This window comes from Acinonyx jubatus, chromosome X (assembly GCF_027475565.1).
Source record: "Acinonyx jubatus isolate Ajub_Pintada_27869175 chromosome X, VMU_Ajub_asm_v1.0, whole genome shotgun sequence".
In the NCBI taxonomy this organism is placed as follows: Eukaryota; Metazoa; Chordata; class Mammalia; order Carnivora; family Felidae; genus Acinonyx; species Acinonyx jubatus.
In genome coordinates this window covers 103,273,496-103,345,584 of record NC_069389.1, presented here as the reverse complement: position 1 = coordinate 103,345,584, position 72,089 = coordinate 103,273,496, and positions in this window count along the sequence as shown.

The following is a 72,089-nucleotide window of genomic DNA, read 5'->3' as shown; positions in this document are numbered from 1 at the left end:
AGAACTAGACCCACAAACATATGGCCAACTCACCTTTGACAAAGCAGGAAAGAATATCCAATGGAACAAAGACAGTCTCTTTAAGTAATGGTGCTGGGAGAACTGGACAGCAACATGCAGAAGAATGAACCTAGACCACTTTCTTACACCATTCACAAAAACAAACCCAAAATGGATAAAGGACCTGAATGTGAGACAGGAAACCATCAAAACCCTAGAGGAGAAAGCAGGAAAAAACCTCTCTGACCTCAGCCGCAGCAATTTCTTACTTGACACATCCCCAAAGGCAAGGGAATTAAAAGAAAAAATGAACTACTGCGACCTTATGAAGATAACAACCTTTTGCACAGCAAAGGAAACAACCAACAAAACTAAAAGGCAACCAAGGGAATGGGAAAAGATATTTGCAAATGACATATCGGACAAAGGGCTAGTATCCAGAATCTATAAAGAGCTCCCCAAACTCCACACCTGAAAAACAAATAATCCAGTGAAGAAATGGGCAGAAAGCATGAATAGACACTTCTGTAAGGATCACATCCAGATGGCCAACAGGCACACGAAATGATGCTCAATGTCGTTCCTCATCAGGGAAATAGAAATCAAAACCGCACTCAGATATCACCTCACGCCAGTCAGAGTGGCTAAAATGAACAAATCAGGAGACTATAGATGCTGGCGAGGATGTGAAGAAATGGGAACCCTCTTGCACTGTTGGTGAGAATGCAAACTGGTGCAGCCGCTCTGGAAAACAGTGCGGAGGTTCCTCAGAAAATTAAAAATAGACCTACCCTATGACCCAGCAGTAGCACTGCTAGGAATTTACCCAAGGGATACAGGAGTGCTGATGCATAGGGGAACTTGTAGCCCAATGTTTATAGCAGCACTCTCAACAATAGCCAAATTATGGAAAGAGCCTATATGTCCATCAACTGACAAATGGATAAAGAAATTGTGGTTTATATACACAATGGAATACTACGTAGCAATGAGAAAGAATGAAATCTTGCCTTTTGTAGCAACATGGATGGAACTGGAAAGTGTTAGGCTCAGTGAAATAAGTCATACAGAGAAAGACAGATACCATATGTTTTCACTCTTATGTGGATCCTGAGAAACTTAACAGAAGTCCATGGGGGAGAGGAAGAAAAACAAAAGAGGTTAGAGTGGGAGAGAGCCAAACCATGAGACTCTTAAAAACTGAGAACAAACTGAGGGTTGATGGGGGGTGGGAGAGAGGGGAGGGTGGGTGATGGGTATTGAGTAGGGCACCTTTTGGGATGAGCACTGGGTGTTGTATGGAAACCAATTTGACAATAAATTTCATATTAAAAAAAAAAAGTAAAAGAACCAAACTTGTAAAACAGACAGTAAAGTAGTGGTTGCCAGAAGCTGGGGAGTGGGGGAAATGGGGAGGTGTTGGTCAAAGGGTAAAATATTCCTGTTATAAGATGAATAAGTTCTGGGGATCTAATGTATAGCATGGTAACTATTAACAATATTGTATTGTATAATTGAAAGTTGCTAAGAGTGTTACATGTTCTCACTGCAGGAAAAAAAATGAATTATGGGAGGTGATGGAAGTGTTAGCTAACTTCATTGGGGTAATTATTTCACAATGTGTATGTGTATTATTTAAGCTTACATATGCTGTATATCAATGTTATCTCAATAAACTTGGGGGAAAATCTGATTGTTTGCATATAGACAGAACTATCAGTTGATTGACTTCTTTTCATTTTAGTTGATTGTAGTGTTGTCAAATAAGGCCAGTAGATGTTCTTGTGGGGCAGGAGAGTAACTGGCATGATAAGAAATTCAGGTCTTCTTCCTTGAAGTCCTGCTTTGAAAGTCCAAGCAGTTGACATATACCAGTGAATCCTGAACCTTTAATTCTGACCCTTATTTTTTTCTTATATAGCTAGTCAGGAGCCTGACTGTGGTAGTCTGGTTTGAATATTGTTTGGGATTATTAATGTAAATAGAAATACTCCAATATTTATCAGAGCCTCAGTTATAACTACATTATTATTATTATTATTATTATTATTATTATTATTTATTTATTTTTGCAGAAGCATCTACAGTCTCTATTGTAATACAACTCTTGGTCCCCTGACCTGTCTTACTTACCACATTTCTCTTGACTTATTATCTAGACCATTACTTTGTCACTCAGTTGCCTTTTGACCTCTCCTATATTCTCTTCTTATGTGGTCATTTAACATTGTTTTTGGTAGGTTTTGTTTCCTTTAACTGTAGTAAATGTTCCTTTAGGGCTGAGACTGTGTCATTACTTTTTAACCCTCATAGGCAATAATATCTGTTGAATTAATATTGCATCTGATTTAAAAAAAAACATTGCAATATTTTGCTTAGTATTTCAAGGAGTAATAATGCCATTAAAATAGATTTGACATGCACAAAATAATAATAGTCATTAATTGAGTCTTTATGATGCATCATTCTAGAAACTTTGCAATCCTTGCAATGATTCCATGAGGTAATGCCTTTAGCATCACTATTTTGTAGATGAAGAAACTAAGGTTCAGAGATGTTAAGTCATTTGTCCAATGCGTTCCAGCTAGTAAGTGGTGGACCTGGGAACTCAGGTCTATGTGACATGAAAGCTCATGATAAACTAGTCCTCATGCTACCTTTTCATGATTTCCTCCATGAACTGTTTTGAGACAGCCTCCCTACTCACCCAATCCTGTTACCTTCTCAACTTACTCTGCATTGGAAGAAATTGTTCGGCTTCTGCCATGGTTAACACACTTTTGCCAAGATCCACAATATATTCCATGGCTAAATAATGACTATTACACTGATGTAATAGGCCAAAGAGTGAAGACAGGCCCCCCCCCAAAAATATAGAATATGTAGGCCTGTTTATTTCCTTCTATAGAACTATAAGCTCTAGAAGGTTAACACAATAAAATATTGGGTACTGAGAGTGGCAATTTAGAAGTCATTACAAGTCTCTTATAAATAATGTGTCTCATAAGCAATAATAACAAAATTGAATTTTCCTAACTGGAAAACTGTCTCCACGAGTGTGCAGTATTGAATGGAATGGGGATGGGTACCCTGGCAGAAAGGTTCCTGTCAGGAAGGTGGCACAGTCTGTATCATTTGCTTCTTCTGGAAGCAATCAGTTTTGGAATTGTATTTAATAGCATATATATTTTTAACAAGCTTTATTGACATATAATTCACATACTATATATTTATCCATTTAATGAGTACAGTTCTATGTTTTTCAATATATTCAGAAGGTTGTGCAACCGTCACTATAATCTACTTTTAGAGAAAACTTTTATGTTCCCTAAAATAGACACTGTGCCCCTTAGGGGTCACTATTCTCCCATAAACTCTGTCCTTAAGCCCTAGGCAGTTACTAACCGAATTTCTATCTCTTTAGATTCACCTATTCTAGACATTTCATATAAAAATATCATACAATACGTGATCTTTTGTCATTAGCTTTTTTCTTACCATATCTTCAAGGTTCATCTGTGTTAGAGCTTGTATCATACTCCATTTCTTTTTATTGTTGAATGATATTCAATTGCATAAATATACTGAATTTTATATATCTATTCATCAGTTGATGGACATTAGGGTTGTTTCTGTTACTTTGGCTATTATGAAAAAGGCTACTATGAATATTCGTGTACAAATTTTGGTGTTGATGTATGTTTTCATTTCTCTTGGGTATATACCTAGGAGTGAAATTGGTGTGTCACTGGTAACTATGTGTTCTAACATTTTGAGGAACTGCCAAACTGTTTTCCAAGCAGCAACACCATTTTACATTATAATCAGCAATGACTGTGGGTTCCATTTCTCCACATTGTCACCAAAACTTGTCATCTGCCTTTTTAATTTTAGCTATACCAGTAGATGGGAAGTGGTATATCATTGTGGTTTTGATTTGCATTTCCCAGTGACTAATGATATTGTTATGGAATGAATGTGTCCCCTCCTCAAATTAATATGTTAAAGCCCTAGCCCCTAACATTATGGTATTTGGAAATGGAGACTTTGGGAGGTAGTTAGCGTTAAATGAGGTCATGAGGTTGTGGCCCTGATGATGGGATTAATGCCTCATAAGAAGAGGCACTAGAGAACTTACTCCCTTTCTGCGTGCATGCCTATGCACTGAAGAAAGGACATGTGAGGAAACAGCAAAAAAGGTAGACATCTGAAAACCAGGAAGAGAGCTCTCACCAGAATCTGACCATGCTGGCATCTTGATCTTGGACTTCCCAAACTCCAGAACTATGAGAAATAAAATTCTATTGTTTAAGCCACCCAGTCTATGGTATTTTCTTATGGCAGCATAAGCTGACTTAGACAAATGTTGAGCATCTTTTCATGTGCTTTTAGGCCATTTGTGCATTTTCTTTGGAGAAATACCTACTCAAATACGTTGTCCATTTTTAAATTGAGTTTTTTTTATTGTTGAGTTATAATAGTATACTTTGATGTATTTTGTACACAGGTCCATTATCAGTTACATAATTTTCAGATATTTTCTCCCATTCTGTGAGTTGTCTTTTAACTTTCTTGAAAATGTCCTTGGAAGCACAAAATTTTTAATTCTGATAAAATACATTTTATCTATTTTTTTGTTGCTGTTGTTGCTTATGCTTTTGGTGTCATATCTGAGATTTCCTTGCCAAATCCAGGGCCATGAAAGTTAATCCCTATACTTTCTCTGAGAGTTTTATGGGATTTATCTTTTATTCAGGTCATTGATCTATTTTGAATTAATTTTTGTATATAGTGTAAAATAGTGGTCCAGCTTCATTTTTTTTTGCATGTGGCTATCTAGCTGTCCCAGAACTATTGTTGAAGTGATTATCTCTTCTCCATTGTATTATTTTGGCACCCTTGGGTAAAATTAACCATAAAGGTAAGGTTTATTTCTGGGCTGTCAATTCTATTTCATTGATCAATGCCTATCCTTTCCAGTACTATACTTTTTTAAAAAACAGCTTTATTGATGTATAACTGATATACAAAGAACTGTACATTTTAATGTATAAAACAATGAGTTTAGAGATATGCATATACCTGTGATACCATAACCACAAAGTGCTAGACCTATCCAACTATTCCCAGAGTTTTCTTGTGTCCTGTTGTGTGAGTGTATGTATGTTTGTATTAAGAACACTTAACATGAGATCTGCCCTATTCACAAAATTTTAAGTGCACAATTCTTTCATATTAGTTATAAGAAGTATGTTGTATAATAGATCTCTGGAACTTATTAATCTATTATGGAAAGTTTATACCTATTGAACAACAACTCCCCATCACCTTCACTCCCAGCCCCTGTCAGTCACTATTATACTCTCTGGTTGTATGACTTGGACTATTTTAGATACTTTATATACAAGAAATCAAGCAGTATTTGTCCTTCTATGACTGACTTACTTAACTTAGCATACTCTCTTCAAGGTTCATTCATGTCATTGCATATGGCAAGATTTCTTCTTTTTTGTGGCTGAATAATATTCCATTGCATGTATATACCACATTTTCTTTATTAATTTATTTGTTGGTGGACACCTGAGTTATTTCTATATCTTACCTATTGTGAATAGCACTGCAATGAACATGGGAGTGCAGATTATCTCTTCAAGATAGTTATTTCAATTATTTTGGATATATCCAGAAGTGGGATTGCTGGATAATATGGTAGTTTTAATATTTGAGGAATCTCGATACTATTGTCTATTGCTGTTGCATTCCCAGTAGTAGTATACAAAGGTTCCAATTTTTCCATAACTTTACCAACACTTCTTATTTTTTGCTTTTTAAATAATAGCCATCCTAATAGTTATGAATTGATATTTCATCATAACATTGATTTATATTTCCCTGATACCTAATGATATTGAGCATCTTTTCATATACTTGTTGCCATTTGTATACCTTTAGAGAAATGTCTGTTCATGTCTTTTGCCCATTTTGAATCTGATTATTTGCTTTTTTAGTTATTGAGTTGTAGGTGTTCCTTACAGATTTTAGAAATTAACTCCTTATCAGATAGATGGTTCGCAAATATTTTCTCCCTTTCTGTAGATTGCCTTTTCATTCTGTTGATTGTTTCCTTTGCTGTATAGAAGCTGTTTAGTTTGATGTAGTCCCATTCATTTTATTTATTTATTTATTTATTTATTTATTTATTTATTTATTTATTTTATTTATTTTTAAGATTAAAAAAAGTTATTTATTTTGAGAGAGAGAGAGAGAGAGCAGGGGGAGAGGCAGAGGGGTGGGGGGGGGTAGAGAGGGAATCCTAAGAACTGTGAGATCATGACTTGAGCTGAAATCAGAAGTTGGTTGGTCAAGCAACTGAGCCACCACCCAGGTGCCCCTCCCACTCATTTATTTTTGCTTTTGTCGCCTGTGTTTTTAGTATCCTATCCAAGAAATCATTACAAAACCAGTTTTAGGAAACTTTTCTACTGTGTTTTCTTCAAGGATTTTTAGCCTCTGGTTTTACATTTAAGTCTTTAATCAATTTTGAGTCAAATTTTGTGTATGTTATAAGGTACGGATCCAACTTCATTTTTTTTCCATGTGAATATCCAGTTTTCCCAATATCATTCATTGAATAACTGTCATTTCCTCATTGAGTATTCTTGGCTTCCTTGTCAAATACTAGACTATCGTTTCCTCATTGTGTGTTTTTGGCATCCTTGTCAAAGATCACTTGAATGTCTATGTGTTGGTTTATTTCTAGGCTCTCTATTCTGTTCCATTGGTTTATAGGTCTATCTCTATGCCAGTACGATGCTCTTTTAATTACTGTAGCTTTGTAATATATTTTGAAATTAGGAAGTGTGATGCCTCAGGCTTTGTTCTTTCTCATAGTCACATTGGCTATTCTGGGTCTTTTGTGGTTCCACATGCATTTCAGGATTAAAAAAATTCTGCAAAAAATACCACTGGGATTTTGATGCAGATAGTGTTGAATAAGAATGGTAGTATGGACATATAAAAAATATTTAATTTTCCATTTAAGAAACATGAGATGTCTTTCCATTTATTTGTGTCATCTTTAATTTCATCAATATTTTGTAGTTTTCAGTGTATAAGTCACTTGGTCTAATTACTTTTATAAATGTTTTACTCTTTTTGATGGTATTATAAACTGAATTGTTTTCTCATTTTTCTTGCATGGCTTCTTGCTCATATATAGTAACTCAATTTTTATATATTGATTTTTGTATCCTGTAACCTTACTGAATTTATTTACTAGTTCTAAGAAATTTTGCATTCTTTAGTGTTTTGTACATATCATGTCATCTGCAAAAAGTGACTTTTGCAAGGTTTTATAGAAGTTTACTGATAAAGATGAAACTAGAACACAAGTCTACATCTGTAGTCACATAGCCACAGCTAACTGCATGGAAGTTTGGATAATGTAGTCTCATGTTTCAGAAAGAAGAGAAGAATGGATTCTGGTGGACACCTAATAATGTCTAACATACTCTGGTAGTTCAAGTTAGGAAGGCAAGATGGAAGACATATGCATGGAGTAGATAAAACAAGAAAAAAGAAGGCTCAACTAAATATTCCAGGGTCCTCACAGAATTATTGTGAATGCATGCTTCACATATGAATAATAGATATTAATAATAGCTATTATTCATTTAGGCACTTGGTTAGTGCTTTCTATGAATTATCTTATTTAATGCTTACAATTTTATGAGATAGTTACTATTATTATCTACCCCTTAAACACAAGGAAAATAAGGTCTGAAGAGATAGGCTACTTATCCAGACTCACACAGTTCATAGAAAATGATAGAGGATGGTTATGAAGACAGATCTGTCCAACTCTAATCACTGTGTGGTATTGTATTTTTCTGTATTTTAGTTATAATGCAGGAATGAAAATAAATATTTGGTGGGAGATTACTTTTGCTTGAGATGCTTAGGGAAAGTTTTATAGAGAAGGTAGTATTTAAGCTATGGCTGGAGAATGAGTGGGTTTGAAGTTGGAAGAATTCAGTTTTAGGGAATTCTAGGGAGTAGCCTCATGAGAGCAAAAATTAATAAGTAAAGGTATGTTTGGGAGATATTGAGTGGAGTAATTAAGTTTTACATAGGAACATTAGAAAATGAGCCTGGAAAAACTGAAGATTTGAATGTTAGGCTAAGGAGCATGGACTTGATTTTATAGGCCATGGGGACGAATGAAGTACTTTGAGAGGGTGTCAATGCCGTGTTGTTTTTACATATAGGCAAGAAAAATTGTGTAATTTGAAGGATGCTGGAAACCCCCCTCAATCCTATTTCCTTACCACTCATAAGTTCCTTACCCAACTACCATATTTCTGAAATTCCACTATTAGGGATTCATTCCTTGGGGCTATATTCTCTACTCTCTTTTGAAATGCAAACATCCTTGGAAAGAATAACATTTCATTAAGCTTTCAGTATGAAGGTCTTTATTAGTTCTTTTCATTCCTCAGAGTTGAGGTTCTCCCAAGAGTATAGAAAGCCTGAGTAAGAAGGAAGAAAGTTCTCTGGTGGAGGAGAAAAGAAAAGGAGACTCTTGCCACAAAGCCCCTGCCTGCGTATAGCTTTGAATTACTAACCAATTAGATATCTGCACCATCTCTTGAAGAAGAGTAGACTTAAGAGTTGCATTTTTCTCTCTGCACAAAGGTTTCCTTTGAGAGTAAGTCACTCTCCACTGTGAGAATCCAAATCCCCAGATTGGCCTAGTCTCATTCTTTTTCTGACTTAGTCCTTAAATTTATTTGTTGTTCAATAGCCATAGAAATAATGCTTACATGTTTGCATGAATGTATATACACATATCATCATTTCCAAGGTCATATTTCTATGCCCATATGTTTCTATTTTAGGGGTATGTTTGAACGTGTTGCAAAGGTATAATTAGTTAGCTTTTGTCTTTATGCTGAGTTAGCTGAGAATTTCTCTCCATTGTCTTTTGAGTGGAAACAGCTCCTCTGCTGAGTAAGGTAAATTTTAGCTTGGAGAGGTAGTGGCAGTAGGCAGGAAGAAAAGGAGTGACTGGGAGTTAGATTGTGGGAGTTGGGGTGGATAGTATTGAAGGAAGATCCTCAGATGTCTTAATCACAAGTGTGTAGATTACACTGGGAGAGAAGGGAAGGCAGAGTGAAAAGGGCAGTCAGGCAGGGAATTAGACTCTGACATGTGTCCTCAGGACTCTATTCTGGGAAATAAGGATTTTACAGAACACAGACAGTGCCAGCTCTAAAAACTCTGTGTGGTTCCACATGAAAGCCACTGTCTGTGACAGCAAATGCCAGGCACTAACTTTGGGTGACCTTTGAGTGTGTCTCTTGAGTGGTAAACTTTATTGAATGTCTGAGTTGATTTTTTGTTTCTCAAATAAAATGTTGTTCTATTGAGAGAGTGAGAGATAAAGAGAGAATGAATGAGATCTTGAAAACTTTTCCAGTGAGGGAGAGCTGAAGGGCCAGGTTTGCTTTGCTAAAACAATTTCTCAAATGGTAACTGCCACTGAAGGTATTAGCTGATAGGATTGATAGAAATGACAGGGGAGTGTTTTGTACTCAAAACCAGCTCTACAGGCATGGTGTGGGCAAATGTTTTTTCAGTCCATAACAACTTCAGGTGGATTGTCCCCTCTCTTTTCTTGTTACTGACTCATAGTCACAGATTACTATCACTGAAGGAATGTTGCAGCTGTTTGCAGGCTGATGGGGTGGATGTAGTGGGTGGTGGTATGAGGAGAGAGAGAGAAATGGATGAGAATGTACCTGTGAAGTAGTGGGAGAAGGTGAGTCTTGGGAATCATGTGGCTTTTTTTACCCAATCTCACTAGGTGACCTGATAACCTTTTCTTTTCTTTTTATAAGCCCCAGGGTAACTGTTCTCAATTAGAGTTCACATTGTCTTTCTCAAGCCCTAAGTCCGGGATTCCTAATTATGGCTTTGTTGTGCCTTATGGAGGTCTCCAGAACAGCCTGGAATCTAAAGCTAGTGACTTAGTCACTGGAATACACAACAAATCTACCTGGAACCTGGGAGGTGAGGAAGGAGGTAGTAGTGATCAAATAGATGATGATCTCTTAGGGAATTGTTGGCCAGAAATAAGATGTCATGAATTGCATTTATTCAACTAGATTTTATTATAGTATGACTAAAGGCATGCCTCATACTGAGTTGCTGGGGCATGTTCTTCCTCTTGCAATTCATTCTCTGCACAGCTGTCAGAGTGATCTAGAACATAAATCAGATTATACCATATTCTACATAGAACCAATTTTTCTAGTATGTCATTCGAGGACTTTTGTGATCTTGCCCCTTCTTACCTCTCCAGCCTCTTTTTAAACATGTTATGTCTCTTACTTAATGCTACTTGTAGAGTCTCAGATATACCATTCTGTTTCATGTGTCCATATCTTTCTTTATTTGTGATGTACCCTCTGTTTGGAATGCCTTTCCTACCTGTTAACTCTTTTTTCAGTAACATTCTCTGAACCCTCCTTTTCCTTCTTTGGCTCTGATTGAACCATAAATTTACCTCTTTTTAAACACGCTTAACCATATTACATTCAAATTATCTCATTATACATCTGTCTCCCCACTTAGATCACAGTAGAGTTGACAGGCTCAGAGGTGATCATCTGACCTACCCTGGGCCAGAGTCTATGCTACAGAAATTTGAATTGAGACTTTGAGAAAGATTCTGTCTTTGCATGACTAGATCAGTAATGTATGCTCAGGGATTATCTGAAACTATGTTTTTTACCATGTTGGTCCCAAAGGTAAAGGAAACTGGTTTGTGAAGAAAGATAGAAGGACACAAGCAGTCCATTTCTTATGTTCTGCTGTATTTCTCTCAGTGGGTCACATAAGATACTTCTGTATTTTTGTAATGAAATCACCATTTATGCATAAGGTACTCAACTGGGTTTCTGTGGTTTGCAACCAAAAGCATCCTAACCAATACAATATAGAACATAGTAAGTGCTAGAAGACATTTGTTAAACTGGACTCAAATGTGAAGTCTTCCTAAGGGATCTTCCTACAACTCTCCTTTGGGAAGAAAAAAATTATCCTACATGAAACAGTTGGGTAACAATACACAATGCCATATCATCAAACCTTCAACTCATGGGACATAGACTATTAGAACCATAAAAATGCAAAGAAAATTTTGTTCAGGTAGGAGTGGAATTAACTAAGAAAGCTTCATGAAGGTGATAGAATTTGGCTTGGACTTGAAGAATGGGTAGAGTTTGTCTTTGACCCCTGGTGTTCCCAAAGAAAGATTCCAAAAAGACTCTGCAGACCTCAGGAATGCCCTAGATAAGCCTAGATGAATATCCAAATAACTTCAACATTACTGGGGTGAAGATATGGATCCCTAAATGTGCTAGATCTTGGCTGTGTCAGAAAGGCCTTTGAACAGAAATTATCTAACGCTGACTAGGCCTAATAATGATGAATGTTTTGGTATATCTTGTAGAGGCTCTAGAAAGCCAAAAAAGGCTTCAGTTATTATTTTATTAACCTCTCTGTGCACCTGGAGGATGACCCTAGTGATTCTTAATCTACATGCTGGGACTAGATGACAGAGGCTAGCTAGGCTTTGCTAACTCAAAATTGGTGTCTGTGATTTTGAATGTCCCTGTGCAGAAGGAAAAGCTATTTCTGCTCTTCTTTTTTTTTTCTCTGTCATTAGCTATGCTAGGTCCAATTCCTTCATGTGACCTGAAAAGATGGCATGGGATGCTTGCATGGGCACCAAATGGCTGGTGTGTTCACTGCTGTTAAATTGCATAGTCTGTAAAGGCCATTTGCTTCGCCTTCCTTGCCACATGGAATTGAAGCCTTAGATGTGAGAAAAAGGTCTGTTTGCCCTAGATTTGGCTGTATCCCAGGGAGACAAAGCTTTATATAGTCCTTCAACCAACAGCATGAAGGTTTATTAAATGTAAAAACTATGCATTTGATACTCGCTCAGGGCAGTTAATGAAGTTACTACATGTAAAATCTTGATAATATTTTCTATTGCTCAGGGAGTTTATATATAAGGATGCAGGTATTATAGATATACTGTTAATGGTTTATACTCTCACACACAATCCATGGTCAATTAACTTCAGACATTTAGTGTTTCCTATGTACTAGTTATATGTTAGGTACTAGGGGGAAAGATAACTAAGACAAAAATTATTACCTAGAGAATATTCACAGTATGATAAATGCAATAAAAAGAGAAGACATACAAGGTACAAAGTGAGCACAGAGGAAGCATGAATGAACTTTATTTAGGAGATCAGAGAAGTCTTCTTTGAAGAGATACTTCTAGCTACTTTTTATGAATGAGTGGGTATTCAACAGGTATACATAAAAGAGAAGGAAGGATAGATAATTGATGTGGCAGGATCCATATAGACAAAAGCAAGGAAAAGCAGTAAGTTTTGTTATCAGTACTTTGTAAATCAGATTGCTAGATAGAGCATGAGATGCAAAACCTTATGTTAGTGAAGATGAGCCTGGAGAGGCAGGCAGGAGCCCAATCATGAAGCAAAGTCATATACTTCTTTCTCACATGGTCAGGAGCCAGTGATGGGATTTAAACAATTCACATTCATTTATTCATTCAGGCTGTCATCCAGTTAATAATTTATTGAGCTGCTATCATGTGCCAAACTCTCTGTCAGGACCTATGGGTTTCTCTTGATTGAAGTGGAGAAGACAGATAAGGGAAAGATAAACACAAGTGTGATTAGTGTTCTGAAGGATAAGGGGAAAATGCTATGGAAGTTAATTTAATCTAGAGGATTGGGGTTGGGGAGGAAGTGATGAAATACTAGCAAAAGTTAACTAAGCGAATGGGGAAAGGGAGAATATCAAAGAAATGAGATATATATGTGAAATCCCTGAGGAAGAACTAACAAGGTGTTTCAGGTAAATGAAAGTACACCAGGATGGATGAAATATAAAGGGTCATGGTAAAGAGTAGCAGAAGAGACTGGTTTGGTTTGTTAGTCTTTGTTTTGGAAGAGATAGATTGGAAGATTATTCTAGCAGCAGAATAGGGGATGGGTTGTAGGAATAGAAACTGGGAGCAGGAAATAGAGTATTGCAGCAGTCCAAGGGAAATATGATGGGGAGCTGATTTAGGGCAACTGCAGCAGTGGGAATGATGAGGAGAGCATGGAATGGGAAGATGTTTAGGTGATAGGGCCAAGAGGACTTAATAATTGATTAAATCTAAAGGCTGAGAAAAGAGTAGAAGATGACTTGGTTTTTTGGCGTCATTACTGGGTTTCCAAGAGATAGGGAATATAGTAGGTTTCAACTCTTTACGGCTTCCAGTTGCTGACTTCTTACAAGGACTTCCAACTTCTTGTCTCACTTAGCTGGTCAGCATTGTGCCCTCTTTGAGAAAACAATGCATTTTTATTAAATTAAAAATAGCACATGAATGTAGTAAAACAATTCAAACAGTACATACATATATAAAAGGGAAATTAAACTCTTCCTTCCCAGAACTGCTAGTCCATCTCCTCAAAGGTAACCTCTGTTAATAATTTCTTCTCAAAAAGTATTTTATGCACCCAATACATATGTAGTCTTTATAAATTTGAACAAGTAAAATCTTACAGACTTTACGTTCCTAGCTTTTTTTTCATCTTAATATGTCTTGGATATCATTCTGTATCAGGATATAGCTCATTCTTTTTTCCTTGTTTAAATTTTCAAAAATAAATTTATTTATTTATTTATTTATTTATTTATTTATTTATTTATTTATTTATTTATATTTACACCCAAGTTATCATATAGTGGAACAATTATTTCAGGAGTAGATTCCTTAATGCCCCTTACCCATTTAGCCCATTCCCCCCTCGTACAACCCCTCCAGTAACCCTCTGTTCTCCATATTTAAGAGTCTTTTATGTTTTTCCCCCTCCCTGTTTTTATATTATTTTTGCTTCCTTTCCCTTATGTTAATCTGTTTTGTCTCTTAAAGTCCGCATATGAGTGAAGTAATATGATATTTGTCTTTCTCTGACTAGTTTTGCTTAGCACGATACCCTCTAGTTCTTTTTTTTTTAATGTTTATTTATTTTTGAGACAGAGAGAGACAGAGCATGAATGGGGGAGGGTCAGAGAGAGGGAGGGAGACACAGAATCTGAAACAGGCTCCAGGCTCTGAGCTGTCAGCACAGAGCCTGACGCGGGGCTTGAACTCATGAACTGTGAGATGATGACCTGAGCTGAAATCGGACGCTTAACTGACTGAGCCACCCAGGCGCCCCAATACCCTCTAGTTCTATCCACATAGTTGTAAAAGGCAAGAATTCATTCTTTTTGATTGCCAAGTAATACTCGTGTGTGTGTGTGTGTGTGTGTGTGTGTGTGTGTACACACCACATCTTTTTTATTCATTCTTCGATGGACATTTGGGCTCTTTCCATACTTTGGCTCTTGTTGAGAGTGCTGCTATAAACTTTGGGGTGCATGTGCCCCTTTGAAATAGCATACCTGTATCCCTTGGATAATTACCTAGTAGTGCAATTGCTGGGTCGTAGGGTAGTTCTAGTTTTAATTTTTTGAGGAAACTCCATACTGTTTTCCAGAGTGGCTGCACCAGTTTGCATTCCCACCAGCAGTGCGAAGGGAGATCCTCTTTTTCCACATCCTCGCCAACATCTGTTGTTGCCTGAGTTGATAATGTTAGCCATTCTGACAGGTGTGAGGTGGTATCTCATTGTGGTTTTGATTTGTATTTTCCTGATGATGAGTGATGTTGAACATTTTTTTTATGTGTCTGTTTACCATCTGGATATCTTCTTTGGAGAAGTGTCTATTTATGTCTTTTGCCCATTTCTCCACTGGATTATTTGTTTTTTTGGGTGTTGAGTTTGAAAAGTTCTTTATAGATTTTGGATACTAACCCTTTATCGGATATGTAGTTAGCAAATATCTTCTCCCATTCCATCAGTTGCCTTTTAGTTTTGCTGATTGTTACCTTCTCTGTGCAGAAGCTTTTTATTTTGATGAGATTCCAATAGTTCATTTTCGCTTTTATTTCCCTTGCCTCTGGAGACGTGTTGAGTAGGAAGTTGCTGCAGCCAAAGTCAAGGAGGTTTTTGCCTGCTTTCTCCTCTAGGGTTTTGATGTTTTCCTGTCTCACATTCAGGTCCTTTATCTATATTTTGAGTTTATTTTTGTGTATGGTGTAAGAAAGTAGTCTAATTTTATTCTTCTTCATGTTGCTGTCCAGTTCTCTCAGCACCATTTGCTAAAGAGACTGTCTTTTTTCCAATGGATATTATTTCCTCATTTGTCAAAGATTAGTTTGCCATTCGTCTGTGGGTCCATTTCTGGGTTCTCTGTTCTGTTCCATTGATCTGAGTGTCTGTTCTTGTGCCAGTACCATACTGTCTTGATGATTACAGCTTTGTAGTATAGTTTTAAGTCTGGGATTGTGATGCCTCCTGCTTTGGTTTTCTTTATCAAGATTGCTTTGACTATTCAGGGTCTTTTCTGGTTCTATACAAATTTTAGGATTGTTTGTTCTAGCTCTGTGAAGAATGCTGCTGTTATTTTGATAGGGATTTCATTGAATATGTAGACTGCTTTGGGTACTATTGACATTTTAAAAATATTCTGCCTATCCAGGAGCATGGAATATTTTTCCCTTTTTTTGTGTCTTCTTCAATTTCTTTCATAAGTTTTCTATAGTTTCCAGTGTATAGATTTTTCACCTCTTTGGTTAGATTTATTCCTAGTTATTTTATGGTTTTTGGTGCAATTATAAATGGGGTCGATTCCTTGATTTCTCTTTCTGTTGTTTCATTATTAGTGTATAAGAACGCAACCGATTTCTGTGCATTGATTTTATATCCTGCCACTTTTCTGAATTTATGAATCAGTTCTAGCAGTTTTTGGTGCAATCTTTTGGGTTTTCCATATAGAGTATCATGTCATCTGCGAAGCATGAAAGTTTGACCTCCTCCTGGATGATTTGGATGCCTTTTATTTCTTTGTGTTGTCTGATTGATAAGGCTAAGACTTCCAATACTATGTTGCATAACAGTGGTGAGTGAACATCCCTGTCTTGTTCCTGACCTTAGGGGGAAACCTCTCAGTTTTTCCCCATTGAGGATGATAGTAGCATTGGGTCTTTCATATATGGCTTTTATGATCTCGAGGTATGATCCTTCTATCCCTACTTTCTTAAGGGTTTTTATCAAGAAAGGATGCTCAGTATTTTGTCAAATGCTTTCTCTGCATCTATTGAGAGGATCATGTGGTTCTTGTCCTTTCTTTATTGATGTGATAAATCACATTGATTGTTTTGCAGGTATTGAGCCAACCCTGCATCCCAGGTATAAATCCCACTTGGTCATGGTATATAATTTTTTTAATGTATTGTTGGATCCAGTTGGCTAATATCTTGTTGAGGATTTTTTCATCCATGTTCATCAGGGAAATTGGTCTATAGTTCTCCTTTTTTAGTGGGATCTTTGTCTGGTTCGGAATCAAGGTAATGCTGGCCTCATAGAAAGAGTTTGGAAGTTTTCCTTCCATTTCTATTTTTTGGAACAGCTTCAAGAGAATAGGTGTTAACTCTTCCTTAAATGTTTGGTAGAATCCCCCTGGAGAGCCATCTGGCACCGGACTCTTGTTTTTTGGGAAATTTTTGATTACTAATTTGATTTCTATACTGGTTATCGGTCTGTTCAAATTTTCTATTTCTTTCTGTTTCAGCTTTGTTAGTTTACATGTTTCTAGCGTTTGTCCATTTCTTCCAGATTGCCCATTTTATTGACATATAGTTTCTCATTATATTCTCTTATTATTGTTTGTATTTCTGCAGTGTTGGGTGTGATCTCTCCTCTTTCATTCTTGGTTTTATTTATTTGGGTCCTTTCCTTTTTGTTTTTGATCAAACTGGCTAGTGGTTTACCAATTTTGTTAATTCTTTAAAGAACCAGCTTCTGGTTTCATCTATCTGTTCTACTGTTTTGTTTGTTTGTTTGTTTGTTTTTTGTTTTGGTTTCGATAACATTGATCACTGCTCTAATCTTAATTATTTCCTGTCTTCTCTTGGTTTGGGTTTTATTTGCTGTTCTTTTTCCAGCTCTTTGAGGCGTAAGTTTAAGTTGTGTATCTGAGAGTTTTCTTCTTTCTTTAGAAGGCCTGGATTGCTATATACTTTCCTCCTATGACTGCCTTCATGCTGTCCCGGAGGTTTTGGGCTGTGGTGTTATCATTTTCATTGGTTCCATGTACTTTTTAATTTCCTCTTTAACTTCTTGGTTAGCCCATTCATTCTTTACTAGGATGTTCTCTAGCCTCCAAATATTTGTTAACTTTCCAATTTTTTTTTTTTCGTAGTTGATTTCCAGGTTCATAGTGTTGTGGTCTGAAAATAGGTACGGTATGGTCTTGATATTTTTGTACTTTTTGAGGGCTGATTTGTGTCCCAGTATGTGATCTATTCTGGAGAACGTTCCATGTGCACTGGAGAAGAATGTTTATTCCACTGCTTTAGGAAGAAATGTTCTGAATATATTTGTTAAGTCCATCTGGTCCAGTGTGTCATTCAAAGCCATTGTTTCCTTATTGATTTTCTGCTTAGATGATCTGTCCATTGTTGTAAGTAGGGTGTTGAAGGCCCTTACTATTATGGTATTACTATCAATGAGTTTATGTTTGTGAGTAACTGACTTATATATTTGGGTGCTTTCACATTTGGAGCATAAATGTTTATAATTGTTAGGCCTTTTTGGTGGATAGACCCCTTAATTATGGTATAATGCCCTTCTTCATCTCTTGTTACAGTGTTTATTTTAATGTCTAGATTGTCTGATATAAGTATGGCTACTCCGGCTTTCTTTTGTTGAGCATTAGCATGATAGATGGTTCTCCATCCCCTTACTTTCAATCTGAAGGCGTCATTAAGTCTAAAGTGGGTTTCTTGTAAACAGCATATAGATGGATCTATATTCTGTAAACAGCATATAGACAATAAAAAATATGTCTTTTTATTGGGGCATTTAGTCCATTGATGTTTAGAGTGAGTACTGAAAGATATGAGTTCATTGCCATTATGTTGCTTGGAGAGTTGGAATTTCTGGTGGTGTTCTTTGGTACTTTATAGTCTTTGTTCCTTTATTTGTCTTTTCTCCCCTGAGAGAGTCCCCCTTAAAATTTCTTGCAGGGCTGGTTTAGTGTTCACGAACTCTGTTAATTTTTGTTTGTATAGGAAACTTTTAATCTCTTCTATTTTGAATGACAGCCTTGCTGTATAAAGAATTCTTGGCTGCATATTTTTCTGATTCAGCACATTGAATATGTCCTGCCACTCCTTTCTGGCCTGCCAAGTTTCTGTGGATAGGTCTGCTGCAAACCTGATCTGTCTTCCCTTGTAGTTAAGGACTGTTTTTCCCTTGCTGCTTTTCTGATTCTCTCCTTGCCTGAGTATTTTGTGAATTTGACTGTGATATGCTTTGTTGATGGTTGGTTTTGTTGAAACTGATGGGAGTCCTCCGTGCTTCCTAGATTTTGATGTCTGTGTCTTTCCCCAGGTTAGGAAAGTTTTCCGCTATGATTTGCTCATAACTCTTCTACCCCTTTCTCTCTCTATCTTCCAGGACCCCTATAATTCTGATGTTCCTTTCTAATGAGTCACTAATTTCTCTAGTTCTTAAATCGTGCTCTTTTGCCTTAGTTTCTCTCTTTTTTCTGCTTCATTATTCTCCATTAGTTTGTCCTCTATTGCTGATTCTTTGGTCTGCCTCATCCATCTTTGCCGCCATGGCATGCATTCAAGATTGCAGCTCAGTTATAGCATTTTTTATTTCATCCTGACTAGCTTTTACTTCTTTTATCTCTGCAGAAATGGATCTTAATCTATTTTCGATCCCAGCTAGTATTCTTATTATCATGATTCTAAATTCTGGTTCATACATCTGGCTTGTATCTTTGTTGATTAAGTCCCTGGCTGTTGTTTTTTCCTGCTTTCTTTTGGGGTGAATTCCTTTGTTTTGTCATTTTGAAGGAAGAAACAAAATTAATAAGGTAATAAATTAAAATTAAAAAATTCAAACAACACACACACACACAAAATCAAATAAATGATGCTAGATCCTAGGTGTGTTTTGGTCTGGGTTTTGAAAGAGGCTTGATAGATTAGAGAAAAAAGGAGAAAAATAAGAAAAATCATTTGAAAATTTGAAAAAATGAATAGAGTGAAATAGAATAAAATGGAATGATGGAAGTAAAATAGGATTTGAAAAATTTACAAAAAAGTAAAAAAATAGCAGAAAAAATTAAAGAAAAATATTTTTAATAAACATTGAAAATTAAAAATTTTCTTTTTGTATTGAAGAAAAAGAAAAAAAAAGAAAAAAAAAGAAAATTGAATAGAAGTACCAGAGCAAACAGACTGAAATACGATTGAAATTACATCATTTTCCACTAGAAGTTAAACTGAAACACTTTATAGTCTGTAAACTAAGCAGGGGGAGAGACTTGTGTTCCCGAACGAGCGAGGTTGGCCCTGTTGGGTGGGGCTTAGTGTATCTGCTCCTTTCTCCACTAGATGGAGCTGCTGAGCTTACTTAGGTGGATTCTTGTGGTGCTTGTAGGTGTGTATGCGCGTGCGTGGGAGGGGTGAAAATGGCATCCCCCAGCTACCCAGTCTCTAGTATCTGAGCTCTGTTCTCCCTGCTCAGCAGTTGTGCACCTGTCCTTTGTGTCTGGCTTCCATCCACTCCCATCTTTTACACTATCCATGACCAAGCCCCAGGTGGCACCTCCCTCCTGAGTTTTATCTCAGATACAGCTATGTTTCCCAATCCTTCGCTTCTGAAGGACTGTGGCTTTGACCCATTCTGACCCTCTGTGGGAGGGTCTCACTGAGCAGTGCTGGGTGCCAGCTGCACCCTGGACCATTCACAGGACGGTGTTGTTGCCAATGTCCAAAGACTGCAGCTGGGTGCCAGCCTGCCCCAGAAGTTCATGCAGTCATGTAGCAGCAGCTTTTCAGGGATTATGGAAAATCACAACACACATATGGCACCAGGCTTCACCCTTAATGAGTTTGTTCCAGATCCATTGAATGTGGTTGTTTTCTGGGGTCTACTGAAGCCTTTGCCTGTGTGGTGGATGCACAGCCTCTACCAAATGTCCTCCCAGCAGGGGAACCACCTCTTCCTGTGTGGCCCAAGAACCTCAAATTTCACTCTGCTCCTGGGGATTCACCCTTCTCACCAGAGCACTGCCAGGTATCGAGCTGTAGAGTTTCAGACTCTGTGCTCCCCCTGTTTATAGAGTCTTAATGGAATTTAAACCCTCTCCTTTCTCCTTTCTCCTTGTTCAGTCTTTGTGGATGTTTCCATTTTTCCACTTTCTCTCCAGCTGCTTTTGGAGGAGTGCTTTTCCCATACTCTCTCCCCATCTCCATCCTCTGTCCACATGCAAAAACAGCTCCCTGCCCTCTGTGGCTTCTCTCTCCCCCACTTCACCTCTCTGTGCTGCATACCTTGTGAGTTCTGGTTGTGGTTCAGGTTGTGCAAATTGTTGTGTTAAGCCTCAAATCAGTTTTCTAGTTGTGTAGGATGGTTTAGTATTGATCTGGCTTCATTTCATAGATGCCAGATGCAAAAAAACTTCTTGCTTTTCCCTAGCTCATTCTTTTTAATAGCTGTTTAATACCATGGATATTCAGGTAATTTCTAGTTCTTTGTTCTTACTCATTCTTTAAACAGATATTTATTGAGGGTCTACTCTATGCCATATGTAATTTCTGCTTCTGTGAAGTAAACGGTCCAGTAGGGGAAGATGGCCATTATTTAAATTACAGAAATGTAGGGGCGCCTGGGTGGCTCAGTCAGTCGGTTAAGTGTCCGACTTCAGCTCAGGTCATGATTTCACGGTCCATGAGTTCGAGCCCTGTGTCAGGCTCTGTGCTGACAGCTCAGAGCCTGGAGCCTGCTTTGGATTCTGTGTCTCCCTCTGTCTCTGACCCTCCCCCATTCATGCTCTGTCTCTCTCTGTCTCAAAAATAAATAAACATTAAAAAAATAAATTACAGAAATGTAGAATTGAACCATGATATACATTCCAAAGGTGCTATGAGAACTTGTAGTAGGGCATTTGACTTAGTCAGGAAGGCTAGGAGAGGCTCCTTTGAGGAATTTACGCTTACACTGACTCCTGAAAGATGAGCAGGAGTCAAAAAAGAGGAGAAAAGAAAGTCCTAGGCAGAGTACAAAGGGTAAATGGGTTAAAAACTTTATATGCAATAGGAAATCCTTATTATCTAAATATTCATTATCTCAGTCTTCTCAGTTACAAGATTTTATGGAGAATCAAAAGTCATTAGAGCACAACAATATTGTTTAGTGAATTGGCCACTTGGGAAAAATGTTTTTCATTTAACACTCTTCCCTACTCAGCCCTGGAACCTATCCTTGCCCATCATATAAAAGTTTTCTTTTCAGTCTGTACAATGGAATCAGTATAAATCAAATGCAACGTGAAATTTCAAATTTTGTAAAAAATGCAAGACTTAATGAGTTGATGAAAGTGATGGAGATTTGCTTGACTTCCATAAAGCCATTGGCAGTTGAAAACTTGGCAAATTTAACTTTTGAGGAAAATAACAAATTTATACAGATACTGATGAGACAGGATGAAAGAGAATAATTAGAATATCAGGAATCAAGAGAAATCTTGGGAAAATTGATGAAGCTCTTGAGTATTTTGTAAAACTTACTCTTAATGGTCCCGTTATGAAATAATGAGAAGGATGCCTTATTGTACTATCATGCCATTTTTGTCACAAAAGTTACAGTAAAGAGATCTATCAACATTTATTGTTTGAACAATGCATGAATAATTGCTTTAAAACTTTCTTTTAAAAAATATAAGATGTAGTACACTTTTTTACCTGTAATTTTATTTTTAAAGATAAAATTCCAATTAAATTAAAAAATATATGATATTCTAGTTCTCATTTTAAGTAGATTCTCTTTAAGTGGCCCTTTTTCCAGCAGTGGTTATTCTTGGATACATGGCCTGCATCTATTGCTCAAGTATCCTCCCCAGAGGTGGGACTAGTTTGCATTTCTACTGACAGCACATGAGAGTTATGGGAGTGTCTATTACTCTTCATCTTGGTGAACTTTTGAATTATTGAGAATCTAATGGGTGAAAAAGACCTCTTCATTGCTGTTTTTATTTGTATTTCATTAATCATGAGTAAGGTTGAACACCTTTTCATGTGTTTAATGGACATTTGTATATCTTTTTCTGAGAAACGCCTGTTACTATTCTTTGCCTGGTTTTCTTTGGGTTGTTCATTCTTTAGTCATTGATTTGTACAAGCTTATTGTGAATGAAGGAACATAGTCTTTTGTTTATCATATTTGCCGTAACGCTTTTCCAGTTTGTCTTTTGATTTTGTTTTTGACATTTTCAGTAAAAAGGGCTTACATTTATTTGTAGTCAATTTTATTTGTCCTTTTCATTTGTTTTCTGGATTCTGAGGTTTTTACCCTGCTTAGAAAGTGCTTCTAATTTCAAGTTTATGAAATAATCCCCCTATGTTTTCATTTAGTTGTTTTATGGTTTTGTTTTTTTTTATCTTTGAAATCTTTGATCCATTGAGGTTTTATTTTATTATAATGAGGAAGAAATTCAGGCTTTTTCTGAAACAGTCACATGTCCAAATATCATTAATTGAACTAACTATATTGTCTTTGCTTATGTGAAATGCCACCTTTGTCATATGTAAATCAGTGTAATATTGTACTCTACTGTATTCCATTGATCTACCTATTTCTTCTCCACATTAAACTCTTTTAGTCTTTGCAGCTTCATAATGCTCTTACTTCTCTCTTATGCTCCTTTTTAACAATTATCCTGGCTATTATTGCTTATTTGTTAATTTTTTTTGTCTATTTCTTCTTAGATGAGAGAAATGTATTAAGATCTATTCCTACCACTGTTTCTTTGGTGTGTGAAAATTTCTGGCATTTATATCCTCATTGTGAATGATGTTCTTTATCAAAACATGTTTTTCCCCCTTGAATTCAATCTTCTCTGATATTAATATCATGACCTCTGCTTTCTTTCATCATTTTCATGTTATATAATATATTTCATAGTTCATTAATGCCGTTTTGGCTTTCAGTTTGTTTTCTTGTCTCTTTAGTCTCCCTTTTCATCTCATTCTTCTCATTCCATTGTTTTATCATTTGTCTTTGATGTCTTGTTTCGATGACTCTTCATGCTCTCTGAAATTTTTCTTTAATGTGGAATGTTATCTTCAAGCATGGATTCATTATCTATTCATTATTCCCATTCTCTCCTCCTTTCTCTCCCTTTCTCCCTGCTCTCTCTTTCCTGTAGTATTTTTGCAGAATTGTCATTCTGCATCTTTTCATTGTATTTATGTTTAAGTTTAAGACTTATCTGAGAAATTCAATTATAGTGTTATGAATTAATCTTTACTCCATTCTCACTTTGTATCTCTTTAAAAGCTTTAGTTTGAGGACAAGGCACTGGGTATTCTAGTCACATTTTTCTGACTGAGGGCATTCACAGTTAGTGGATCTCTACTTTCATTTCTGTAATTTTCTTAAAATATCTATAACAAGATTTATTTCATCTAGTTCAGTAATTATCTATCCTTACTAGGCACTACGGTCATCTGGGTAAACTTCTTTAGTGTACAACGCCTGGGCCTTGCCTCCAAAGACTTTGGTTCACTTAGTCTGGCCTGGGGCTCACAAATTGGCCCTTTTTAGCAGCTTCCCAGGTGGTGACTTAAATGCACAGTTAGGACTGGGAACCACTGACCCAAGTGGCAGGACCATTTATTCCACATAAATACTTTCAATCTCAGGTTGTCTTCTGACTCAAGGTAAGCCTAGAACCTTCCCATCCAATAAATATAATCAATGCTAGAAGTCAACTTTTTCTACTATATCCTCCCCTCTTAGACAGTAGAGAAAAAAATATGTGAAACCTTTGGTTTTTGGCCACAGTACTTATTATCCCATTTGCTTTGAGGAGGAATTCATCAGAGCATGTGCATGTGACTCTTCTTCCTGAGCCTCTTACTTCTGCAAATAATTTTGTCTTATTTAATTTCTCATTTGTTTTCTATTCTGCCTACTCTCAGCTGTTGCTAGAAAAATTAGCTGTGGGTTATGATTGCTTTGTGTTCTCACTCTAGCATCTGTCAGCCACTAGAAATTAACAGTATAGGCAGTTATTCTGTTATCAGACATAGAAATATCTTATTGCCATGTTTTTTAAATTATAGTACTGTGATTTAAGACACAGAAACATTTCAGGGAACTTCTCTGGATAGAACAAATCTCAAAGGTTTTATTTGGGAAAATGAAATAATTCAATGGACATTACCAAGCAGCATAATTCAGACCTGCCCACAAGGGATATAGGAAAGGCTATCTCTCTCCTTCAAAAGTATTTTCAGACATACTATTTGCTCTGTATGATATTGGGCAGTGATACTGGTTTGGTCATTTGGTCTCAAGGTTAATGTTTCTTTGTATCAGGTGACAAAAAGAGAGTTATATTAGATGCTTAGTCTGTTTGTTTTTTCCTTCAACAAATAATATTGTTGTGCTAGGCACTGTTCTAGACACTAGACCTATAGCAATTGTATCAAAAAGACACAATCCCTGCTCTTCTGGAGCTTATTATCTAGTAGGGGAGATAGGGAAAAAAAACAGATGAATAAACAAAAATACCACATTTTTATTGAGTAGTGATAAGTGCTAGAAAGCAAATAAAGGCATCTGAAAAGATAGAATGTAGTAGAATTAGGGACTATTCTAGAGAAAGTGGTCAGGACAGTTTGAGTAGATGCCATTCAAGCAGGACTTGTTTGGATGGCTGTGGTGTCACATAAGTGGGGGTGAGAAACTACTTGCATGAGATACTCTATCAAAACAGTAATTGACAATTGTATAAGTTTGTGAGATGCCACATGCTGTTTTATTCCTGGAGATTTTCAATGAAGGTTAGTATAATAAAAACTCTTGTAAGTCTGCAGGAAGGAAATCAGTTAACTTTGTATAGCTCAGTGTTTCTCAAACTTACTTGATGACTTTTGTCCATGATTCATATTCCATGGAAGTAGGTATTAGTTTTGGGAAACCCAGGACAAAGTGTATTAGGATAAACCACATTAGGTCTCAAATACAGAGAAGTCCTTCTTTAATTGAAGCTCAATAATTTAGAACCCATAATTACAAGAAAATCTGTGCTGAATCTTCCCCTACCCACTATACTGCCCCCAACCCACTGTGAGGAAAAAGACACAAATAGTAATAAAATAGGCTGAGATGGAGTATACAAAAACATTCAGAATTGTTTTAATTAAAGTAAAACCAACAACTATGTTGTCATGGAATTTGTTGGGCTAGAATAATTCAGCCCAGTTTCCTACTTCTGATTCAGATATAGTCTTGTGTTACTGACCATTGATATGTTCAGGAGACTCTGAGACCCAGCAGAATTCTGGATACTCAAAGAGGAAGTCAGCTCTATTAACCAGTCTAGACGTTTTTCAGATACAGAAAAGTAATCATGTTTTAGAAAGATTTTCTACATTGGAGGTTGAATCCAAATTCTGCCTAATTTGTAGTTAATTAGAAATTATAAATGAACATAAGCCCCTACTTTCCAATATCTATCCCATGAAGCTTTCAGAAGTGACCACTAAGGGAGTGGGTGTAGCCAGGACCATGGCGGTGGCTGCTTTCAGTAACAGTCCTGCGCTTCTCTGCTGAAATGGGCAGACACATTTGAAAATACATTGGACAGTATGTAGGCTCTGTGGAAAAGGAGAAGAAAATGTGTGGTGCTGAAACTCCTCAGGTTTCCAAACTCCTGTGTATCTACTCAACTATATTTCTACTGTCTTGGCTGCTATTTTCAGGTTTTGCTTCATGGGAGATAATATAGTTGGTTAAGGTCCTTTTCAAATGTAAAGAATCCTTGGGAGATCTATACCTTGGGATTTCAGCCCGCTTGCAGAACCATCAGTTTAGTGGTTCTGAAACTTCACTATTCATAATAATCATTTGGGGGTGATTGCTTAAAATGGCAGTTTCCGAGGTATTCCCCTAGTCAAGAATCTAGTTCAATAGATTTGGGGTGGACCTCAGGAATCTTTTTTTGTAATAACTCCCCAGGTGATTTGGATGTAGTGGTCCAAGGATCACAATAAGGTAAAAGATAAATATTAGTTTGTTTCAGATCTCTCTCATCCCCATCCCAGAGGCCTATGTCCCTTACTTCCAATTTGACTCTAGGTCTCAGTCCTGGAGCACTGCCATTGAGGATCTTCTGGTTCACCGACACTGGCACTGATGCTAGAAATTGCCAGTTCAGCATGGCTTCTTCCATTGTGAGCTTGCTTCTTTCACTGAACTGTGTAGTAGGAAAGCTATGTCAAAGCTTCTTAATCTCTAATTTTTGGAGTCAAGATGTCAGCTTCCTTGTTTCCCCATGTGATGAATCTTCAAAAGACAAAGTCACAGCACACTTCAACAATATTTTTTGAGAGCCTAATAGATTCAAGGCCAGAGGAAGATGTTTTTTTCTTTCAAAGCAGACTTATTAGCAAAGCCTTTAAGACCTTTGTAACTGGAAAGATATTTCAAAAGAAGCTACCCTTGGTGGTACAGAATCCAACTTCAGAATACAGATTGAAATGTTTTTTCCCCCTAAAAACTACAAAACCATGCCTAGTAATTTCTATGATATTGCAAAAATCAAATTGAATGTGATTATGCATAAAACATCATTTAATATTCTGGGAAATTTATTTTAAAGAGGAACTGTCAATCTTTTGACAAGCTTTAAACTTAACTTATTTTACAAATGTCAAGGTCAGACATCAAGTTTATATCATCAATCTTTCTAGTTTTACAGCTAGGGAAGGAACTAGCTAATATTAGGTTCATGAAAATATTAGTTTAGTGAATCAGCAGACATAAAAATATGTCTCTTGTTTGATATTTTTAGTATGTGAACATAGGCTATGGTGTCTCAACATTGTTATATTAAAATTTTAATAAATACTGTAGAAAATCCAGATCTTTGGAGGAACATACATTAATACTATTTGTACAGTCTGAGAAACCCCTAATACCAGAAAATGACTGCTCTTAACAAGATGTTAGTGACACCTCAGTTGGAACATGGAGGTGGCTGCACCTTACTCCACTTTCTCTAGAATTTCTATTCTTTCTAGAAACCACAACTAATTGGACAAATGAGAACACTAGTCCTTTTAATTAATTTTCTATTTTCATTACACAATTGATGGTCACTGCTTGCACTGTGTAATTAGAGTGTCCTCCAAGAGAATATGGGGAACTGAATATAGATGTAAGATTTAGATTAAGACCTTTATTTTTCTTAAGAAGGAAAACAATGTTTATTGCATTCTAAATCCACATTCATGGTGGTAATCCTATCCCTTTTTTCATGTGTGTGTTTGTGTGTGTGTGTGTGCGCATGCACGCACACATGCACATGCATCAGTGTTGTTTCAGTCACTCTAGTGTTCTTAGTTTGATTATTTTTCATCTTTTTCAATTTAATTGAGATACTAGCCAAATAGATTACTCATGCTCGTACAGCAAGTTCCATGGTTTTACTGATTAGTTTGAAATATTTTGGAGAAAATATTCACAATTTTAGGAATTAAATTTGAGGTTCTAATTACATCTTTTATCAAGTATATTTCTAATATATTTTGCACTAAAAAGTAAACTTTGTGAAAACAACACGTATTGAGTACCAGGCCCGTGTTAAGTATTTTCACATATATTCTCTCACTTTTAGCTATCCCTTTATGTTCCATTTTATAGTAGGTATTTAATACATTTAATTTTTTTTTCATGTTTATGTATTTTTGAGAGAGAGAGATAGAGCATGAGCGGGGGAGGGGCAGAGAGAGAGAGGGAGACACAGAATTCAAAGCAGACTCCAGGCTCTGAGCAGTCAGCACAGAGCCAGACGCAGGGCTCAAACTCATGAACCATGAGATCATGACCTGAGCCAGTCAGATGCTTAACTGACTGAGCCACCCGGTACCTCTCAATACATTTTGTGGTACATTTATGGTAGGTATTCAATACGTATTTATTGATTCCTTCTTTTGATAAGTAATGTACTCTTAACAAGAACAATTATATACATGCTATTCTACCATGCTCTAAGATGGGGATTGTACTGGTGAAACTAAAGAGATATGAAGGAAATGAAAGGCTCAAGCAGAAGGTTATAAGTCACCTTAGCAAGAAGTATAGGTGCACACAGCAAAGGAAACAACCAACAAAACTAAAAGGCAACCAACGGAATGGGAAAAGATATTTGCAAATGACATATCGGACAAAGGGCTAGTATCCAAAATCTATAAAGAGCTCACCAAACTCCACACCCAAAAAACAAATAACCCAGTGAAGAAATGGGCAGAAAACATGAATAGACACTTCTCTAAAGAAGACATCCGGATGGCCAACAGGCACATGAAAAGATGCTCAACGTCACTCCTCATCAGGGAAATACAAATCAAAACCACACTCAGATATCACCTCATGCCAGTCAGAGTGGCCCAAATGAACAAAGCAGGAGACTATAGATGCTGGAGAGGATGTGGAGAAACGGGAACCCTCTTGCACTGTTGGTGGGAATGCAAACTAGTGCAGCCACTCTGGAAAACGGTGTGGAGGTTCCTCAAAAAATTAAAAATAGACCTACCCTATGACCCAGCAATAGCACTGCTAGGAATTTACCCAAGGGATACAGGAGTACCGATGCATAGGGGCACTTGTACCCCAATGTTTATAGCAGCACTCTCAACAATAGCCAAATTATGGAAAGAGCCTAAATGTCCATCAACTGATGCATGGATAAAGAAATTGTGGTTTGTATACACAGTGGAGTACTACGTGGCAATGAGAAAGAATGAAATATGGCCCTTTGTAGCAACATGGATGGAACTGAAGAGTGTTATGCTGAGTGAAATAAGCCATACAGAGAAAGACAGATACCATATGGTTTCACTCTTATGTGGATCTTGAGAAACTTAACAGAAACCCATGGGGGAGGGGAAGGAAAAAAAAAAGAGGTTAGAGTGGGAGAGAGCCAAAGCATAAGAGACTCTTAAAAACTGAGAACAAACTGAGGGTTGATGGGGGGTGGGAGGGAGGGGAGGGTGGGTGATGGGTATTGAGGAGGGCACCTTTTGGGATGAGCACTGGGTGTTGTATGGAAACCAATTTGACAATAAACTTCATATATTGGAAAAAAAAAAGAGTATAGATGCACTTAAATGTACCAGGTATGAGTGTTGTAGACTGTTGGTGTAAACCTTTGTTTAAAGTAAATACATAATTTTACATTTCCTGTCAGTTTTCACCTTGTCACCTATCTCCACCCGTATCATCTACCCCTAGTGCTTTACAAATTTGTGTTTTCTTAGAGCAGATTTCATTAGTATAGAACAAGTGGGCCATGCAAAGTGCAGAGACCTTTGTAAGGTAGAAATAAGACTTTGTATTTGGGCCATTTTTATGACAGGAAAGGATTGGCCTTCACATTTTGTTTTAGTGCTGGATGGATGTTTTCTCTATCACAAACACTGGAGTTTGTGATTAGGAGTTAGTAGTCTGCAAAGTGAAACCCAACTGGATTGCCAAGAGGCAGGCAGCTGCAAAGGAAAGCTCAGGCAATTATGGGTTTGCAAGAAGAATAAAAGCTTTCCCTACCGATTCAGGATTGTATGATAAAATATGTGTCTGTCAATTGCTAGAGCCAGATCATGGAGTTTGCCTATGATTACATAATCTGAAACTCAGGACATGCAAAACCCATTAAAAGGAATACTTGGGAGAATGAGCGTGGTACTATACAGAGTTTGAAATTGCTTTTCATAAGTTATCTCCAAATAATCAAATCTAAGGAGGAGCGGAGTGAAGCAGGAAGTGACAGGTAGGTTGCTAAAGAAGAAAATAGGCATTTCTATCTTATTGTTTCTTCCCTGGAATAATGGTGATAATAATAGTAATTTTTTAAAATATCTAGCAAGAGATCTTCCTTCCCTCCACCACTTGCAAGTGAGAAATCAATAGGTAATGTTTCCTAAAAACTCCACCTTTGTCCAGACTCCCAAATGTAACCCCTCCTCCCCTTCTGTCTTTTTCCCTTCCCCAGACAGATTTTATTCAGCCAACTCTTTTATTTGGGTTGATGCTGATTTTCTTTCCTTCTCTGGGTTGTGCTACCTATGCAAAATAGATGTGAGAAAGGCACCATAGATAATATGGTACCTGGCCTGTTTCTTATCTAATCAGAAGATGAACACATTTATGCTAATAAATGTATGCATAAGACAGCCACATACTCTCCTGTAACTTATATCGTAGGCTGTACTGAGCCAAGGAAATCATTATCTACAACATATACAGCTCACTCTCTCAATCTAAACAAAACTTTTATGGTAGCCATATTGGCAAAACACTGCTGACATAAATTTTATGTGGAGATAAAAATATGCTTGGAAGGGGTGTAAATTTTATATGGATATATAGATTTCAGAATTCAAACTTGACAAATTGATAGGATGGCCAGGGAGAGCCGAATTTTCTTTTTTAAAAGGTGATAAAAATAACCCAAGGGCTGTAGACTGAGATAAAAAGAAATGCACTACATAATGTATTTGATTTAATTTATGATGTCTTTCCTGTGGCTGTTCTTAACAGACTGGAAGGAAGTGGGGCTATAATGCCACTAGGCCCTGTTTTTAGCAAGCAGAGGTGATGTTGATCCATCACCACAGAAGTCTCTTCCCCTAGGGTGAGTGTAAGAGGTGTAGTGGAAGCTCTGAGGCACTGCCTAGATCTTTCTTCAAGTAAGGACACACTGTTGTGCTACTGGGAGTGAGGTTAGCAGACAGCTTCCTGCTGCAGAGGGTCACCTCACCCCAGGTCGCACTCCTTCCCAGATCATTCATATCGCATGGTGTATGTGGGAATAAAAAGGCCATCATCTCAGTCTAACTTGGAACAACTCTGAAGGGCCATTCTAGCTCCAGAGTTCCCTGTGGAGCCAGCCTATCTGTCCTTGAGTCTGACATGCAACTCAACTTTCCTCCCGGTTCCTTTCAATTTCCTTTCTCTTCTTACAAGTGTTGCTACCACAGGCACTTCTCAAAAAAACATCTTGAATGCTAAACTCTCTGTGTCTGCTTCCCTGGAAACACAGCCTGGTGCCAGTGCCACATTATGAGTTTCATGCGCCCTATGCACTTTTGCCTTCATGGGTCTTTTCTTTCATAAGAAATATTAAAAATTATATCCTATGACTATATTGGTATCAAGATGAATATATTAATGTTATATGTTAAAACTTTTTGTTTTACCTAAAAGTTCATGTTTTTCTTTTCATTCTAAAAGAAAGCAAAGCAGTTTTTTGGGCCTCAGACACTGTGCCTATTGTGCCTAGTGGAGAAGCTGGCCCTGCCTGTGACAGGAGGCAATTGTATATCAAGCACATTGCAAGATTATGAAGTCTGGGAAGACTGATTTTGTTGCTCTCTTTTCCAACTGTAGATCATCAGGCTCTTCAAACATCTCCCACTTTCCAGGGAAACCAACTAGTAGCTAGCCCTCCTTTTGTAAAGGATCATTTGTAGTAAGATGTAAATGATTAATAAAGCTGAGGTTTAATTATTTTAACTCTGTGAGAGGGTAGTGGTGGAGACTTGTTTTGTATGACAGAACAGTATTTGTTACTGATTGTGTCATTTCCTTCCCATTCCCAGCCTTCTTCCTGTATCCACGTTTGGTGTTCTGTTAATGCTTCTTAAGGGAACATAGATTGAACCTCAAACCTGGGAGAGGCTCAGATGGCTCTTATCCGTAGCACTATCTGTGTGTAGATAGGGTAGGGAGCAATTGAAAGAGGAGTGGGGGGGGGTGCTGCCTAAAGTGACCTAGTTGTCCTCTTCCTCCCACCTCCTGGAAGCCTTTATTCCGGGCTGATCAGCTGTCTTCTGTTTTGGTTTGCTTGGGCCCTGGAAGGTTCTTTTTGTTTTTAACAATCAAGAAAACACATATTTTTGAAAGCCTGCTCTACACTAAACATTGCTTTGGGGTGCTTCATTTACATGATCTCAATTAGGTTTAGAAAGGTATCCTAGCTCAGCCTGATCTTGGATAAATGACCTGACCATATGCTCAATCAGTGGCCCACATGGTTTCACAATGCATTATCTAAAGTGCATAGCAGGAGGAAGACCCAAGAGAAATGAACTTCTCTGCTTAGGTGACTAGAGTCAGAGATAGAGAAGGGTTAATGGTGAGGAAATTACACTTAGAAAGGCAATAGAGCACCGTGGCAAAGACCATGGGCTCTGGAGTTGAGCACCCTGGATTTGAATATTGGCTTCACAATTTACTTGCTGAGTAACCTTGGGCAAATTACTTAGCCTTTCTGTGCCTCTGTTGCCTTACATGTAAAGTGAGGATAATAGTAAGTACTAGCTTCATTGAGTTGTAGAAAGGATTAAAAGTACCAGTATGTATAAAGCATTTAAAACAGTGCCCGACATATTGTAGGTGTCTCAAAACATGGTAACTAATGCTATTATGGTGTCTCTTACCCTTACTGACACTATGAAATGGCCTTCTTTGCCCCTGTGGACTTGAAAACTATAGACAAAAGCTGAAGGGGGTGTTTTTAGAAGGGTCTTTGTGAGAGAGTACCAGTAGCACTGTTCATGTACAATACATGGCTGGGGAGAAAGGGCTTGGCACCAGTGGGTGCCATTTGCTATCTTAAGGGTTTTGAGGCTTTGTGAACACTAAAAAATAGTTCCCTAAGCAGGCAAGCTGTACTCTTATCTGGAATGTGCCTCCATGAGTTCAGAGGATGGAGGCAAAAGTAACTCCTAAGCCGTAACAAAAATTATCAGGACTAAATCAAGTTGCTACGGCTATGCCAAGCTCATTCTAACACTGTCTGCCTTATTTACATGACCTGATGTGATTAGGCCCAGAATCTTGGATGGGGCTGGAAATGGCACAGTCAATATCTGCTCAGAGACTGTTTGCAGGTGGATCCAATGCTTGGCTGCATGGCCCTTTGCTTATCGGGTACCCATTGTGACCAGTACTGTGGCTTCCCTCTAGTGAGTCTCTATCTGGAGACAAATGTTTTCTGGAATTCTTTTACTGTAGAGACCTTGTCATACACAGACTTATTAGACAGACAATGAGAGGTGAGGAGAGCTCAGAGGGGGGAAAATGTAGGGGTCAGTGTTAATTTCAAACAAGCATCTTTGCCAAAATGAAATAATTACTATATCTAGATAAAACAGACTAAGTTGGAACAAGCAAATGTTCTTGGCAGGAAGTCAATCACATGCTGCACACTTCAATTTATGGGCAGCTCCAAACAGCTTTAAAATATTTTTTGGCTTAATGTGATGTTGAATTATTGAACCTCTTTTTGTTCAACATTTATTAAAAACCCAAAAAATACCAATATGTGGATCACCAATTTATTTGTCTTATTCTTAAATAATCCTTCTCTGTAAACTTCATTTTTCAGAATAATCATTGCTAAATTTCTCAGAAATAGACTACGCTGCCTTCCTATGATCCATTACTAGGGATTTGACTTGCTTGTTTTTAATAAGGTTGCCATTTCAATAGTGACCTTGAATGCAATTACAAGCAACAATTAGCATGTTTCACTTTCTCTTACTCTACCAACAAAATCTCTTCCTTCATTCCCATAGTCCCATTCCTCCTTATTTTTTCTTCTCATCCTAATTTCTTAAACAGATTAAATTCCTTGTCTCCACTTTTAAACATTGAGTCCCTCTTCAGTCTACTGTAACCTCACTTCTCCTGTCATTATCCATGAAAACTACTCTTGCCAAGGTTAACATGCTCACTGGGCAATGCCATCCACTTATCACCTATGTGCTGATGATTCCCAGATTTATATTTTTAGTCCCAACATCTCCCTAAAATGTCAGGATTATATATTCAGTGGCCTGCCAGCATCTCCAGCTAGGTGTCTCGCAGGCAATTCAAACTCTTTATGTCTAAAACAGAATTCATTTCCCCCGAAACCCATTACTTCTTTTGATGTCTCTATTGCTTTACCCAATTGAAAAGTCATATTTTTTTTCTAATAAATCACTATGTCCAGTTGAATTTTTCTCCTAAATATTCCTTGCATTTGTCCTTTCTATTTTATCCCTACTGATGCTCTTTATTTTACCTCCATACTGCCACCTGTGAGATCCTTGTATAATGAAATCTGACCTTGTCGCTCCTATGATTAAATCTATGCAAAGTCTTCCCATTACCTACTGAATAAAGCTCAACCTACCCAATATGGCATTTAATGCCCTCCTAGATCTTACCCTGCCTACTTTTCCAGCGTTACCTTGGAAATGTTCTTCATTTCTTCCCTATACCTTGCCAGTTTTTGCTTTTATACTTTGCATATACTATGTACTTTATCTAGAATGCCTTTATCTCCCTATAACTTCCTGGCATGTATAATTTGGCATATCTTTGAGATTCAGCCTAGATATATCTTCTTTAGGAAATAGTCCATCTGTCCTCACCACTCCCAGAGTAGGTTAATACCTCTTTTTTTGTGGTTCCATAATACTGTAATAATCTGTGCACGCATCTCCCATTTTGCTTCCTTTATTTAATTGTAATCATTTATTTATATCTCTACTTCTTCCACTAGACTGTGATCTCCTTAAGGTTAGGGGCCATGTTTTGCTTACAGGTCTATCCTCAGTATTCAACACCATCTCTAGAATCTAAGAAAGAATGCACTAAATGCTCAAAATACAAATGAATGATGGCAGTAAATACTTATAACTCTATAACATTGTTCTGTTTGTAAAGTTATTTGCTACATATTGTCCTATTTGAATTGAAAGAGTCAGACTCAGGACAAACAGCTATCTAAAAAGGATGCAATGTAGCAGAAAGAGTAAGAGTTTAGGCTTTGTAGTGATACAGACATAGCTTGAGTCCTGATTCCACCACTCACTAGGTGTATGTTTTTGTATTAAGTCACTTAACCTCTCAAAGTGTTCCTCTCATAAAGTTGAAATAATAATGGTTCCTATGTTGTTCTGAGGATTATATGAGATAGATAATTTATGCAAAAACACAGTGGTTCTTTGTGCATAGTAAATGCCCAGCATTATTATTATGATTATTACTATTATAATAATTATTATTATCCCTCATCTTTTTCCCTATCTGGCTTTTCCCTCTTAACATTTGGACTAGATCATCAAATACTATGTAAAGCACTTAGAACAGTTCCTGACAAATAGTAAGCATTCAAAAAGTGATGTCTATTATAATTATGCTAAAGCAATGCTGTCCTCTATATGTGCTGGTTCACACGTGGGACAGAAGAGTTGCTTTGGATTTTAAAGATACTTCTCTTTTGCCTTAGGCTGGGGTAAGGTAATCAGTTATCTTGTTCATGTCAACAAAGTCCAAATCATTACTTACGCTGAGTCATTGTCAAGGGCTAAGAAAAACATTTTCTCAAAGAATTAAGAAATGATGGCACCCCAAAAGTTCAATGCAAAATTGTATTTATTTTCCTGGAGAAGTTTTAAAAAATTAATTAATTCACCAAATAGTTACTGAATACCTACCATAGGTCAGGCATTGTGCTGAGGACTGCCTTCAGGGAACTTAAAGAGTTTATAGCACAGACTTACTAAATTAGAGTCATTGGGTATGGACCCCAGATTTGAGATCTGTTCTATACAGAGATGTATAGTCCCAGGAAATAGGATAGTTTAAACCATAGGTTTAGCCTACAATGAACATTTAATACGGCCTTGAAAAGTCTCATGTAAATTGATTATTCTTCTTCACTGACTGACACTACCATTTCAGAGCTACTTTATCTTCATTTCTGATTGATCTTCAGTGGACAGAGTTTTTCTTCCTTTTTTTTTTTTTTTTTTTAAAGAATTGACTGTGAATCTAACTCTATCAGGAGAATTTAAAATGTCAAAGAACATGTTGGAGAAAAGGAACAGATGAGGTCACACGTTTGGGCACACATGTTCTTTCCCAACTATTGCCATCACACTCTACCCCTCACTGGTATTATTTCCTCTTTTTACTTGAGTTATCAGGTACATGGTATAACCCATGTTTATAAAATTGAATAGTAGATAATGCCCTTGGGTTATGAGCTGATTCTGCTGCTGTTTCAGCAAAAACTTCAAGGAAAAAAATCTTCCTGACACCTTGACCTCTTAAGGATGGAAAGCTGAGGCCTAATTATCTAAAATAGGAGCTACTCTTCCAACTCTCTTTTTTAAAAAAGTGTTTATTTATTTTTGAAAGAGAGAGACAGACAGACAGACAGAGACAGATACAGAATCTGAAGCAGGCTCCAGGCTCTGAGCTGTCAGCACAGAGCCCAATGAGGGGCTCTAACTCACAAGCCATGAGATCATGACCTGAGCTGAAGTCAGATGCTTAACCGACTGAGCCACCCAGATGCCCCTACCCTGTCAACCCTTAATACTATAACTAGTAGCCTGGTTTCCTGATGACACTGTATTACTGTGTAAGTTAGGGTTCTGGGCTGTAAGGATCACAAACATGCTCTGGCTACATTAAACTAAAGGAGATATTTGTGAAGGACATCAGAGACTTATATAATTGAAGGAAGGCTGGGAAATCAAGTTTGCAAAGAGTAAACACTGTGTCATAGCAGAAATCCCTTCTTTAGGGCACTGCAGCTGCCGCCACTACTGCTGCTGCACTTGTTACCTTCTGTTTTCTTTTTTTTTTTTTTATATGAAAAATGCAGCTCCTAATAGAACATTTGATTGACTGAACTTGTCATATGACTGATCCCTGGCTGAATCAGAGGGCTGATAGAAGAAGGACCCAGATCACTGGGTATTCATAGTGAGAGGTGAAGCTAACAGTTACTCTTCTGCTGATCCTACCCATAATGGGGAAGAGACATTTTCTCCCAAATTGGGATACTAGTAGGTCAGGAGATACATTTGGACAGCTTCTCTTCTGAACCCATTCTAATCAGGCTTTACTATTCACCTCTTTACTGAAATGATTTATCATGGTCACCAGCAATCAATAAATTGCCAAACTTGGTGGTTAATTCTCAGTCCTCATCTTATTTGCCTTTTTAGCAGTATTTGTCACAGTTGATCATTCATTCCTCCATAGAATAATTTATTCATCTGGCTTCCAAGGTACAGGTCTATCCTATTTTCCTCTTTAGTCACTCATTGTCACTCTTCTTTACCAGTTCTTCATCTCTGTGATTTGTAATTGCTGGAATGTCCTAGGGCCCCATCCCTTGGAACTCTTCTCCATCTATTCTTACTCCCTCGATGATCTTATCTAGTTTCATGGCTTTAACTATCATCTCTACCCATAAATTTATATCTTTAGCTTAGAGTCTCCCCTGAGACCCAAAATCAAATAGCTGAATACCTGGTATTAATTTTCACTTGGATTTGTAAAAATCAACTTCAATTGAAAATACCCAACAAACTCTTGATCCTGTTCCAAACTTTTCCCTCTTTCCCATTTCAGTAATTGCAGATCCCATTAGAAATCTTGTTAATACATTTAAAATATATCCAGAAACTGACCACTTCTAACCACCTCTACTGCTATCATTTTTATCCAGAGCACAGTCTATTCTCATCTGGATTATTATTTTTAATAACCTTCTCTTTTTAAAATGTTTATTTATATTACAGAGAGAGAGAAAGAGAGAGAGTGAGCAGGGGAGGGGCAGAGAATAAGATGGAGACAGAATCTGAAGCAGGCTCTAGGCTCTGAGCTGTCAGCACAGAGCCACAACTCAGGCTGTGAGATTATGACCTGAGCCGAGTCCCACGCTCAAATGACTGAGACACCCAGGTGCCCTTCATCTGGATTATTAAAAGAACCTATTAATTGCTTTCTGTGCTTCCACACTTCTGTTATGGCTAATTCTCCATACAGCAATGTGATCTTGTTAGAACATAAATCAAGTCATAGTACCCTTAAGGTTAAAATCTTTCAGTAGCTGAGCTATTTGATCCAGGATTCTCATGTAACACTGACTGGAAAGTCTCTAACCAAGTAATGGTATGGAATACTTGCTGCTTAACAAATCTGTTTCTTAGCAAATGGACAAAAGTTCTTAACAAATGGACTAGGCTCCAGAAAGGCTGATCTAATTCTTTGTGGCATTGCTCAGAGAAGGTAAAGAATATACAAAGATATGAAAATTATACTTTCTCTTATATGACTTGGGGAAGTAAAGTGTGCTTTGTGTCCGAGACCAAGGGGTTGAGGAGAAAAGGACCTCAGTAGAAATGGAGGTTATGGACACTGTATAAACTGGATCATTACCAACTAATTAGAGAATTCTGAGAATGTAGTGTTTATGTCTTTGTATACTCTTGGCTCATTTCCATCTTGAAATAGAACATGTTTCTGTGGAAGAGTCATGGAGGTCATGGATATCCAGATGAATAACTAAAAGAAACCTGGCTGAAAATTTGCTATAATTTAGTGCACTGACAAAAGCCAGTTGGGACCTTTATGTTCTGAGTTTACATGTGTGCAAGAAAATACTAGGGTTAGAGAGAAGTTATGTATGTCATCAGAGTAGCCACAATTATTGGCTGATGCTGAAAGGAAGAAGAAAGAAATGGAGTTTCCAATGAAAATGTTTAATGAACTGCCTAATTTGAGAACTGAGTTTGGATTTAGAAGATGTGCCATTATTGGATGGCAAACACATAGGCAGAAATGCAGATAATGATCCAGGCATCCAGTATCTTGAGGAAAAAGAACATGTGTGAACACGAGTGGGTGAGCAGACAGGACATATAGAAACAGTTATTGGAATGAATGATTTCAACAGGTTAAGAAATTAAATATACAGCCAAAAAGAAAAAAAAAAATTAATCAGGATATTACCTAACCGATGTGTTCACATTACAGAGGAAGCTAGCATTGCTTTTTATTCTTTTTGATTTATAATGCAACCTGAATTGATTTCTGAATAAACTCCCCAAAGAGGCAAGCCTGATAAGATTAATATTGAGGTCATTTACTGACATCAGAAAAAAAATATTGCTAATTGTTTCCTCATATGGTATCAGTGGGAGAGAAAAACCTTGTGCATGATTAGCTTTCAATAAAGGGAAGGCCACTGGATTTAAAGTGACAGTTTCATTTTTTGTCCTGGCAATGAAGCAAAGACCAAGTAGAAGGAGAGGGCTGCAGGTGTCTGTGGTGCATAAAAGGGAAACAGAATAATTTAATACTGATAATGGTACTGACTAGTACAACTCAATCCAATACATATTGGGCATCTACTGTGTGATAGGCATCATGTTAGAGGCACCAGGGGATAAAAAATGACACAGCTCCTGCCTCAAGCTGCTTGCAATTATACTAATGGTAGGGATAATAGCAAAAATAGTCAGATCTGTAGAGTTTATGTTTGACTCTAGGAGTACAAGTTATTGCTGCTGTGTGAGCTAAAAGCAGGGTATAACTGGTGGAGAAGAAGGGTTTCTCCCCACTGATTTTAGCTTGGACCCTGTGGGGGCTGACAGGGAAGATGATAAGGAGGAAGCATTTCACAGTGGTATGCAGATTGACTGGGCAGCAGTGATGACACAGAGGTCCTGTGGTAATGTGCAGGAAGGTTGCTGTTTGTCGGTTGCCCAGGGACATAACTACTTTTCCTGACTCTGAATTTGAGACAGGAGAGGTCTGGAAGGGCTAGGGTTTCAGTAGATATTAGGATTGTTGAGTTTGAAATTGGGCCTCCCTCTTGCTTGTCATCATGCTCAAGGACTGCCTGACTGATTGCTAGCTTATTTCCCAACAGGCCTTTGTGAGTCCTGTTGGCTTTTACCGTTTTGTTTTGTTTTGTTTTGTTTTGTTTTGTTTTGTTTTGTTTTGTTTTGTTTTGTTTTGTTTTAGTGCTGTTGTGTCCTCAGGCTGGTGGTTCTATAAACACTTGGTATATAAGGTTTTCCCTGTATAACAGAAATGAAAAAGGATAAACCCTTCAGAAGTGCCAGCCTTTGCAAATTACTGCATGGTCATTTAAAATCATTCTTATCTATGTATTAAAGCAGGATTTCTAATAGGTGGCTAAATGGATGAGCTAGTTATTGTGCTTACTCATGGGTGCTTTCATATGTGTCATATGTGTTGTGCTATAGCCACTGTCTGTAGGACTGGCCAGGTTTGCTGGGGGGTAGGTAGAAGATGATAAAGCTAGGAAAATAAGATGAAGAAAAATTCAAGGAAGAAGAAATAGAATAGGACAAACTGGCCCAGAGAGAATAAGGAAAATCAAAGAATATAGAAATTAGGAGTGAGTGACAAGGGAGAAGGTGTAGTAGGGTGGGGGGTGGTAGAGGTGGCAGTGTGTATGGAGAAGTCATTTTAAATGGGTGGCAGAGTCTAGGATTAAGAAAATAAATACAGGGAGCAAAGAGGAGAGAAGGGAAAGCATGGGAGTTACTATGGGAATAAAGAAGATAGAAGATGCTTGATTACCTTGGAGTCCACAGACTAAGGCCCTAAGGCTGATGTGAAATTGCTAGGTTCCCTTTGGGACCAAGGACAGGATTGTAGGGCTTACATACAAACCCTTGAACAGCTCCAGGGATATTCTGATTCAGCTTACCCATAATATGATTCTTGGATGACAGCTTTTATTCATTTGGGACATTATGCAAGTTCTCAAAAACCCTAATATAATGGGCAATGTTCCTTGATTGTGGCAAGAAATGTATGTCTGGTCCCCCAGGCAGCAGTCACCCCATGCTTCACGGACGTTCACAGGAGTCAAGAGAGAATATTGTAAATTGCACTTTTGAACCTGGCCTCACAGCGCCCATCCAGGCAGGCAGGCCAGACTGAAGTGAACATGAGTTCAGCGCAGGTGAATAATGATAAAAAATGTCATGTGTAAGTCTTCTCTGTCAATAACAAGGCTCATATTTTTGTGCCAGCAAGACATTGCAAGCAGCCCACATTTCAAATTCAGTTAATCTCAAAATAATTCAAAAATCAAAGAGCTTATTCAACCATCAAGATATACCAGATTGACTCACTGTGTATTCATAGAAGAGACTCTGTTTGGGGGAAGGGGAAGGGGAAGGGAAGAATCCAATATCAAAATCAGTCAAAGCAGCACTAGTTTTTGTTCAATTTAAATTGTTTTCAGACCACACAACTGTACTCTGAATACTAAGAAACATGGCCACAGAATACTTGATGATGGTATCATTTACATTCTCAACTAAAAGTAAAATATATGCACCTTGATCTCTGCAATTAAGTGGCTCTTACTTCTCCCTCACACTTGGGTGTTTCCATCTCACTGGTTTCCTCTTTTAGTTATCAATTTCACGCTCTGTCCCTACTACAGTTGCTGTGGTACAAAAAAACTAGTAGGGAGCTGGGCAGAGGCATCAGGTTTGCAATTTGTTACAATATTATCATTTTCAAAGTATTTCACATGTGGGTAGTTAGCATTTTGGTTTGTTCCCCTATTCCCTGTCCTCCATTCTCTCCATTGTTTCTCTCTCAACAGAGGAGAAAGGGCTACTGTTAGTTTAACACTTTGAGCCTCATTTCTCTCATCTGTAAAATATAGGCAAGAATAAAATACAGGCAATAATCTTACCCTGCCACGTTCTCACTAAATGCTAGCATTTACCCCTAGATTAACCCTTTCCTACTTTTACAGAAAAGGAAATTGCAACTCAGAGAGGTAAAGGCATTTGATTAAGGCCACACTCCTGTGGATGACAGGATTGCCAGCTCTACAAATGCACCCACAGTACTTTGCCTCTGTGCTATTAGAAGCTAAGTGAATGGGGCCCGGCAGAAGAACTGGCTTCCTTAGAAATTATTTTGTACAGGTTGTGCCCATTACCATAGACTAATTGTTCAATTTTAACGTAAGTCATAGAAGGCAAACTTGCCCAACAAGTTAGGAGATATAGTTAATGACGAGAGGAGGATAGTTAATGACATTTCTGTACCCTGAAAGGGGTGCTGAGGCTGAACACTGTCCTCCACCATTTCTTCATTTAATACAAGTCCACAATCTCCTATCCGCAATTCCAAAATCTGAGGTCTGAAAACTGAGCTCTGTGTGTGTAAACCTGGTGTGTTTATAAATTGGCACCCAAACTCATTTGACAGTAAAATCTTGCCTGATATGATGAGGCCTTTTATATTCTTTATTAATTCAACTTACTATAACTATTTCTTTGTTTCACTACAGATATATTAACATGTTTGATGATGGGATGCTGCTCCTAGGCTTGCTGAGGTGCAATTTACAGTATGTTCTCCACATTCTCTTTCTTAAATCTGAAAAGTATTTCAAAATCTGAAGGATTTACAGACTCAAAGGTTTTAGATGAGTGATTCTGGACCTATAAATACATATTTAGTACCTTTAACATGCCAGACATTGTGTGAGGTGCTGGGAATGTGACAAGGGATGAGAATGAGGATGGTGCAGCTAACAACTTTACAGCACTTCATGCTGGGCACTGTGACGTGCCTATGTGAAGCCTTTTATTTACTGGTAACTCTTACAACAAATTTTTGTAGTGGATACTATGTAAGCCAGGCTTTCTGCCCTCAGGAGGCTCATAGCCCCAGGAGGGAAACAGCAGCTCTGTAACAGATGCTAAAAGAAGTCTCTAAGGACAATGTCTGCACTGGAGCTGCTACTGCTGCCTTGGACCAGACACCCTGTGCTATCTATTGCCACACAGTGGTGTGTAATGGAGCGGGGATCGCTCCAGGAGAGCCCAGGACCAAGGGGAGAGGAAGTGGCAGTGATGGAAAACAAAGGATAAGGAAGAGGTGGCAGGGTGGCCCAGTCAACCACAGTGTATCAAAGGATAACATTTAATGGGACATAATGTCATTAAGGTAGGGAATTGAAATGTAAAAATATGTTACTTGCTATGGGGTTCTGGTCATGAGTCTTTAATGCTATAGTATAGGTTATGGTGACAGGTAAGAATTTATTGAACAACCTGGTGTGTTAGTTTTGGATGAATTAGTGAGGGGGCATTTGAAGATGTCATCATCACCTTATATTTCTCAGAATCTCCTATTTCTCAGCAACTCATTCCAAAGGCATGATTTGAGATGAAACCTCAGGGCTCAAGGTTTTCCAAGGGGGCAGAAGCCTTTAGACCTAAGGCCTAATGATTGCTGCCTAACCCCTCCTAAGTGACTATGGCCTTGCCCATGAGTATATCACATAATGCCTTCCTAAGTCGCAGGGCTAGAGTCAAGTTCTGAAATGTGAGACAGAATCCAACCTGATGTAGCACCTGCCTGTTTCCAGTGGAACTTTATTTTTAATTGCTCATACTTAATGTAATACCTGAACCATGCTGTTCAGGTGACCATCAGTTATAGATCTCCTCTGGCAGCAGGCCATGCTCGCTCCCCTCCCTTGCAGTTAATTGATGGGCTAACGTGATTAAGGGTGATCTGCTACATGGCAACCATCATTTCCATAACCAAGAAAACATGAGCACACAAAGCATCCTCAGTTCTTAATTGATAATTCTTATGAGCTGGCCAGACAAGGGCCATTTATATATTTGGCGCTCTCATTTTTCTTTCCTCCCTGGGGTTAGGTACTACAGTTGGTAGGGGGCCATTAGCCCCTTGTCTCTGCTGGTGAGTTCTGACTTGTGGCCTGCTTGTTTATCAGCACAGAAGCCTTAAGCAAGCAGTGGGTAGTAGGACAGGACAGGCAGGAGGGGAGGGCATCTGGGAACTAGTAGTGCCCACTTCGTAAGGCAGAGGCTTGGGGGCTGCCCTAACTGTTGGCTGTAGGAACAGGCTGAACTAGGCTGGTAGGAGGATAGCAATAACAATTATAATAACATCAATGACAGTTATCATTATTGTTCATGTTACAGTGAATATAATGACAACTAGCATTGCTTAAACATCTACCCTGTGCTAAGGGCTTTATATTCATTATTTCATTTAATGGTCTCAGGAACCCTGCATGGTATAAGTCATCATCCCCAATTTATCCAATGCTACACAGCTGAACTGTTAGTAGATTCAACCTCAAGTCTGTTTCTAAATTTTTTTTATTATATTTTATTTTTGAGAGAGAGAGAGTGTGTGAGCAGGGGAAGGGCAGAGAGAGAGAGAGAGAGAGAGAGAGAGAGAGAGAGAGAGAATGAATTTGAAGCAAGCTTCAGGCTCTGAGCTGTCAACACAGAGCCCAACACGGGGCTCAAACCCACGAACTGTGAGATCATGACCTGAGCCGAAGTCAGCTGCTTAACCAAGCCACCTAGGCACCCCAACCTCAAGTCTATTTCTATTTAAAGCATATGCCCTTTTGATTGTCCATTTGCAAAAGGGTCATGCAGTGGAAAAGGGTCATGCAATGGAGGTAATGTGCTTGGAATTCTCTGGAAGCAGATTTGTTTTGAGGGGCAGACCAGCCAGGTAGCTGCCCAAGGCATCAGGCTATATGGAGGTATTGATATAGCACTGGAAAATTTGGAAGTGTGGAACCAATTAACTCAGGTTTACACATGTAAACCTGTGTTATTGGGTCTATTCCATCCAAAGCAGACATAGGCTTTGAAAAAAAAATAACCCCTTATTAGGTTTAACATATATCTGTTGAGTATTTTTGTAATACATCTGCAAATTGCATGAAGTACTAGAGGCCTTGTCACCAATCTTTAGAACTGCCAGTTGCTTAAAGTGACAGCAGTCAGTTGAAAATCTGAAAGAGAATAATATGTGGTCTAGTGTTGTATGCAAGGAAGGAGTGAGTTGTTTTCATATCTAAATTTTAAATACTTTTACTATGACTCACAATAACTTCTTCTGGTTTCCAAAGTTACATTTAATAAGTTACTTAATTTGAACATAAAAGGGTATTAATTTTATTAATAGAGAATCAGTTGTTTTTATATTTATCTATATAATTTTCTTTTTTCTTATTCCCTTTTGCTTTCTGTCCTCCTTCCAGCCTTTCCTTCCCACCACCCTCTTCTTCCGGTGCCCTTTCTCAGCAATGCGCCTCAGCATTGTAGCCCCATTAGTAGTTGCAGAGCCTACTTAATTGCTCCTAATTCTTATATTACTTTGGGCATCTCCATTCTGGGAACTGGTGCAGTTCCCTGTCATAGCAGTGGGCAACCCATGCTTATCTGACTCTTACAGAAGATGAAGGGCCATCAGTAGGGAAAGAAAATTATTCTCGGAAAAGGGGCCACCAGATGTTCCAATAGCATTCTGTTCCTCACAAAGCAAGCTTTGATAGTGTGAAAGGAAAATGTGTGGCTTGTATGTTGCATCTTGAGGTTTTTCCTTCCTTCCTCCACTCTCACCCCAGTCCCCCCAGAGATATTGACTGGTCAGTAGATGATGCTCTTAAAATCCTTTTGACCACCCATGTGGGCAGTACAACTGGTAAAATGTCAGGGAGTCTGTTTTAGCATTGTTAGCATCCTGGTGTCACATAGTGGCGCTGAGTAAAGTCAATGAAAAGGTAGAATAAGCAATTCTGGTGGCATGGAAAGTAAGAAAGATTGTGGAGAACCCGTACATTACAAAACTGAGAATAGAATTTTAAATGTTCAGAACTAAAAGGACTCTTAGAAATTATTAATGTAACCCTCTGTTTGCATACAAACAGAAGACTGAGGCCAAGAGAGTAAAGGGGTTTACTAGGCATACACAATGAGTGTCTATAACGGATTAGTCCCTGGACCGTGATGTCCTGACTCCCAGAGAAATGTCATTTCCCTACCTTCTGAACATAAGCATTTATATAGGTTTAAAGGGAATTGAAGGTGACTGTCACCTAAAGCAGCACCAGTTAAAGCCTAGTCCTCTGAATTTTCTTTCTACTTATATACTTTCTATTCTCCTTAGATCAAATGTGATCTAAGTAACTCAGTGATCTAGCTAGGAAATTACTTTGCTGTTGAGGATTATTCTAGAATCCAAGTATATAGGATTCAGACAAATATAGCTTTCTCTGCTTTTAACCTGTTATCTCTTAGTGAAAAAAATGTGTAGAGGGTTTAAACACAAATTGTTTGGTATTTGAAATACTAATGGAATCGAGAAAAGCAATATTAATAAAGACAGTGGCAGTGTGGAGAGGGACCTGGCTCCACACTTATTGATTTGTCTCTGAGACCCTTCAGATAATAGGGGAAATGACATTTTTCTGACATGGTTTTGTTTCATTGTTTGGGCTCTTTCCCCCTATATGCTTTATTTTGTTACATCAAAGAGGATTGGGTGCTTTTGGTTATTATGTGGTAGACTATTTATGTTCATTTAGGGAATCATGATTCGTCTTTTAATTCCCAGCATTCTTTAAAAAAAAATTCCAGGATGAGTATTTTAGCATTTTAGATTCATTGAATAAAAGAAAAGTAGAGCTGGTAGGGAATTTCAGATTGATCTCTCCAAGGGATTCATTTTAGATAAGAGGGCCAGGACCAATACATTATTTGCTCAAGGTCAAACAATAAGTTAGTGCTGAGCCAGGAATAGAACTCGGATCTTGTGACTTCTAGAACAGTATGCTTATTGATGTAAGGATGTGTTTTCAGGACTTTTTTTGTAACAGGTTTTCATGTCCTATTTTTCTTTTTAAAATTTATTTATTGTTTAATTCACATCCAAGTTAGTTAGCATATGGTGCAACAATGATTCAGGAGTATATTCCTTAATGCCCCTTACCCATTTAGACCACTATGTCCTATTATTCTAAAAATATTAATAGGTTCTGTGATTATATTGCATGGTGCATTTCTGGAATATTTTTTTAGCTCCAGATGTGGGCTTCAATCTTGTGTCTATTACTGACTTGTGTGACTTTAAGCAAGTCACTTAAATTCCCCATGTCTCATTTCTTTCAGCAGTAAACTAATATCTGTGTCACTTAGCATATCAGATTCTTGGAAGCCTCAAACAAGATGGTGGATAGGAAAATGCTTTCAAAGTGTAAAATGTTGTACAGTTGAGATTACAGTAGTATTAATGCCTTTAAAATACCTCTAGAGAAGTTTTGCTTTCACCAATGGAAAACTACTGGCTTTTAGGGCCACATTATGACTTTTGTCGGTTCTAGTCACTTTGACCTTCATGAACTCTCACCTCCGTTAAAAATATGAAAAAAATGTATTTTATGAATGAATTGGTATAAAGATGAACATATTAATATTACATATTAAAACATCTTCTCCAACCTAAAAGTTCATTTTTCTGTTTTTATTTTAATTTTTAAATTTTATTTATTTATTTTTTGAGACAGAGAGTGTGAGCAGGGAGGGACGGAGAAGGAGAGGAAGAATCTCAAGCAGCCTCCACACTGTCCTTGCAGAGACCAATGTGGGGCTCAAACTCACAAAACTGAGATGATGACCTGGGCAAAATCAAAAGTTGGACGCTTGGTTGACTGAGCCACCCAGGTACCCCAGTTTGATTTTAAAAGAAATTAAAACAGTTTTGTAGGCCCCTAAAAAATTGTGGGTTTAGGCACAATGTCTGTGGTGCCTAATAAATAAGTCAGTCCTGCTGGTTTGGATGAACCTTCCAACTGAGAGCAGCAAAAACAGTTGTTCAAAATGTAAATAATGTTTATTTTAAGACACTGGAGATTAAATGAGGTGAAGAAGAATTAGTTGACCAAGACCAAGAGAAGAGAAAAGCTCAGAGAGGTGACACATTTGGTACCACATTTCTCATTAGCATATTTCATGATTCCAAAAGTGAAGCTGAGAGGCTGAGAAACTGAGCAGAGTTTACAACTGACCCAAACTGAATATAAACCACACAATAGAAACAGACGTACAGGGGCCCCATATTTATCAGATACAGAGTATGAAATAAGTATGATTTATATATTTAAAGAAATAGATGTCTACAGATGGGATGGCTTGTTCTAGACTAGAGATGATTTACATAAATCTATGTGGATATGTACTGAGACATTTGTCAGTTTGGAACATTTGCCATACTGATCCCTTGTATGTGGATCTTTTTTTTTTTTTTCAATATATGAAATTAATTGTCAAATTGGTTTCCATACAGCACCCAGTGTTCATCCCAAAAGGTGCCCTCCTCAATACACATCACCCACCCTCCCCTCCCCCCCACCCCCCCCATCAATTCTCAGTTTGTTCTCAGTATTTAAGAGTCTCTTATGCTTTGGATCTCTCCCACTCTAACCTCTTTTTTTCCCTTCCCCTCCCCATGGGTTTCTGTTAAGTTTCTCAGGATCCACATAAGAGTGAAAACATATGCTATCTGTCTTTCTCTGTATGGCTTATTTCACTGAGCATTACACTCTCCAGTTCCATCCACGTTGCTACAAAGGTCCATATTTCATTCTTTCTCATTGCCACGTAGTATTCCATTGTGTATATAAACCACAATTTCTTTATCCATGCATCAGTTGATGGACATTTAGGCTCTTTCCATAATTTGGCTATTGTTGAGAGTGCTTCTATAAACATTGGGGTACAAGTGCCCCTATGCATCGGTACTCCTGTATCCCTTGGGTAAATTCCTAGCAGTGCTACTGCTGGGTCATAGGGTAGGTCTATTTTTAATGTTTTGAGGAACCTCCACACTGTTTTCCAGAGTGGCTGCACCAGTTTGCATTCCCACCAACAGTGCAAGAGGGTTCCCGTTTCTCCACATCCTCGCCAGCATCTAGAGTCTCCTGCTTTGTTCATTTGGGCCACTCTGACAGGCGTGAGGTGATATCTGAGTGTGGTTTTGATTTGTATTTCCCTGATGAGGAGCGACGTTGAGCATCTTTTCATGTGCCTGTTGGCCATCCGGATGTCTTCTTTAGAGAAGTGTCTATTCATGTTTCCTGCCCATTTCTTCATTGGGTTATTTGTTTTTCGGGTGTGGAGTTTGGTGAGCTCTTTATAGATTTTGGATAGTAGCCCTTTGTCCGATATGTCATTTGCAAATATCTTTTCCCATTCTGTTGGTTGCCTTTTAGTTTTGTTGGTTGTTTCCTTTGCTGTGCAGAAGCTTTTTATCTTCATGAGGTCCCAGTAGTTCATTTTTGCTTTTAATTCCCTTGCCTTTGGGGATGTGTCAAGTAAGAAATTGCTGCGGCTGAGGTCAGAGAGGTATTTTCCTGCTTTCTCCTCTAGGGTTTTGATGGTTTCCTGTCTCACATTCAGGTCCTTTATCCATTTTGAGTTTATTTTTGTGAATGGTGTGAGAAAGTGGTCTAGTTTCAACCTTCTGCATGTTGCTGTCCAGTTCTCCCAGCACCATTTGTTGAAGAGACTGTCTTTTTTCCATTGGATGTTCTTTCCTGCTTTGTCAAAGATTAGTTGGCCATATGTTTGTGAGTTTAGTTCTGGAGTTTCTATTCTATTCCATTGGTCTATGTGTCTGTTTTTGTGCGAATACCATGCTGTCTTGATGATTACAGCTTTGTAGTAGAGGCTAAAGTCTGGGATTGTGATGCCTCCTGCTTTGTTCTTCTTCAAAATTACTTTGGCTATTCGGGGCCTTTTGTGTTTCCATATGAATTTTAGGAATGCTTGTTCTAGCTCCCAGGAGAATGCTGGTGCAATTTTGATTGGCATTTCATCGAATGTGTAGATAGCTTTGGGTAGTATTGACATTTTGACAATATTTATTCTTCCAGTCCATCAGCACGGAATGTTTTCCCATTTCTTTATATCTTCTTCAATTTCCTTCATAAGCTTTCTATAGTTTTCAGCATACAGATCTTTTAAATCGTTGGTTATATGTATTCCTAGGTATTTTGTGCTTCTTGGTGCAATTGTGAATGGGATCAGTTTCTTTATTTGTCTTTCTGTTGCTTCATTGTTAGTGTATAAGAATGCAACTGATTTCTGTACATTGATTTTGTATCCTGCAACTTTGCTAAATTCATGTATCAGTTCTCGCAGACTTTTGGTGGAGTCTATCGGATTTTCCATGTATAATATCATGTCATCTGCAAAAAGTGAAAGCTTGACTTCATCTTTGCCTATTTTGATGCCTTTGATTTCCTTTTGTTGTCTGATTGCTGATGCTAGAACTTCCAACACTATGTTAAATAACAGCGGTGAGAGTGGACATCCCTGTCGTGTTCCTGATCTCAGGGAAAAAGCTTTCAGTTTCTCCCCATTGAGGATGATGTTAGCTGTGGACTTTTCATGAATGGCTTTTATGATGTTTAAGTATGTTCCTTCTATCCCAACTTTCTGAAGGGTTTTTATTAAGAAGTGTTGCTAAATTTTGTCAAGTGCCTTTTCTTCATTGATTGACAGGATCATATGGTTCTTATCTTTTCTTTTATTAATGTGATGTATCACATTTATTGATTTGCGAATGTTGAACCAGCCCTGCATCCCAGGGATGAATCCCACTTGATCATGGTGAATAATCTTTTTATATGCCATTGAATTCGATTTGCTAGTATCTTATTGAGAATTTTTGCATCCATATTCATCAGGGATAGGGGCCTGTAGTTCTCTTTTTTTACTGGGTCTCTGTCTGGTTTAGGAATCAAAGTAATACTAGCTTCATAGAATGAGTCTGGAAGTTTTCCTTCCCTTTCTATTTTTTGGAATAGCTTGAGAAGGATAGGTATTATCTCTGCTTTAAACGTCTGGTAGAACTCCCCTGGGAAGCCATCTGGTCCTGGACTCTTATTTGTTGGGAGATTTTTGATAACCGATTCAATTTCTTTACTGGTTATGGGTCTGTTCAGGCTTTCTATTTCCTCCTGATTGAGTTTTGGAAGTGTGGGTGTTTAGGAATTTGTCCATTTCTTCCAGGTTGTCCAGTTTGTTCGCATATAGTTTTTCATAGTATTCCCTGATAATTGATTGTATCTCTGAGGGATTGGTTGTAATAATTCCATTTTCATTCATGATTTTATCTACTTGGGTCATCTCCCTTTTCTTTTTGAGAAGCCTGGCTAGAGGTTTATCAATTTTGTTTATTTTTTCAAAAACCCAACTCTTGGTTTCACTGATCTGCTCTATAGTTTTTTTTTTTAGATTCTATATTGTTTATTTCTGCTCTGATCTTTATTCTTTCTCTTCTTCTGCTGGGTTTGGAGTGTCTTTGCTGTTCTGCTTCTATTTCCTTTAGGTGTGCTGTTAGATTTTGTATTTGGGATTTTTCTTGTTTCTTGAGATAGGCCTGGGTTGCAATGTATTTTCCTCTCAGGACTGCCTTTGCTGAATCCCAAAGCGTTTGGATTGTTGTATTTTCATTTTCATTTGTTTCCACATATTTTGTAATTTCTTCTCTAATTACCAGGTTGACCCATTCCTTCTTTAGTAGGGTGTTCTTTAACCTCCATGCTTTTGGAGGTTTTCCAGACTTTTTCCTGTGGTTGATTTCAAGTTTCATAGCATTGTGGTCTGAAGGTATGCATGCTATGATCTCAATTCTTGTACACTTATGAAGGGCTGTTTTGTGACCCAGTATGTGATCTATCTTGGAGAATGTTCCATGTGCACTCGAGAAGAAAGTATATTCTGTTGCTTTGGGATGCATAGTTCGAACTATATCTGTCAAGTCCATCTGATCCAATGTATCATTCAGGGCCCTTGTTTCTTTATTGACCATGTGTCTAGATGATATATCCATTGTTGTAAGTGGGGTATTAAAGTCCCCTGCAATTACTACATTGTTGTCAATACGGTTGCTTATGTTTGTGAGTAGTTTTTTTATATATCTGGGGCTCCCATTTTCGGCGCATAGACATTTATAATTGTTAGCTCTTCCTGATGGATAGACCCTGTAATTATTATATAATAGCCTTCTTCATCTCTTGTTACAGCCTTTAAATTTAAAGCCTAGTTTGTCTGATATAAGTATGGCTACTCCAGCTTTCTTTTGACTTCCAGTAGCATGATAGATAGTTCTCCGTCTCTCACTTTCAATCCGAAGGTGTCCCCAGGTCTAAAATGTGTCTGTTGTAGACAGCAAATAGATGGGTCTTGTTTTTTTATCCATTCTGATACCTTATGTCTTTTTGTTGGCACATTTAGTCCATTTACTTTCGGTGTTATTATAGAAAGATATGGGTTTAGAGTCATTGTGGTGTCTGTAGGTTTCATGCTTGTAGTGATGTCTCTGGTACTTTGTTTCACAGGATTCCCCTTAGGATCTCTTACAGGGCTGGTTTAGTGGTGATGAATTCCTTCAGTTTTTGTTTGTTTGGGAAGACCTTTATCTCTCCTTCTATTCTAAATGACAGACTTGCTGGATAAAGAATTCTTGGCTGCATATTTTTTTTTTTTTTTTGTTCATCACATTGAAGATTTCCTGCCATTCCTTTCTGGCCTGCCAAGTTTCAGTAGGGAGATCTGTCACAAGGCTTATTCGTCTCCTTTTATGTGTTAGAGCACGTTTATCCCTAGTTGCTTTCAGAATTTTCTCTTTATCCTTGTATTTTGCCAGTTTCACTATGATATGTCATGCAGAAGATCGATTCAAGTTACGTCTGAAGGGAGTTCTCTGTGCCTCTTGGATTTCAATGCCTTTTTCCTTCCCCAGATCCAGAAAGTTCTCAACTATTATTTCTTCAAGTATACCTTCAGCACCTTTCCTTCTCTCTTCCTCCTTTGGAGTACGAATTATGTGTAGATTATTTCTCTTTAGTGCATCGCTTAGTTCTTTAATTTTCCCCTCCTACTCCTGGATTTTTTTTGTCTCTCTTTTTTTCAGCTTCCTCTTTTGCCATAATTTTATTTTCTAGTTCACCTATTCTCTCCTCTGCCTCCTTAATCCGAGCCGTGGTTGTCTCTGTTTTATTTTGCAGCTCATTTATAGCATTTTTAGCTCCTCCTGACTGTTCCTTAGTCCCTTGTTCTCTGTAGCAATAGATTCTCTGCTGTCCTCTATACTTGTTTCAAGCCCAGCGATTAATTTTAGGACTATTATTCTCAATTCACTTTCTGTTATATTGTTTAAATCCTATTTGATTAGTTCGTTAGCTGTTGTTATTTCCCGGAGATTCTTTTGAGGGGAATTTTTCCATTTTGTCATTTTGGATAGTCCCTGGAGTGGTGTGGAACTGCGGGTCACTTCCCCTGTGCTGTCTTGAATAACTTGTGTTCGTGGGCGGGGCCTCAGTCTGACCTGATGTCTGCCCCCAGCCCGCCTCTGGGGCCACAGTCAGACTGGTGTATACCTTCTCTTCCCCTCTTTTAGGGGCGGGATTTACTGTGGGGTGGTGGCCTGTCTGGGCTACTTGCACACTGCCAGGCTTATGGTGCTGGGGATCTGGTGTATTAGCTGGGGTGGATCCGCAAGGTGCACAGGGGCAGGAGGGGCAGGCTCAGCTCGCTTATCCTTCAGTGATCTGCTTTGGGAGGGGCCCTGAGGCACTGGGAAGGAAGCAGAGTGCCGCCAGAGGAATGGATCCGCAGAAGCACAGTGTTGGGTGTTTGCGAGGTGCAAGCAAGTTCCCTGTGAGGAACTGGTTCCCTTTGGGATTTTTGCAGGGGGATGGGTGAGGGAGATGGCACTGGTGAGTGCCTTTGTTCCCCACCAAGCTGAGCTCTGTCATCAGGGGCTCAACAACTCTCCCTCCCATTGTCCTGCAGTCTTCCCACTCTCTGAGCAGAGCTGTTGACTTAAAACCTTCCATATGTTAAGTCCTGCTTGCTGTCAGAACACACTCCATCTGGCCCCTCCGCTTTTGCAAGCCAGACTCGGGGCCTCTCCTGGCTGGCAGCCTGTCCCTCGACCCAGGCTCCCTCACGTCAGTGCGTGTAGCATGCACTGCCTCTCTGCCCTTCCTACCCTCTTCCATGGGCCTCTCGTCTGCGCTTGGCTCCAGAGAATCCATTCTGCTAGTCTTCTGGCAGTTTTCTGGGTTATTTAGGCAGGTGTAGGTGGAATCTGAGTGATCAGCAGGACGCGGTGATCCCAGCGTCCTCCTATGCCACAATAGTCCCTAAATAACAGCTCTTGTATGTGGATCTTACACTCTATAAATCTATGTGAGACATTGCCATCCCTGTTAAGTTTGATTTTCCATAGATGGTTATGTCTTTCTTGAACATTTAGGGTCCAATGTTCCTTTTCAGGTGTATACCATAGTGCTCATTTTTATAAGGCCCCCTTTAAAATTTATAATTTAAGATCATTTGTAAAACACTGAGCTTTGATTATCTTTGCATGCACAAATAGAAAGTAAAACAGAATTGTAGGTGAATGCCATGTCTACTTAATAAATTGAGCTCTTTTTAGCCTAAATGTCCATCAACTGATGAATGGATAAAGAAATTGTGGTTTATATACATAATGGAGTACCACATGGCAATGAGAAAGAATGAAATTTGGCCCTTTGTAGCAACATGGATCGAACTGGAGAGTGTTATGCTAAGTGAAATAAGCCATACAGAGAAAGACAGATAGCATATGTTTTCACTCTTATGTGGATCCTGAGAAACTTAACAGAAACCCATGGGGGAGGGGAAGGAAAAAAAAAAGAGGTGGGAATGGGAGAGAGCCAAAGCATAAGAGACTGTTAAAAACTGAGAACAAACTGAGGGTTGATGGGGGGTGGGAGGGAGGGGAGGGTGGGTGGTGGGTATTGAGGAGGGCACCTTTTGGGATGAGCACTGGGTGTTGTATGGAAACCAATTTGACAATAAATTTCATATAAAAAAAGAAATTGAGCTCTTTTTAAAAAACAGTTCTTGAATATCCTTTTTTATACCTGCCTTCCTACAAATAATATACTAGTTACAAATGAATCTTATCTCTTAATGGAAACTTGTCCACAGGAGTCTTTTTATTAAAGTAGTTTATTAGCAGTTAGTTTACATCTAATATGTGATAGAGTTCCTTTTCTTTAATCTTTCTTCAAAAGGTAGACTGCACAAATTCAGAGTAATCCTACTCCTAAGTAATCTAATTTGGGAAAGCTTTATTTCTATAAAAGGAAACTCTAACTATCCCTTTTCTTGCATTCCCACAACTGGCCTTTGACAAATCAGTGAGGGTAAAAGTGATGTTTTAATAGGAACTGGAAAAAATGGTAAATATTTGGAGACATGGTTCCAATTATTTTCTAAGGAAGACTAGTCATGGCTGAAGGAATGAAATTTGTTTTTTTCAGCTAGATGTGACCCAGAATGTTAGAAAGGAATTGGGCAGAGAAGAATTTGGAGTTATCACTTCAGAGAAAGTTTCAACTGACTGTAATTAAACTGTTTCCCATTTGGCAAATGACCACATGATATTCAGTAAATACTGGCAACACAAGTTTTCCTTTCCCTTCTCCTTTCTTACTTTTACCTCCTCCCTTTTCCACCTCCTTCCTGTTTCTGGATATTGAGTTCTCCCTCATCAAGCTGTCCTTAGTGTGAATAATTGTGCTGCTTTCTGAATTATGTGACCTTTTTCTGTGTTGTGGCCTCTGATAGGAAAAAATCATCCCTAAGATATATATCTATGGCTATTTTATTTCTCTCCCAGGAGGCTCACTAATTTTCCCATAGAATGAAACATGGGTACCACTATTCCAATTTAGAAGGAGGTCATACCATTAATTCAGGAGGATTTGTATTTTCTGAGCTATTACTATCTTTCATAAATCGTATGTAACTGCATTTCTGAAAGTATACTCAGACCTATTGTTAACTGGATATGATAGAATTTAGCACACTACCCTGCCTTCTGACAAAAATGACCAAGAAATGAATAGCCTTTTACTGAGCACATTTACATAAGGAATTCACATTAAGAGCTAAAGGGAGATATAGAAGAAAGCACAGCAAGGGGTTCAGTCTTTATAGGAGTTTATGACCAAATAGAAGAGAATGGATACATGTGAGGAAATAGTGTGAGGCCTTTGCTCTGCTCTGTGTTTGGACCTCATCCCTTTAGCCCCCACTGTGCTTACCATAGTGCCTGGTGTATTTTTGCTACTCAATCAAGGGGAATTAAATACATTAAAGAAATGAATTAGTGTGGGTACGAATTCAGCATAGAGCCATACATACCTCTGAGACAGAGCTCATCCACGGAGAGCTAATGCAGTACTCATAAGGAGGCAGTGAGATTTGATGGTTCACTTACCATCAACTAAGCAGTAGGTTTTACCCTTTGATGAAGTCATTTATTCTTTGGGAACATGATAAAATCTTTAGACACTTGCTCCAGAAAAATACATGAATGCACATGTATACTAACTTTTGAGAATGGAATTTAATTTTCTTGTGAATTCCCTAAATGTTCATACTCCCCTGCTTAGGAACACCTACTCTACTAGGTGCCTATTATGAGTCAGGCACTGTGTGCAGCATACAGTGGGTGATGTGAGAGACCAGAATAGAAATATTTATCCTGACCTGGTGATTCAGTTCAGACTTCCTGGACAAGTGGAGACTGAGGCAGACACCTGAAGGGTGAACAAGATAAAAATACTAATAATAAGTCATATGACACCTTTCAGAGAGGTCTTTCCTATCTACCCTGTTGAAAATAATACCCTATATTCTATTTCATTACTCTTTCTTCATTTTTCCTAGCACTTGTCACAATCTGTCATTGCATCTTTTTGTTTTATTTGCACGTTTATTATCAATCCCTCTACTAGAATATAAGTGCCACAAATGTAAGTGAATTCTGTTGTGTACACTGCTGCCTCCTCTGCACCTGAAACAGTGCTGGCAGACATTCTCAATTATTTGCTTCATGAATGAGGGCTTCCTAATCAGATGGGAAAACTTGAACTACAAAACAGAGGCACAAGAGAGTATGTGAAGACCATGAACAATTCAGTGTCCCTAGAGAATAAAACCTAAGAATGAGAGCAATGGCAGATGAGACTAAAGAGGAAAGGAATGTACAGGTCATGGAGAACCTTGTTAATGCACTTGCACTCTCTGTAGTTCCACTGTGGAGGGCAAATTCATATAGTCATTCATGGGGACATGATACTTACTTCTAGGAGAAAGAACTGGGGTGGAGTGGAGGAGGGAGCAAAGCAAGATCAAGGAAGTCCAGTACAGTCCTACTTAGGATGTTCTGTCATAGGAACCCTGCAACTGCTCCTTGCCTGTGACTCTGCTTTGGGTCTCTAACTATGGGATGGTATTTTGAACTTAAGCTCTGTTAACAAAAATAATGTTGATGCTAAAATAATAGTTGTGCCAGAAACTGTGCCAAGCTATCGTCATAAATTTTGTCATTTCATACTCTCAACTACCTTATGAAGGAGGTATTATTGTATCATACCATGGTTTAGACAAGGACATTGGGTCTCAGGTGAAGTAACTTCTTCAGTGTCACACTTCAGCAAATGGAAGAGTAAGAATTTGAAACTATGCATTCTGAATCCAGAACCCAATTCTAAATAGCAACCTCTACTGCTTCCCTAGTACTAGACTTCTCTTTCTGCCCTCAGGTTCTGCCTCTGGTCATGGAAAAACTTAGCACTACATCACTGGGCTTTTTATCCTTAATTTTCATCCCCCATACCTTAACACTGGTTTATGGGCCTTTATGGCCAACTCCTAATCTGGTCTGTGATAAAACAACATCACACAAAGAATAATCTGATCCCTAATGACACTCAACCCTGAATTCTCTAGAGGTAGTTTGAGTGGATTAGAAATTATCTGGGCCAAATCTTGCTTTCAAATCAGTATTTGTGTTGTCATTTCAAGTGATTTGTTGACAGAGATGGTATCTTTGATTAGTTTGGTCTAGAGAAGGCCTTTTCTGTTAAAGCAGATACCAGCCTGTGTCAGGGAAATTAGGAACCATAATGTCTATGGAAATGTTTTATGATTTAGCCTGTATCGCAACAAATGTGTAAGGAGGTAATTATGACAACAACGGTTGCCATTTATGGGCTGCATACTAGTTACCATGTACTTTTTATAGCACTTTTCATGTATTAAGTTACTTAACCCATGGAAGCTTATGAGGTAAATGCCATTATTTTCATTTTACAGATGAGGAAACTGAAGTACAAAGAAGTAGTTATTTTAGTTCCCAAAAATAGAAGTGAGTAACTTATCACTTCATATTCAACTAAAATATGAATATAGGCAAATCTGGCTCCAAAGTCTATTCTCTTAACTAGACAGGCTGTTCTTTGCGGGGTGGTTTCATCATGTTGTACAATGCATTTAAATTAGGCTACATGATGTGCATGGAATATTGCTAGGAACTGAGTTGGAATGCCTTCACATAATGCAAGAGATGATGGAAGCTTCAACTAGGGCAGTGGAAATAGGTTTGGAATTCAGAGCCAGATACAAATGACATTTTGGAGATACAATTAGTAGAATTTAGTGACTTTTTGGATTTCATTAGTAGATTTAGTGACTTTTTGGCAGGCACATGTTTGGAGTGTGACCAAGTAAGGGAAGAATAAAAAATGATTTGGGAATTGTTAGCACCTATGATTAGGAAAATTATGGTCAAATTAACTGAGATGACTAGTATGTATTTGGAAGTCATGGCTGAAGCTCAAAGAAGGGATCAAGACTAGCAGCATAAGAAGGAATGAGCTCACTTAGATGAGAAGGATAGAATGAGAAGATAAAAAAGCCATGGAAAGAACTTTGAGAAACCACTACATTTAGGGAATGGGCAGAGTAAGAGGAGTCAGTGAAGGAGATTGAAAAGAAGTGGATAAAGGTTTAAGGGGAGAACTAAAAGAAGACAGAACTTTATAAGCCTTGGGAGAAGTAGATGATGAACGTTTGTCAGGTAATCTCCAGATATCATGTGGATGAATATTGAGAGGAGGCGTTGGGATTCAGTGTTATGAAAATGCTGTTTACCTTTAGGTGCACATTGGTTATAGTGAGGGCAGAAGCTGGCTGTGGGGGTAAAGAAGTGAGCACATAATGAAAAGGAGGCAGCAATCTTAGACTACTCTTTCAAGAAGTTGGCAGGAAGGGAATGAAAGAAAATACATGATAGCTGCTTGCAGGGGATGTAGGTCTGTTTATCTTAGGACTTGAGTAAGCACTGGTCTGGATCAGAGGGTATAATTCCTAGGAGAATGAAGAATGAAGAAGGTGATAATGGTGGGAAGAGCAAGCTTATGGAGATGATGAGAGAGCTAGAAGCGCAAAGCAATGTTTAGCTTTATAGCAGTGGAGGACTACATTTATCTTGGAGAGAAGAGAATTCTAAATGAAAAAGTTAGAAATTTTACATACAATGGATATATTTGTCTAAGTGAAGTAGGAGACAAAAATCATTAGCTAAGAGCAAGGGGACCCAGAATGCCTTTGGCATTTTGAGAAGGGGTTGAAGGAGAAAATTTGAGAAGAGAAAATGGAAATGGCTGAATGTGAAATTGACGTGTTTTAAGAAATGATATTCCTCAGAATATTATGCCAAGAGACAATGAGAAAAATGTTTCTAAGGCAAATATATTGGGAAATTAATCATAGTGGATCTTTCACATTATATATTAGAATATTGAGGACTCTTAGAAATTTTACAGTAGAGAAATTACCTGCCTCTTTATCTGTCCTGTATTTTTTAGTGAGGTCTGTGCCCAATGTGGGGCTCAAACTCATGACTCTGAGGAGAAAAAAAAAAAAAAGAGGTTAGAGTGGGAGAGAGCCAAAGCATAAGAGACTCTTAAAAACTGAGAACAAACTGAGGGTTGATGGGGGGGTGGGAGGGAGGGGAGGGTGGGTGATGGGTATTGAGGAGGGCACCTTTTGGGATGAGCACTGGGTGTTGTATGGAAACCAATTTGACAATAAATTTCATATATTGAAAAAAAAAGTCACATCCTCTCCTGACTGAGCCAGCCAGGTGTCCCTGTCCTGCATTTTCTAACTTATGTATCTATAGTCAGTTCTTCACATAGCAACTACCAGTACTCCATACCCTTAGTGTTCCAAGGAATACCCTTGGGGGAATGCCGATATAGAGGGTTGGCTTGAGATAAATCAAAGAATTGGTGGAGTACATTCAGAACCCAGGTGCTGTTTTATAAAACACATGTGTAATGGAGGTGTTTAGTGCTGTGGCATGACTTTTACCAGTGATGCTTTGTATCCTGGAAACTGGAACAAAGAAAATGGAGAGTTTTGTTTGTCTAAGCTTGGATTTTGGCAAGGCAAGCACAGAAGAAGGCACAGTGGGTAAAATAATTGAATATCTAGCAAGAGTGCTGTTGATGTAGTTGATGAAGGGGTGTAGTCAGGCAAAGAAGAAGGGAAGAATAACTGGGAGAGGTAGGAGAAGCTGAAGGCCTTGTATTAATGATGTCACAGGATACTTCTAGTGGGAAAGAGGGAAGAGGAGAAGTGAAGAATAGGAGGTGATATGGAAGAGTTTTTTTTTTTCAACAAATAGGGTATGATAAACTATCAAATGCTGCTGAGAGATTTAGTAGGATGAAGCAGGAGAAGAGGCTGATGCTTTTGACAATTAGGAGATAATTAGTTACATTTGAACAATTTGAGTATAGTGGTAAGAGTTAACAAAGGAGTATATGGTGAAGACATATACAAAACAAAATCTACTCATCAGTTTTTGTCAGTAACAGGAATGAGAAATGGGGAATTACTTGATAAGAATGCAGTGTCCAAATAAGGTTTTTAAAAAAATTGTTATTTGTTTGCAAGTGTGATGAATATGTGAAACCAGGAGCCTGAGAAGTGTGGGACATGAGCTGGGAGGGTTGGGATAGGCAGTAAAAGAAATAAAGTGACCAGAGACATTGAGGGCACCCCTGAGGAAGGTTACCATGGATTTTTCTTATGGTGTTTCTTTGATTTGTACTACCTGGGAGCAGGAGGATTAAAGGATAAGGCCAGTAAGGGAGGAAAATGAAAGCAGGATGGCCCTTAAAGACTGGAAAAATGGGGATAAGTTGAGAGTGGGGGTCATGATCAGGTTAAGGACTGACTTAGCGGGAGTGAGGGAGCAAAGTAGGTTGTGCCTAGAAGAGAGAGAGGGGTTCTTAGTTTGAATTGCAGGTGAGGCTGTTACAAATTTTGTCAAGAATGTGAGATTTGAAAAAAGTTGGACTGAATGTCTTCAGAGTAGAATGAATTAAGGAGTTATTAGACCAGGGTGTGATTGTGTGTACAGAAATTGAAAATGTCACTCTGGATGGAAGTCTGTGTTGAAGCAAATATTAGAAACACAGGGTGGAGGAGGAACCTGGGGTGGGTGATTTTAATATGGAAGATGAGGAGTTGAAGGTGTACTTGGACTATAGCATGAGCTTCAAAAAATGGCAGATGAAAGAAGGTGATGGAACAGTGCAAGGCAGTCTACTAAGATGAGTGAGGAGAAGGCAGAACTGTAGTCTTGGCCCTGATATGACAAGGAAGAGGGATATCTTCTTGGAATGGTCACTAGAGAAATAGAGATCTCAGGGGGAAGCCAGCAGGCAGGAGGGAATGCCCTGGGGGAAAGGTAGAAAATATAATAAATGCTATTGACAGTAGAAAAAGGCTCCAGAGGGTACAGTAAAAGAGACCAGAGAAACTACAGAAAACACAGGAATGTGACACAAAAGGAGATGGACCAGGTTGGAGATGGCTAGAAATAAAGTAAGCAAAACTAGTTTTGATAGTTTTATTCTGTGAGCAAGACTGTTGGTAATGGGAATGAAAGACACAAATCACCAAGGATTGAAACTGGGGCACAGTTGAGGGGTAGGCAATTCCTGCCCAAGGAGGGAAACTGGTGTGATTGACAGGAGCTAGCTAGACATCCCATGAGATCTTGGTGAGACTGAGGGCTATGCTGGAGTTTAGAGCTACATCGATATTCTAACCTGGGCTCCTGACTAATGATGACATTATAGCTTTTTTGAGTTGTCACATCCTACATCAAAGACCTTTGTTCAAGGAGAAGAGCAAAGTGTCCTCCCAATACAATTTCTGGTGATGGGTTTCCTTATCCCTGTGGATTGGCAATACCTCCCAATGCCTTTGTATGAACATAAATAAAAGTATTTTCAGAAGTACTAGGAGGCATAGGAGTGATAAGAAGGAGTCAACCTCATTTTGTCAGATTTCCCTGAGCCAGTCTTGGAAAATAGTGACATTGGGGAATTGTTCACGGCACTTGCTATTTCCTTGTGGTTCCTCTAGGTGGCATCGTTGCTGCCTGCCCACAAGATGCTTAGGGTCCTCCTAGCACTTCCTGCTTAACAGAGGCTGCTTATGGTAACTAGCCCTGTTCCAAACTCTGGCCAGGCTCTGCTCTAAACTTTACCCTTTATTCCAACACTGATTCTCTGCCTTCAAGGCCTTGCTCACTTCCTCCCAGGGTGTTCCCCTGGTAGCTATTAAGTGAATCGCTGCTAAGGTAGTTAAATCTAATAAGAAGTTAATGTCTTTATGCTCCCAGGGATTTTTCCATTTCACTTACTCCAAAGGAAAAAAACAACAAAAAACTTACTATAATGATGGGAATTGGAAGCTCTAGAGTAAGGAAAGTAAGTAAAGGTTTCCTGGGTCTCAAATTAAACCAGCAAGACACACAACTGCTGCTGGTTTCACTGAGGTGCAGGCCTGATTCTGTTTTCCAGAGTACTTGGAATTAGCTCTGGTTCTCTGTGGCCTAGAAATAATGCACCCAAAATTTCTTGGTACAACAACTTGAAACTTCTTTAGTTTTTACTCTCTGGCCCATCTATTTAGGCCTCTGTGAATTGTGTGGTTATTTTTTCTCTTCCTCAGAAATGTTATACTCTAGCCCGCTTGAGGCAAAAATAAGCTAAATCTTGCAAAGAGCTTTAGAAAGGTACTGTTCCCTAAAATCAATGAGAAGAAGCTTTGAAAATAGACCCATTAAGTGGTTTTAACTCTGCATGAAAACCTGTATAATCAGATAAATCTAATTCTTGCACAGGCTGAAACCTGAGTCTTTCATCCAGTTTCTTTCCTCCAGCCAAAGAACTTCAGGTGCTCACTAAGGAATGTAAATGTCAAGGTAGACTTTTTTGATATGTACCTTCTAGGGAGTAGGGACAGTGTCAATGGCCCTTTTGGCTTCAGGCAATGTGTGGGGCCCTTGCCAACAATCACAGGCCTGAGTACTCACCATCTGTAGAGCCAAAATGGCACAAAGCCCTATCCAGAGCCAGCTAAGCAAAATGGAAATACTTTACTGTCTATCTAGAATATCTACTTAATACCTTTTATTCAGTGTGTGCTGTCTATGTGTTTCCATGTAGGACTTGTCTGTTCAGGATGGTAAAATCTTAGGAAAATTTTTTCTATCTATGAATTTCCCTGACTGACTTTTTCCTCATCCAACTAGCAACTAATATGACCATCTGCTTCACTGTCCACTTTCAGGCATCTTATTCAGAGACATTTACAAGCACACTGGCCCTTTATTCTTCTTTAAGATAGTGAGTGCCTTTAGGCAACCCTTAGACAGCTCAGGGACCACTGCTATGTCCCTTGTTATGGACCTGTTGTACTGCATGGTATTCTGTCCTATCCAAGTACCCATCTGCTGACAGCTGTTATGTTGGAAATCAATCTAGCAAATGCATTTCTGCTAAATTTCTAATACCTGATAATTGCCAAAGTATGGCTTTTGTCCTTTCCCTCAGGCATATTTGCATCTGAAAAGGAAATTTTTTTGAAACCACATTCCAAGGAATGACCTTTTGTGGTATGAATTTTAGACATTGATTCTTTTAGTAAATATTTAATACATACCTACTATGAGCCAGACACTGCATTAGGAACAATGAATGCAGCAATAATAAAATGTGGTTCCACTAGAAGTATATAATGCAGTATGAGAGATGGGCATGTAAAATAATTTTAATGTAGTATTATAAGCGTTATGAGAAAGGTATTTTTAATTAGTTCATTCAACATAGTTATTGACTGCTTACCATATGTCAGGCACTGTGCTAGATACAAAAGAAATAGCAGTGAATAAAGGAGGCAGTTTCCATCCTCACTGTGCTTCGATTTTATTACATACAAGGCAGTATGGTCTAACACAGGAGGGAATGACTTAATTGGGAAGGTCAAGCAGGGTTACACAGTAGTCATGGCTTTTGACCTAGATCTGAGAGGATGAGTAGACATTCATCAAATCCATGAAATGAAAAAAAATATATAGGCAGAAGGAATATCAGATGTAAAGATACAGAAACATGAAAGATGGATATATTATGTCCTTGAAAAATGGTGAATAGTTTAGGTGTCTGGAAGTGCTGAGGATATGTAGGAAAGCATCATGACAATGAGGTTGGAAAGACAGGTTATGGGAGGTGGTGAAGGATAGCAGCTGTATAGCCATGTCGTTCTGGATCAGATAGAACAGGTTCAAATTTGGGATCTGCCACTTACTACCTATGTGACTTTGGGCAAGTTATTTAATCTCTATCTTGGGTTCCTCACCTGTAAAACAGGAATAATAATTGTATCAACTTCATGAGATTATAGTAAGGATTAATTTTGGTTAACTATAATTGTCAAGTGCTTGGTCCAAGGCCTGAGACATAGTAAGGCTCAGTAAGTTACAACTATTGTTCTCATGTAAAGGAAATTGAATTGTATATATAGGCAGTGGGGACCTGTTGAACTTGGATTCTTAAGAAGGGGAGTGACTTGATCAGATATGTATTTTAGAAATACCACTCTGACTAGAGAGAGGAGTAGAGATTTCAGGGGTTAGAGACTAGAGCAGGGTGCATAGTCATGAGACCGGTACAACAAGGAAAGAGATCACAAGATCCTGGGTAAAATTGGAGCAGAGTGACAAAGACTGTCTCCTTGACCAAACGTTAGTTAGAATCCTCTCAGCCCTATTCTTGACTAGGCTTCGATCCTTGGACTTCCATGTCTATCTTGCTGAATCTGGTTTTAGCAGGAATTCTGTCTGCTACATCAGTTTAGAGAGTCCCTCACCTTTGATATCTGGTTGACCTGGCCTGCCTTTAGCAAGAATTTCCCCCACCCTTGATGTCTCCTCTTAGTAGTTTCCATCCATTGACCCCATCACTCTGCTCATACCTATAATTCCCTAGCTGTCATTTCTGTATTTAGAGTTGAGACCTATTTTTCCCATTATAATACCCCTGTTGCAGCAGTTTTGAATAGTCTCCCTTACTGTATTGATAAGTATTGGAATCATCTTTGCTGTAACAAGGAAATGATGGAGGGTTGTAGGGAATGGAGTTCAATGGAGTTTGGAGGATTGTCTTCTTCTTGATTCAAAGGGAGTAAGAACAGACAATTATCATCAAAGATGGAATCATAGATGATTCTGAGTAGTTGGAGGGAATGGTGATATCTTTAACTGAAATGTGGATTATCTTAGTGTGTGTGTATTGTTGTTGTTGTTGTTGTTGTTGTTGTTGTTGTTGTTTGGTGTGTGGTGGGTTGCTGAGTCTGGTTTGGCAAGTTTAGTCAAGTTTGTATGTTTTTATGATATATCTCGATCTCTATTTAGATATTGATTTAGGAAACGGATGGAAATATGTGGTGGTTGATGAAAATAAAGTAGATGAAAGTACTAGGTGAGATTAAAGAGAACATGTGAAACTATAAGAAAAGAGGACTGAGCATAGAATACAGAGGACACCAACATATTTAAAGGGTAGGCAGAGGGAAAGGAACAAAGTAAGAAAACTCAATAAGAATAGTCAAAGGCATGAAGTAAAAAAAAACAGGGGTGGGTGTTATCAGAGCTAAGGAATGAGCATTTTGAGGGGGAAGTAGTGGTAAATAATCTCAGATGCACTTGAGAGGTCCAGCTGAGTTGGAAATCAGGACACTGAGAACCTTTAGTAGAGCTGCTTTATCAGAGAGTTAAGGACAAAAGCCACGTTGCCTGAGTTGAGATGTAGCCTTGGCCTTTCTAAGCATCCTGCTCTACAGTAGGCAAAGGGGATGAGATTACCATTATTTGGATGAAGGAATAAGACTTGGGTCTTGTATACATATGCAACCAAATGCTCTACTGCTTTTGTAGTGGGACTGCATCACAGGCAGTAAGGTCTGTGGCTTATTTTGATGACTCTTGCAAACAGTGATGCAGTAGCTGTGTAGACACATTCTAGAAAAAAAATAAGAGTTTGAGGGAGTAGAGTTGATCTTTTCAATTTATAATTCAATCAAAGCAGAAACCCTTTTGTTATCCTTGTTAAAGTTTCATCATGGATTAGTGAATTCTTTCCTTTAATGAAATGCAATTAGCATTTTCATCTCTGAATAGTCCTTTATAGAAATTTACTGTTATATTTGTCTTCCCAAGGAAAGCTAAGTTATCTCTTATTATCTTTGACTCACATGTGAGGCATAGAAATTTCACGTGGAATGCAAAATTTCCTTCTTTTCTTGGCTATGTACGATTTTCACAGCATCCAGATGCTTGTATAAGAGTATAGACTCCATCCTCCTTCCCCATTATCTTGCTACCCTTCCTTCATTTGTATTGAAACAAGATTTCTATTTTTCTTCTCTCCTCATAGTATATTAAAGAATATATACAGAAGGACAAAAAAAACCTTTCTAAAGCCACAATTGCCTTTGCCTAAAAGAGAAACCACTTTGCAAAGGACCATTGTGTGACAGACCTAAGGAGTTTATTATAAAAGATTCTGGATGCTAGCTTTAAAATTCATTTCCAAAAGGAATAAAACCACCCAATTCTAGCACTTGTCTGGGAACCCCTAAGCAGAGGGGAAATTGACCAGCAGATATGCAGATGTGGGGGTCTGTTCTACCTAACTGCTGAAGTCTGAGATGGATCTTAATCACAGAGGAAGTTTGTAAGCAATAAAAGAGGCCTCTATGGAGGCTCTTCAGGCCCCAAAGCTCATTTTACCCTAAGAATATAGGGCCCTGGGGTCCATGTGTTCACAGGCAGTAAGGCATTCGAATTCTTCCCAAGTCGCTAAAAGAGCACACTAGAAATGATGCCTTCCTCAGCACTTCCTTTCGAATGGTTCACAAAGAAAACCCGTGGCATCTTTTTTAATACCCACATCGTATTTTCAAATCTGCCAAAAATAGTGGCTTTAATTCACAGGCTTTAGACAAGAGGGGGAAATGCACTCAAAGGGACAGCTTGATTTTCTGCTAATCTTAACATTTTATAAAAATAAGTTTACCGTGAAGGGGATGATCTTTGATAGAAAGCAATCTAATTGGGATGCCCAAGCTTTTCAATTTGTTTGCTTTATTTTTGTACATTTTTTTTTTCAACTGGAGTATATGTCTTTCACCAAACCATCCCCATGTCCTTAGCCCTTTTTGAACAGAGTCTGCTTTGCTAGTCCAATTATTGAGAGCTGAAAAGAAGGCATGGAAATTAGAAATTAAGAAGATATTGGTAATTTCCAGTTATTTCATGAACACCTTTGGCATATTTTCTAAAAGACAATATTAAAAAATCTGTATATGTATGTACAATTGAACGCTAATTAGTGTCTCTTGGGCATAGTACATAATGTATATAAAGTCAGGAAATTGCTGTTATTTAACTAATTAACTGGTACTGTGAAAGTGTTTGGACTTTGCTTCAGGGCACTTAGTCAAAGGACTAGCTGAATAAATTGGCTACCCTGAAGAATATCATTACCATTGGGAAATAGGGAGCGGCAAAGAATAGAGAAAATTAAGCAATTACATGTGTGTGTATGTGTTGAACATAGTATCCCCTTAGACCTAGACAAGTAGGGCCCTTGCTATGGCCCACATTTTAGGGAACCCTGTGCTTTGAGTCCCTTCCTCAGCATCTTCTATGGCACTTCTAGTGCTCTCCAGAAAATGTTCCCCCAGGGTATGTTGGTACCTGTGTGGATCTCAGTTCCCATTTCTCTACTTTAGGGCACTATCTACTCCTCTATTCTGGGAATGGGGTCAACCAGATGCCCCAAGGAGCTCCAAGGCTCATTCTCATGAAATCTTTTCACAGACCTATGAATAGAATCCTATCCTAAGAGAGTGGCCTGGAAGCTGATAGCTCCCTCTGGCTGGTGAAGTATTTCTTTCCCAGGATTATGCAAGATTGGGGTGCCACACTGGTCCTGCAATGTTGATTTGAGGCACCTCTCACACACATTGAACACAGGACGAATTTAGAGCACCATTGACCTAAGCATCGGTTCTCTACCATCTGCATTTTAACCATGAGTCAGTTTTCTGCCTATATTACCAAAGGATAGTCAGAGTATCTGCAGGAATATTTTGACCCCCTTCATTGCTACTGGTATCCAAGAGAGTCACCCAATCTCTTTCCACAGGCTCTGTGTCATGTATTATACAGTTCTCTGTAGATAGTCATACCTATTTGCTCTCAGGACTTTTGAGACCATTGCTGTACACTGAAAAAAGGTTCTTCCTACTGATGTCTTCTCTTGGCTTTGATTGATGTGGTGATGTCGTGTGTTCTGAGGCTGATCTTAAGCTATGTCAAATGAGCGATAGATTTTCTTTGTGTGAATGGAACCACTCTTCCTATTGGTCCTGTGCCTATCCTCCCAGCTGGTGGGAGTACATGAAAATCAGGGGTGCGGTCAATACTGAAAGCAATCCTATTCCAGGAGTGCAATGGTGGCCTAAAGTATTGAAAAGAAGATATGGTTAGAAGATATATTGTTCTATATTTGTGCTATAAAACCTAAAATGGTAACGTTTTAAACATAACCAGGAAACAAATAATCATTTACATTTTACTGCATACCCTGGGAAAAGTTTCCATTTGTGGTCTTTATGAAATAAAATACTATAACAATATCTGAAACCGTAATGGGAAGTGGGCCCTGGATGAAGGCAGCATCATGAACAATGATGTAATCATCATTAAATAGATGGTATTAAGGAACTGCAGAGGCAAGATTATCTACATCATTTCCATACTAGGAAATTCTAAAGAGCCATGGCACTGTGAATAATAATAGTATTGCTATGTTTTTCTCATGGCAGCCAATATGAAGTTAGCCAAGAATGGCATATTGGACAATAAAGTACATGAAGAGATGGAGCCCAAACACTAAGAAGAATCTTTATGTTCATAAATTAGACAAGAAATGAATACATAAGTGCCTATTTTCTACACATCATTCTTTTTTTTAAAATATGAAATTTATTGTCAAATTGGTTTCCATACAACACCCAGTGCTCATCCCAACAGGTGCCCTCAATACCCATCACCCCCCCTTCCTTCCCACTCCCCATCAACCCTCACTTCTCAGTTTTTAAGAGTCTCTTATGTTTGGCTCCCTCCCTCTGTAACCTTTCTTTCTTTTTTTGTCCTTCCCCTCCCCCATGGTCTTCTGTTAAGTTTCTCAGGATCTACATAAGAGTTAAAACATATGATATCTGTCCTTATCTGCTTGACTTATTTCACTTAGCATAACACTCTCCAGTTCCATCCATGTTGCTACAAAAGGCCATATTTCATTCTTTCTCATTGCCACGTAGTATTCCATTATGTATATAAGCCACAATTTCTTTATCCATTCATCAGTTGATGGACATTTAGGCTATTTCCATAATTTGGCTATTGTTGACAGTGCTGCTATAAACATTGGGGTACAAGTGCCCCTATGCATCAGCACTCGTGTATCCCTTAGGTAAATTCCTAGCAGTGCTATTGCTGGGTCATAGGGTAGGTCTATTTTTAATGTTTTGAGGAACCTCCACACTGTTTTCCAGAGAGGCTGCACCAGTTTGCATTCCCACCAACAGTGCAAGAGGGTTCCCGTTTCTCCACATCTACACATCATTCTAAATCTTCATTGATAGGTCACTATACCGCACATGGGCCCATTAATTTTATAATCCATTTTTCAAGTTTTTATTTAAATTCCATTTAGTTAACATATAGTGTAATATTAGTTTCAGGAGTAGAACTTAGTGATTCATCACTTACATGCAACACCCACTGCTCATCTGAACAAGTGCCCTCCTTAGTACACATTACCTATTTAACCCATCCTCCTCCCTCCACCCACCACCTCCTCTTCAGTAACCATCAGTTAAGAGTCTGTTTCTCGTTTTTTCTCTATTCCCCCCCCCCTTTGCTCATTTGTTTCTTAAATTCCACATATGAGTGAAATTTTATGGTACTTGTCTTTCTATGACTGACTTAATTTTGCCTAGTATAATATTCATGTGGTTGCAAATGGCAGGATTTCATTCTTTCGGTGGTTGATAACATTCCATTGTATATACATACTTCATCTTCTTTATCCTTCATCAGTTGACATTTGGGCTTTTTCCGTAATTTGGCTATTGTTGATAATGCTGCTATAAACATGTATCTCTTCAAATCAGTATTTTTATATCCTTTGGGTAAATACATGGTAGTGCAATGCTAGATCATAAGGTAGTTCTATTTTTAACAATTTGAGGATCCTCCATACTGTTTTCCAGAGTGGCTGCACCAGTTTGCATTCCCACCAACAGTGCAAGAAGGTTCCCCTTTCTCTGCATCCTTGCCAACACCTGTTGTTTCCTGTGTTGTTAAATTTAGCCATTCTGCTAGATGTGAGGTGATATTGCATTGTAGTTTTGATTTGTGTTTACCTGATGATGAACGATGTTGAGCATTTTTTCATGTGTCTGTTGGCCATCTGTAGATCTTCTTTGGAAAAATATCTATTCATGTCTTTTGCCCATTGTTTAATTGAATCATTAATGTTTTGGATGTTGAGTTTTATAAGTTCTTTATACATTTTGGATACTAAACCTTTATCAAATATGTCATTTGCAAATATCTTGTGCCATTCCATAGATTGCCTTTTAGTTTTCTTGATTGTTTTCTTTGCTGTGAACAAGTTTTTTTTTTTTTATGAAGTCCCAATAGTTTATAACCCATTTCCAAATCAAATGTTTATATAGACAGGAGGCCCATAAAGATTTCTTCATATTTTTTCCCACCCCAAGAGTGGCCCTGACTGAAGAGTTAAGAATTTGCTTGTTATACCCAATACTGCACTTTATTTCCCAGAAGTGTCTTTACCTGCAAAGAGCAGGGTTGAATGGTAAGTTATAGTTCCTTTAGAATCTTAAGGTATTATTTGGAGTTATACCTCAAAACTGGAAAATTTTAATATATTTATTTATTTTTGAGAGAGAGAGAGGGAGAGAGAGAGAGCGCGCGAGCATGCAAGTGCGGGGGGGGGGGGGGGCAGAGAGAGAGGGAGACACAGGATCCAAAGCAGACTTCAGGCTCTGAGCTGTCAACACAGAGCCTGACACAGGGCTTGAACCCGCAAACTGTGAGATCATGGCCTGATCCAAAGTCAGATGCTTAACTACACCCCTCAAAACTGGAAACTTAATAAGAAACTTAGCTGTGTATGTTAGCAAATAACATAGTCTTAAGTTTTATTGGTTTAGATAAAATCATTTCATGCTTATTTATTCAATATATTCTAAACACTTTGCTAAACATTAGATATATATTGGTGAACAAAACAAATAAGGTCCAAGACCTCACAGAACTTAGAGAAGCTGGGCAGGCAGGCATTAAGTAAAAATACAAATATTATTATAAACTTTAATACACCCTGAGAAGAAGAAGAGGAAGATTCTTTGTGAGACAATGAGGAAGAGTCTTGCTTATCTAGGAAGTAAAGATATTTCTTGAAGAGATGACAAACTGAAACGAGAGGTCAGAAAAGATATCCTGGAAGAACAAACAGCACGTTCAAAGCATTGAGATGGTTATTTCTAGGGATGGAAGCATTTAAATGTTGAAAAGAGTGATAGAGAATGAGGTTGGAAGTTTGGAAGAAACTAAATCATGTAGGGCTTTGGAGTTTGAATTTGATCCTAAAAGCAATGTTGGCCATTGGAGAGTTTTATGTATGACAGAATGTGATCTAACATACATTGTTAGAAGACCACTCTGTGAAAAATGTAGGGAGTAGGACTGAGAATGGAGGTAGGAAGACCA